Genomic DNA, 72089 nt, shown 5'->3' on the forward strand with positions numbered 1-72089 from the left:
TATTATTATGGATCATCGCACAGTCAGCCAGATGTTCAGACTGGATTTGGCATTTTGTCTACCTATCGAATCCTTACCCAGGACCTGGGATAGGCAGATGTGGATGTTTGATGTATTACAGATATCGTCGCAGGATGGAAGCAGTTCCTAGTAAGGCCGCCTTTTGCAATTGACTAATAGCGAATTTGTCAATGCCAATGGTGTTCAAGTGGTGCTCCAGTTGTTTCGGGATTGCACCCAAGGCACCTTTTACTATTGGTACTACCCTTACTTGCTTTTGCCACAGTCTTTCTATTTCTATTTGTAGGTATTATTATTATTATTATTATTATTATTATTATTGGTGGTGGTTTAAGGGATTCTAAGTAATAATAACTAAATTTTGTAGCTTTTAAAAATATGGGTATATGTTGAAGCTGTATAATTTATAAAAAGTAATAGGAAAAATCACTAAAACTTGGAGCCATTGAATGAAATTAAAGGTGGACAATTAAAAGGATGTATTTTTGGCCCACCATACACTATAACATTTGCTGCCTCAAGAAGTAATGGATGTAAACGAGTGTAAATTGTGATTATAAGTCATTATAAAGCCAGGTTCTGCAATGTTTCAGCTTCATTCACTCTGGAGTTTGGAAAAGGTGCCAATATAACACCGAACTACATTTCTTTTTTTAAACAACAACAACAAAACCAGCTGCTTCTATTTCTGGAGCAGCTGCTTTAAAGAGTTACAGATAGGTGCTACATTTTCATAGTTACACACTCTGAAGCAATGTTTTGGAATCGGATCCAAAGCTCTGCAGAACTCTATAACTCTTAGTAAAAGTTGCTGGAGAACTTTGAGGTCTGCTTGGTTAATTATGACAAATAGCAATAGCACTTAGACCTACTGTGTATATTGCTTTATACTGCTTTACAGACCTCTCTAAATGGTTTACAGAGTCAGCATATGGCCCCCAACTATCTGGGTCTTCATTTTACCGACCTCAAAAAGATGGGAGGCTGAGTCAACTTTGAGCCAGTCTAGATCGAACTGCTGGCAATGGGCGGAGTTAGCCTGCAATACTGCATTCTAACCACTGGTAGCACCATGGCCCTTTAAATAATTTAGGTTCAAAAATTATTTTAGTCTTTCATCTAATAATTGTGAGCAAGAGTAGTGCCTTTTGCTTAGAATGCTTCAGAACATGAGGACCTTGCTTTTATAAACGCATTAATGCTTTGAGTAGTGTCAACTGAAAACACACGATCTTCAATCTGACAAGCTGTGAAGACAACATGTGGTTGATGTCTCTAGGTTGTCCTCATGCCAACAACAAATGGGATCTAATTATTAGTATAAACATGAATCTGCCTTGTTGGCTATTAAAAACTTTTCAGCACGCTTAAGAAATCTATATGAAAAATCCTGGAGTGTCGTTTTGGCATTTCATTAGCCAGAGCATAAAAAAAATCAGTGCCCCTTCGTGGAGCTTTATTGGATGTTTATGAAAAGTTTAAAAGTAACTCCCTGGGAAAATAAGGAGTTTAGGAGACTTTATGCCAGATTCTGTTATTAACATGGTTAACATGTCAGGGGAAAAAATATAATTTAATCGTTCCTCAGATGAAAAAATAATTTCAAAGGAAAGTCTCTGCTTTAAATGGGTTTATAAAATATCTGAATTCTCAAATCAAACTAGTTCTGAAGAATAACAGATTAATGAACAGGAAGAGAGAGAGAGAGAGAGAGAGAGAGAGAGAGAGAGAGAGAGAGAGAGAGAGAGAGAGAGAGAAGAGAAAAAAGAGAAAGAAAGAAAGAAAGAAAGAAAGAAAGAAAGAAAGAAAGAAAGAAAGAAAGAAAGAAAGTCTTCTAGTCCAGCTCCCTGCTCAAGCAGGAGAACCTATACCATTTCAGATAAGTGACTGTCTAGTCTCTTCTTAAAAATCTCCATTGGTTAATTGTCCTTACTGTTAGGAAGTTTCTCCTTAATTCCAGGTTCCTTCTGTCTTTGGTAAGTTTCCAACAATTGTTTCTTGTCCTGCCCTCTGGTGCTCTGGAGAATAATAATAATAATAATAGTAAAGTTGGAAGGGACCTTGGAGGTCATCTAGTCCAACCCCCTGCTCGGGCAGGAAACCCTACACCATTTCGGACAAATGGCTGTCCAGTCTCTTCTTAACAACTTCCAGTGTTGGAGCATTTACTGCTTCTGGAGGCAAGCTGTTCCACTGATTAATTGTTCTCACTGTCCGGAAGTTTCTCCTTAGTTCTAGGTTGCTTCTCTCCTTGATTAGTTTCCACCCGTTGCTTCTTGTCCTGCCTTCAGGTGCTTTGGAAAATAGCTTATTCCCTCTTCTTTATGGCAGCCCCTGAGATATTGGAATACTGCTATCATGTCCCCCCTTGTCCTTCTCTTCGTTAAACTAGACATACCCAATTCTAGCAACCGTTCCTTATATGTTTTAGCCTCCATTCCCCTAATCATCTTTGTTGCTCTTCTCTGTACTCTTTCTAGAATCTCAACATCTTTTTTACATCGTGGTGACCAAAACTGGATGCAGTATTCCAAGGGTGGCCTTACCAAGGCATTGAAGAGTGGTATTAATACTTCGCGTGATCTTGATTCTATCCCTCTGTTAATGCAGCCTAGTACTGTGTTGGCCTTTTTTGCAGCTGCCGCACACTGCTGGCTCATATTTAACTGATTGTCTACTAGGACTCCGAGGTCCCTCTCACAGTTACTACTATTGAGCATGGTGCCACCTATGCTGTACTTGTGCATTTGGTTTTTCTTGCCTAAATGTAGAACCTTGATTTTTTCACCATTGAATTTCATTTTGTTAGTTAGTGCCCAGTGTTCAAGTCTGTCCAGATCCTTCTGTACCTGAAGCCTGTCTTCTGGAGTGTTGGCTATTCCTGCCAGCTTGGTGTCATCTTCAAATTTGATGAGTTCCCCATCTATCCCTTCATCCAAATCGTTGATGAAGATGTTGAAGAGTACTGGGCCCAGAACAGAGCCTGGGGCACCCCACTACACACTTCCCTCCATATAGATGCAGTTCCATTGAGGACCACTCGCTGAGTACGGCCGGTCAGCCAGCTATGGATCCATCTGGTGGTGGTTCTGTCTACCCCACATTTTTCTATCTTGTCAAGTAGTAGGTTGTGATCTACTTTATCAAATGCCTTACTGAAGTCCAAGTACATTATGTCCATAGCATTCCTCTGATCCACTAATTTTGTCACTTGGTCAAAGAATGCAATAAGATTTGTCTGGCATGATCTATTTTTGACAAACCCATGTTGTCTTTTAGTAATGACTTTGTTTGCCTCTAGGTGTTCGTTGATTCGTTGTTTGATTATCTTTTCCAGGATCTTCCCAGGTATTGAGGTCAGGCTGATAGGTCTGTAATTTCCTGGATCCATTTTTTTTCCTTTTTTGAGGATGGGAACTACATCAGCTCTTTTCCAGTCCTCTGGTAGTTCCCCTGTGTTCCAGGCTCTTTGAAAAATATAGTTCAGTGGCTCCGATATCACATCTGCCAGTTCCTTGAGAACTCTGGGGTGTAATCCATCTGGTCCTGGCGATTTGAACTAATCTAGGCTGGACAGGTGCTCCCTAACCATTTTCTTGCCTATCTTAACTTGTGTTTCTGTTTTGTTTTTTATGGCACTATTTTTGATAGGTTGGTCTGTTTTTTCCCTTTGTGTAAAGACAGATGCAAAAAACGAGTTAAATAGTTCTGCTTTCTCCCTGTTGCTTGTCACCTTCTTGCCACTTTCACCCACTAATGGACCAATCATTTCCTTCACTTTTTTCTTGTTTTTTACATGTTGAAAAAAGCTTTTTTTGTTATTTTTGACTTTGGTCGCAAGCCTTAGTTCATTTTGAGCCTTGGCTTTCTTCACTTCATCTTTGCAGGCTCGGGCTATTGGCTGATATTCTGACTTAGTTATGTTCCCCTCTTTCCACTTTCTGTACTTGTCCTTTTTATCTTTCAATTTGTCAGAGAGTTCTTTATGCAGCCATGCTGGTTTCTTTTGAGAGCTGTTATTTTTCCTCTTTGTTGGTATTGTGCTAGACTGTGCTTTTTTTATCTCATTTTTCAAAATTTCCCAAGCTTCTTGAGTTGTTTTCCCCTTGAGGATTCTCATCCATGGAATCCTTCCCAAGCCCTCTCTAAGTTTATTGAAATTAGCTCTCTTGAAGTCCAAGACTCTAGTTTGACTGTGTTCTATTGGTTGTGCTTCTATAATTTTGAATTCTAATATTGCATGATCACTTCCTCCCAGGGTTCCTATGGCTTCAACACCGTCTATCATTTCATCTCTGTTAGTGAGAATTAGATCCAAAATGGCTAATCCCCTAGTTCCCTTCTCTACTTTTTGGGAGACAAAGTTGTCTGCTAGGTTTGCCAGGAACCTGTTTGATCTTCCACTTGGTGCGGAGTTTGATGCCCTCTTCTTTGTGGCAACTCTTCAAATACTGGAACACTGCTATCATGTCCTCCCTATTTCTTCTTTTCTTTAGACTAGTTAAACCCAAGTCCTGCAACTGTCCTTCATATGTTTTAGTCTTCAGGCCTTTGATCACCTTAGTTGCTCTTCTCTGATTTTTTTCCGAAGTCTCAACATCTTTTTTTTTTTTGTATGGTGACCAAAATTGGTTGCAGTATTCCAAGTGTGGTCTTACTAGGGTTTTATAAACCGTACTAATATTATTTGTGATCTTGAGTCTATGCCTCTGTTTATATAACCCAGGATTATATTAGCTTTTTTGGCTGCTGCTGCACACTGCTGGCTTATGGTCAAGTGATTGTCCACTAGGATTCCAAGGTCCCTCTCACAGTTACTGTTTTTAAGCCAGGTCTCGCCTAATCTATACTTATATCTTTGATTTTTCCTGCCTAAATGTAAAACACATTAAACTTCATTTTGTTCGATATGGACTATTGTTCCAGTTTGTCAACATCTTTTTGGATCCTGAGCTTGTCTTCTGGGGTGTTGGCTATTCCTGACAATTTAGTGTCATCTGCAAATTTGATGATTTCCCATTCTATTTCCTCATCTAAGTCATTTACCTAATTTAGTAATGAAACATCTGCAAGAAAACAATCAAGGTCAGAAAGCACTGAAGATCCTGCAGTCCTCCTTGTAATCCCCACTCCCTTCTAGCATGGATGATGTTACCTAGTTTGGTAATGAAACATGTGCAAAAAAAATGACCAAGATCAGCGAACATCAAGGACCCTATAATGCAACCAGTTCAAAGGTCTTCAACCTCTGTTGGCTTATTTGTTTTTATTGCTCTCTCTTCCCTTCTTGTGTTTTTTTTTTAAGGAAAGAGGGGTTTCTTTTGGGTGGTCTTAATTATATCACCACTACTTTATTATTTTCTTCTGATCAAATAAAAGATATAAGAGTTAGGAGCATTTTCCCCTCTGGTTCCTTGTTTTACTGAAACTTTCAAAATTGACTCTAGTAATCCTGCAAGAATTTACAACATCTATCCACAGCTCAGGATAGCTACTGTAAGTAACAGTATAAGCTTGAAAACATATTTAATTGAGCAATAATGAAAATAATCCAATATACTATAGTTTATAAAAAGGAAAACACAAAACCCCGTTTTTTAAAAATAACAAACTTAGTTCCCTTGCCATTGTATTGTTTTGAATTGTTTAATGTGGCTCCCATATTAAAAACTGCTTTTTGGCCTATTAAGCCAATATTTTTAACCATGCAATGAATCACCAATTTTCTCAGGAAACGCACAAAACAAGACTTGCCATATCTACTACTATCTTATTTCTCTCAAAAGGGAAACCAAGAAGCCAGTAAAAAAATATCAAAAAGTCTTCAACCACCCCATTGTTATGTGTACATGCAGACAGACTTGACTCACAACCATTTGTTTAGCAACTGTTATAACTGGTCCTCACACGTATGACTATTGCAACCTCCCTTCAGTCACATGATCGTGATTTGGACACTTGGCAACCAGCATGTATAACAATAACAGAGTTGGAAGGGACCTTGGAGGTCTTCTAGTCCAACCCCCTGCTCAGGCAGGAAACCCTATACCAGGAGGTCTTCAAACTTGGCCCTTTTATGACTGGTGGACTTCAACTTCCAGAATTCCTCAGCCAGGCACGCTGTCTGAGGAATTCTGGGAGTTGAAGTCCATCAGTCATAAAAGGGCCAAGTTTGAAGACCCCTGCCCTATACCATTTCAGACAAATGGTTGTCCAGTCTCTTCTTAAAAACCTCCAGGTTGGAGCATTCACAGCTTCTGGAAGCAAGTTGTTCCGCTGATTAATTGTTCTAACTATGTAACTGTCCTTAGTTCTAGGTTGCTTCTCTCCTTGATTAGCTTCCATATTTATGAATATTTATGAAGGTCGTAATGTCCTGGGGTCAAGTGATCACCATTTGTAACATTCCCAGTAGGCTTCCGACAAGCAAAGACAATGGGGAAGACATATTAGCCTAACAATCACATGAGGTGGCACAGTGGTTACAATGCAATATTGCAGGTTAATTCTGCCAACTACTAGCAGTTCGATTCTCACCAGCTCAAGGTTGACTCAGCCTTCCATCCTTCTGAGGTTGGTAAAATGAGGACCCAGATTGTTGGGGGTAATAGATTGACTCTGTAAACCGCTTAGAACTGTAAAGCACTGTGAAGCGGTATATAAGTCTAAGTGCTACTGCTATTGCTATGATTCACCTTAACGATCAGGGCAAAAAGACTGTAAAATTGGGCATAACTCAGTTAATAATTTCATCACTTAGTGCCAGTCAGAACTGTGATCACATGTCAAGGACTACTTCTAATTCTCCAGTATCAATTATGAATGGGTAAGATGCCTATAGTGACTACAACACAAACACACTTTAAACTAAGAGCAGTATCACATAGTGCTATAGTGAGTCTGAAAATTAATTAGGTGCCTTGTAAAAATAAAAGTATTTTGTTCAATGACCAATTTTACTGTTTGACTTTGACCTATGGTATTACAAAACAGGGAGAACATTTCTTTGAATAGCTCTCTCCATTATTTACAATTTATTTCCCAGGAAGTAAAACCTGCACGTTATAAGGGAAAGTAGGGTGTCCTCTCCCTTATAATATGTTCTGTTCTAATTTTGGACTTTGATCCAGGAAAGCAGGATTTTTCAAACTGCTGTTTTGAAACCTGAAGCACTTTACCACAGAAATGCCAAGGTAAATCACTGAGGGCTTTGATAAGCAATTGACCATAAATTAAACAACCCATTTTTAATCAGCACTGCTATTCTTTTCAATGATTGGGAGAAAATGCTAGTTTCTGAGTTTATTGTCTGGGCTGCACTAACACATCACAGCTGGATCAACTAAACCAATAGTTTTGGACTTCAATCAGCTACTCTGTAATTTATTACAAGTAAATATGTGTTTTGTCTTTATAATCATATTGTTAGCATTCCAATTTTTTGGATGAAGAAGAAAAGTTACTCTGGGCCCATTTAAAAAAAAACCTCTGGAAGTTTGTCTATATTTTTCACAATTGATCTGACATCAAAAAAACTGTGTAAAATGTTAAACGTGCTGTGCCTTTGGAATTCTTGGTGATCTATGTAGTTAGTTGTTTTCTTGAAGATATTACATTACCCCACTAGGTAATGATCAGTTTGAGGCAGTGGGAGTTTTCTCCCTGTTCATATAGTACCTGACAGTGTGGGTGGGATGCGTTTTTTTCCCTTGTTTTTCCTTGATTAGGGCATTGTTTTCTGTTTGATTGTTTGTCTAGTGTTAATCTCTGCTTATCTGAGTGTTGGTTTCTGGAGAGGATCTGTTTTTGGGCTTTTTGTTTCCTTCTTAGATTTTTTAATTGGGTCTATTGAATGATGTGATTTATCTCTAATTGTCTATTAATGGCTGATTTGTCTGAATCCCAAGTTTCCAGGAAATCCCAAGTAGTTTTTTGGATTTAGCTTGATATAGGACAGAGGTTCTCAACCTTGGCAACTTTAAGACTTGTGGACATCAACTCCCAGAATTCCTCAGCCAGCAAAGATGGCTGAGGAATTCTGGGAATTAAAGTCCACAAGTCTTAAATTTGCCAAGGTTGAGAACCCCTGATCTAGGATGTCAGAACTGAGTCTGTCCATGGATTATGAGATTAAGATTTTTTCACCCTGTCTTCCGACTGCTCATTGTTGTTCATGGATGTGCTTTTCTAATGTTCTGCCTGTCTATCTTGCATTGTGGCTGTTACATTCTTTACACTGATTGTTATGGATGACTCCTGTTTTTCTTCTTCTTGGGTTACCAGGTCTTTGAGTTTACTTAAGATGTTTTACAGTTGGTTTAGTTGGTTTGCATGTTGTGGTGATGCCATATGGTTGTAATAGCCTATTGGTTATTTCTGAGATGTTTTTGATTTCATAGCTTTTGTGGGTTATGTTATAGTGGGTTGACAGGTCAGGTGTTTTTGACAAAGTTGCCTGAGTACAGGTAGTCCTTGACTTACAACAGTTTATTTAGTGACCGTTCAAAGTTAAAACAACACTGAAAAAAAGTGCTTTATGACCATTTTTCATACTTATGACCATTACAGCATCTCCATGGCGATGTGATTAAAATTCACCTTGGCGACTGATTCATGTATAAGATGGTTGCAGTGTCCTGGGGTCACATGATCCCCTTTTGCAACCTTTTAACAAATGAAGTCAATGGGGGAAGCTAGAGTCCCTTAACAACCATGTTGCTAATTTACCAACTTCAGAGATTCACTTACCAAGTGTGGAAAGAAAGGTTGTAAAACGGGACAAAATTCACATCACAAATGTTTCACTTGGCAACAGAAAGGTTGGGCTGAACTGTGGTGTAGTTGTAAATTGAGGGCTATCTGCATCTGTTTGGTTGGAAGATGTTGTGGCAGAGGGTCTGTTTCCTTTTTCTGGTGTTCCAGATTGCTTTCAGTGCACATTTGGTTATCTGAATAAGGTCCTTACACAGGTCATCTGGTAGGAGGATGGGTTCTTACTTTGATAATAGGGCACATGGTTAGTGTGGGTTCTCGATACAGCTCCATGTCTACTTTGCTGTTCTTTGTGGTGCCTTCCCTTGATTTCACGTTGATTCCCCCAAGCTCGTTATCCTCCAATAAATTTCCTTTCCCCCCTAGTTAGGAAATGTCCTCCTAACCAAATTTTTTAGTCCTACAAGATATATCCAGTAGCCATATGCCCACTTTCAAAAACAAAGCCCTTCTCCTTTCATACCGTGATCATCACTTCTATAAGTTACTGAACTCCAGGAGGCTTACGAACACCTGCTCCCCAGATTTCGTACTGTGCATTCAAAGGCATACCAGTTATTTGGAGTGCCTTTTAAGTATCTCTCATGATAATATCAAATCTCTCTCTCTCTCTCTCTTTCTCTTTCTCTCTCTCTCTCTCTCTCTCTCTGGTTCATAAATTATTAACGTTAAGCAACACGTTCGAAAATACTTCTCTGTAAGTAGATTTAAAAATAAAAAGTCTACAAACAGACAAGGCAATAGAGTTTGTTTGGGGAAGGGATATTCTTGGCTGTGTCTCAGAGAAGGAAGGACAGAGCAATGGATTTCTGACCTGGCAGACCTTCCTCCTCTTCTTCCTCCTCTATTTCCTTGTTCCTCAGTGTGTGCTTCTTAAACATTGCAGGTAAATTCTTAGTCGTCCAGGTCATAGTTATCCCAAAGGTGCTTTTTTCACGAGGCAACTGGACTTTCTTGTTTTTCTTTGAAGACGTTTTGCTTCTCATGCAAGAAGCTTGCTAAAGCATGGAATGTTATTGGGGGTAACCCCATTGTTGTATCCATTCTCACCCTAAACCTTTCCCTGAACCCTATCCTGAATTCCACTAGCCACAATGATCCTTGTTTTCCCTTACCCTGATAAAACTTAATAAAATATTGGGGGAAAAAAGAAGAAGCTTCATTTGCATTCTTTTAGAGAGTCATTGAGGCTACTTGGAGGTTTATCTGTGTCATCAGAGTCACCTAAGTGCAAATGGGCAACGTGCTACATGCAGTACAATGTAGTGAGCCATATGCAGATCTGTACATTGGGAAAACAAAACAACCATTTCCTAAATGCATGGCACAACATAGGAGAACAAAACCATCAGGACAAGATTCAGCAGTCCATCTGCATTTGAAAGACAAAGGCCACTCTTTGGAAGACAGCAAAGTCCACATTCTGGACAGAGAGGACTGCTGGTTTGAAAGAGGGGTCAAAGAGGCCATTATGTCAAAACTGAACAGCCCCCTCTTGATAGAGGGTGAGGAACATGACATCATCTATCTCCAGTCTATAACACAATCCTTTCAGCAGTTTAAAAAAGGTTCCACACCCATTTGCACTATCCAGGTGATCCTGAGGACATAGATAAATCTCCAAGTGGCCTCAATGACTCTCTAAAAGAATGCAAATGACCAGCTGTCTGCAAGGAATATAAATCCTTCCATTCCCCATCATCCAGTGAGAGCTGAAGAAGCTTCTTGGATGAGAAGCAAAATGTCCTCAAAGAAAAACAAAAAAGTCCAGTTGCCTCATGAAAAAGCACCTTTGGGATCACAGGTAATCCTCAACATACAACCATTCATTTAGCATCCGTTCAAAATTACAACAGCACTGAAAAAGTGACTTACGATCAGTACCCTCACTTGTAGCCATTGTAACATCCCCAGAGTTACATGATCAAAATTGGGGCGCTTGGCAACCATCATGTATTTACCACATTTGCAGCATTCGAGGGTCATGTGATTTGGAGAATAAGGTCCATTTGTGACCTTCCCAGGCAAGACTTCCCAAAAGCAAAGTCAATGAGAGTTACTTACGGCTGCATGATTTTCTTAACAAGGGCAGTTATTTGCTTAACAACCACGGCTAAAAAGGTTGTAAAATTGGGCACAACTCACTTAACAACTGTTTTGCTTAGCAACAGAAATCCTGGTCCCAATTGTGGCCATAACCTGAGGACTACCTGTAAATCTTTTTAATTATTTTTTCTCCTCTTCCCTACCTAAGTTGGACAATTATCTAGTTTTCCTTAAATCCTCCTTGAAGCATCGGCAACTGTTTTGGAAGCCTTCCTTCATCAAAATAACCAAAGCATCACTGCACCACAGTCCCACCCCATTCTCTGTTTCTCTATCTCTCTGACATGCAGGTGCACAATATGTCACAATGATGTGGTGCTTTTTGTCCTTTGCTCTCCTATCAGATGCCTCTGCTGTCAAACTCTTCTCAAAAAAAAAAAAAAAGATCTTGAAACTCTAAAAAGAGTGTGTTAAAGAGCAACAAAGATGATTTAGGGGACTGGAGGTTAAAGTCTATGATGAACAGTCACAGGAACTGGATATGTCTAATCTAACAAAGAAAAGGACTAGGGGGTCACATGAGAGCAGCCTTTCAATATTTAAGGGGTCATCACAGAGAAGTGGGGGTGGTTGACTTATTCTCCAAAGCACTTGAGGGAAGGACAAGAAGTAACAGATGGAAGCTTATCAAAGAGAAATCAAAATTGGAATTAAGGAGAAATTTCCTGTCAATGAGAATAATCAGTGGAATGACTTCCCTTCAGAAATTGTGGGTGCTCCATTGTTGAAGGTTTTTAAGAAGAGATTGGACAGGCAATTTCCCATTATGGTATAGACTAGAGTCTCCTGCTTGAACAGGGGACTGGACTAACAGGGGATTGGACTAGAACAGGGGTAGGCAACCTCGGCTCTTTTATGACTCATGGACTTCAACTCCCAGAATTCCTGAGTCAGCATAGCTGACTCAGGAATTCTGGGAGTTGAAGTCCATGAGTCATAAAAGAGCCGAGGTTGCCTACCCCTGGACTAGAAGATCTCCAAGGTTCTTTCCGACTCTTGTTATTCTATATTCAGTTCTCCCTTTTCACTAACTTACACTAAGTTTAATCTCATTGATTTCAACCAGCCTAATCTAAGCCCAACTGGTAATCAGTCTAGGGCAAGGAAACTTACTTCCAAGCAATCATGAATAGAAGTAGGCTGAGATTATAGAGAATGGGAAATGTAAATGTTAAATGGGTATGTAGCAAAAATCTTTTAGATTATAACTCTAAAAGCATGAAACCAGAGGCCAATTAGAAGCTGGAAGAGAATGAAATATGCAGGTTGGGGATTGTAGCCTAGAGAAAAAGTAATGTTTGAATAATGAAATGGTACCTTTCAAAAGGAAATATGCATATTGGAGTTTACATATCTTTTCACAGAAGTGGTTAAGCAATTTATAATTTGGACATTAAACATATGCTGAAAATTAGCAGAGAAATTAGAAAAACTTGTCTTCTTTACTGACCCAATTTATATCTTTAACAGCAGCCTAAACAACAAAAGCTCAACAAGGAAGCCTCTCAGTGGAACGGAGATAAAAAAAAGGACAGCTTTGTTTCTTAGCTCTTGTTGATGCCACAAAGACTCATAATGCACTTAGTCTGTTTTTAGCATTGGTTTGAGAGTGTTAGGTGAGCCAACTCTGGTTGCAAAAATCTAAATGTTCACTCGATGTTACCAAAGACTGTTTTTTTTTTTAAATTAGGACCTAGCTTTATGCAACCTGGGAGCCAACATGGAACTTTTGGGATATAATCATTTTTACTTTATATTTCTGCATAGTACAGTGACAAAACTAATAGCCGCTTTGTCTTTACCAACCTTGGAAATAATCAACCAACCAACCAATCAACCAGTTTTGGGGACCAGACGTTTTATCTTGCAAGAAATTCCCCAAGGATGGGCTCCTGCATCAGTCCGAAAGCTCAGAAGACTAAACCCGCTGGTCCCAGTGACCGACCCAAATTGAATCCTGCAACATTACCCTGGGACACGCATATTTGCCTTCATTTGCAACCAATTTCCTCCATTATGTAACAGAAAAGCCAGAAGATTCTGTATTTCAAGGAGAACGAGAGTGGCCTTCCTTTAAAATGAGGAGTTGACCAGTGAACACTGCTCATTCCAAATCATTAAAAAGGGAACTGTCTACAAAAATCTGTTGACCAATTTTGTATCCTGCTCAATGCTTTTTTGTAATAGGATATCCTTTATGATATTTTCTTCTTCTAATTGTGCCATATCCGTTATCGGACGTTGGCAATCATGTTGGCGATCCTGTTTTTATCAGCAGCTGCATGAAAAAAGTGCTGCTGAGTTTTGTCCAAACCAGTCCCTTAGAGTTTGAAGCCACGATGTTCTTCTTCTGCCTGGACCTCGTTTGCCTTCAATCTTTCCCTGGCGGATTAAATGGAGTATGCTCTATTTTTCTGGGTGTCGCATCACATGTCCGAAATATTCTAATTTTCGTTTTTAATTGTTTTGATGATTTCCTTTGGCTTTCCTAGGCGGCTTATCACTGTCTCATTTCTGATCTTGTCAATCCAGCTTATATGTAACAGCCGCCTGTAAATCCACATTTCAAATGCTTCTAGTCTCTTCAGGTGGCCTTCTGTCAGAGACCAATTCTCTACTCCATAAAGCAGGATATTATGATATAGCTGGATTTTTTTTTAAAAAAAATTATTTATTTGACAGCTCAAGTGGACCAACCCCCCCACCCCCATTCTTCTGAGTGCATCATCTGAGAAGTGATCTAGAAACTAGCATCATGTTTAGCAAATGGCTGCGCCAACTGACATTCTTTGAGAACTAGCAAAAAAGTTTTTTTTTTAAAAAAACAAAACAAGAGTTGGTGGAGATGGGTTAACCGCATTTATATGTAAGTCCCTAAAGAAGACATCTGTTCAATGAAGAGGAGAAGGGGGGGGGGGGAAACCTTCTCCAAGTAGTGATTGATTTATGAGCTGTTAAATTGCATCTGTACAAAGTGGGGAAAAAAACTAAACAAAACAACAGAAAAGAAATCGCAGGGGAGATGGTTATGGGAAGAATGCTGTGTTATTAGAGAGCAAACAGCTGTTGTACAAGCTTTCTGTGACAGTGTCTGCTGGCAGGGAAGATGCAAAATAGGTGACTTCATATTTTTCTGGTCTCAGTGAAGAACCTGTGCAAACCAATCCCACAAACAGAGAAGACTGAGATGGCATGCAAGTCCTATAAGCATAGGGTCGATCCTATAGGCAAGTATGAACCACCTAGACAAGCTTAAAAGAAATCCAAAAACTACATATGGGTAATAATATTTGTTGAAGGAGTTAGAAAGCTATTAGAATCTGAGGACCTGCTGTGATTCAGGAATGAATCTTATTTTATAGAAACAACATTCAAACTTTGTCATTTGCAAAGGATCAGGACCGTATGTTCAGTTGCATCACAGAAGATTTATTCAAGCCTACACACAAGAATCTAGTCAGCCAAAGTTCAATACTAAATTGGCGCCAGAGAAGGGTCAATGGAATTCAAGAGGGGTAGGACTTGTTTGTGGCAATGTAAGAATTCTAAACTGATGGTGCATTTAACTCCACCCCCAGCTCAGCTTGGTCTTCTCCTACAACCTTTTTTGCATTCAGTTTTTTCTTCCCATCCTTCATAATGGATTCCTGGTCTCCTCTTTTGGAGAGTGGGATGGCCTTCGCAGGGGCAGAGGTACCACTGTAGAATTAATCCCTTTGCATAACCTATCAATGGAGTTTTTGGAAGCCCTAGAGATCTTTTTCTATGGATTATAAATGACCAATGATATGTCTCTGAAATGCGGTTCAAAGTGCGTTTTGTAGTTTCTTCCAAACAACTATACCTAAAATGCATAATTTTTTTCCTAGACATCTTCCTGACATCATGTCATACATTTTTCTCAGAAATAATAAGGAAGTGTTTTGCCCTTGCCTTTATTTCAGGATTCTCTCCCCCCCCCACTACTCAGTTCATTCTGTAATTCTAAGATTTCCTAGGGGTTTCTCCTTCAAGTATTATCTGGTGTGCTTAGCTTCTGAGCCTTGTGTGCTGCCAGAAACCCATCTATCCGGTTTGTGTGAGAGATCCTTCTTCTGTGTGACTATCAGGTTATAGAGTAAGGGTGACATGATAGCAGTGTTCCAATATCTAAGAGGCTACCACAAAGGACAGCAGTTCAACCTATTCTCCAAAGCACCAGAAGGCAGAATAAGAAGCAATTGATGGAGACTAATTAAGGAGAGAAGCAACCTAGAGCTAAGGAGAAATTTCCTGAAAGAACAATTAATCAGTGGAACAACTTGCATCCAGAATTTGTGGATGCTCCATCACAGGAGGTTTTTAAAAAAGATATTGGACAACCACTTGTCTGAAAAGGAATAGGATTTCCTGCTTGAGCAGGAGGTTGGACTAGAAGCCCTCCAAGGTCCCATTCAACTATCCTGAGATGTTTGTGGTCTCCATTTTCCCCATATTCAAGATAATAGCAACAAATAAGTTATAACTGTTCTGCCAACTTTTTTCATTACTAACCATATTTATTTTATAGATACCAATTTTCATGGCATTCTTTTTAATATGCTGTATAATTTTTTAAAGCGTAAGGCACCTTGAGTGCCATTTAGATAGAAGGGTAGGATATACATGTCTAATAATAATAATAATAATAATAATAATAATAATAATAATAATAATAACAGTAATAAGTTGAAAGGGACCTTCGAGGCTTCTAGTCCAACCCCTGCTCGGGCAGGAAACCCTATACCATTTCAGACAAATGGCTATCCAGTCTCTTCTTAAAAACTTCCAATGTTAGAGCATTCACCGCTTCTGGAGGCAGGTTGTTCCATTGATTAACTGTTCTAACTGTCAGGAAGTTTCTCCTTAGTTCTAGGTTGCTTCTCTCCTTGGTTAGTTTCCATCCACTGCTTCTTGTCCTGCCTTCAGGCGCCTTGGAGAATAGCTTGACTCCCTCTTCTTTGTGGCAGCCCCTGAGATATTGGAACATTGCTATCATGTCCCCCCTCGTCCTTCTCTTCATTAAAGTAGACATACCCAATTCCAGCAACCATTCTTTACATGTTCTAGGCCCAGTCCCCTGATCATCTTTGTTGCTCTTCTCTGCACTCTTTCTAGAGTCTCAACATCTTTTTTTATATTGTGGCAACCGAAACTGGATATGATTAACTTAAATATAAAAAGGAAAAAAAAAGTAGAGTCTTACTGAACTGAGATTTATTCCTTGTGACTGACAGGATTAGAGACAGAGGAAAAAAACCCCCACTGGCCTGAATTTTCATAGGCTATGCAATTTGTATTTCATGAATACTATTTGGAACTGCGGCCCTTTTTCATGCTAAAACGTGGCGTTGCTGCCTGTTGCAATCTGGTTTCGAATTCAAAAAGTGCATGCTATATATGTTAAGGAAAAATGAATGAAATGAAAATGCACTTATGAGAGACAAATTCTTCGTGCCACTCTCAGGAAAATACATGAAAATCTGCATATGACAAGAACATTTTGTGCAGGCTTTCCTTTTGCTGAAATTTTAAACAGATGGGCAAGCAGGTCTGAAAGAGACATCCACTTGGGAAAAAGGAAAATGGAAACAGAAGTGGATCCAGCCATCTTTGTAAAAGATTCATGACTCTCTTTTCCACAGGGGGTTTTCTCCTATCCTTTTGGGACGACTAGTGGCATATATATGTACACACACACACACACACACACACACAACAAAATCTCTGATAACTAGGAATACCAACAACCATCAATATTGATATATATGTTGATGAGAATGAATAAATAGCTAAACCTTTATATTTATTTACTAATATTCTGCAGATTGGTATTTTTTTCAACTGGGGGGGGAGTGGAATCCATATTAATCCCTGTTAAAAAAGGAAAAGTTTTCCCCTGCCGGCCATGTCTGACTTTTTGGAGGGGGGGCAGTGCTCATCTTTATTTCCTAAATGAGAGACCCAGCATTGTCCAAAGACAATGGTCAGGTGACCAGCATGACTATAGAGGTGATGCTGTTACTTTCGTACCAAAGTGGTACCTATTTATCTACTTGCATTTGCATGCTTTTGAACTGCTAGGTGGGCAGGAGATGGGGCAGGAATGGGAACTCACCCCGTTACATGGTACTTGAGTCTCAAACCGCCCACCTTTTGGCCAACAAGATCAGCATCTTAATTGCTTGGCCACCACACCGCTCTATTATCTTGTTAGGCAGTTGAAATAACAGAAGAAAAAAGCTGTCTCATAATTTATATTCCCAGTCTATGCCACCTTCTGGTGTACATGTGAAGATGGTCTGGATTTAACCTTATGGCTTTAAGCCATTGATTCATTAACTATTTTCATTTGGAAAAAAAATCTGAAAAGTATGGTTATCCTTATGTAACTTGATTTTTTAAGCAGTATTTTAACAATAGTACAGCATATGCAACACCCCCCCTTTTTAAATGGTACACCAACTTTGTTTTGTGCTTGTTTTATTATGGCTAGTCACTCAGTCAGCCAGATGTTTATTTATTTTTTATCTATCTCATCTTTATTATTTTATGTATTTTATTAGTTTAATTCCAGAGAAGCAACCTGGAATTAAGGAGAAACTTCCTGACAATGAGGACAATCAACCAGTGGAACAGCTTGCCTCCAGAAATTGTGGGTGCTCCATCACAGGAGATTTTTAAGAAGAGACTGGACAATCACCTATCTGAGATGGTATAGGTTCTCCTGTTTGAGTAGGGGGCTGGGCTAGAAGATCTCCAAGGTCCCTTCCAGATTCTATTCTATTCTATTCTATTCTATTCTATTCTATTCTATTCTATTCTATTCTATTCTATTCTATTCTTCTCATTGTCACATCTCGGAGAGCTATGCAAGCTCAATGAAGATATGTGAAAAAGCAGAATTAGTTGGAACAAAATGCTTGCTAAAAATGTGCACGGTCATCTAGAGAAATGACTTATTGTCCTTTCTTTTGTAAGTCTTGCACAATATTGAATATATAAGTAGTTTATTCATTATCAGAGTCAGTTTGATGTAGTGCAGTGTTTCCCAAACTTGACAATTTTAAGGCATGTAGACTTCAACTCCCAGAATTCCACAACCAGCATTGCTGGCTGTGGAATTCTGGGAGTTGAAGTCCACATGCCTTAAAATTGTCAAGTTTGGGAAACACTGTTGTAGTGGGTAAGGCACCAGGCTAAAAACCAGGAGACTCTGAGATCTAGACCTACCTTAAGACACAAAGCTGGCTAAATTGCCTGGAGCCAATCCCTTTCTCTCAGCTCTAGGAAAGAGGTAACAGCAAGCCCCTTCTGAAAAGCCTTGCCATAAAAACTGCAGGGATTTAATCCAGGCAGCCTCTGAGAATCGAACACAATTGAGCAGAATAAAATTTTAAAAAGTCACCTGCACTCTCTGAATGTACTTCAAAACATAGAAATCCTCATTACAGAGAATCTTCTTTTCTTTCATAAACAAGTGCTTATTTTTTTAACGATTCTCTGTCCAAATACTAAAAAACCAATAATATGATCTTCCAAATGTTGAGAAAGTTGCCAGATGGGATAACAAATGCAGAGTGAAATCAGGTTTCTCACTTCTTCTTTTTTTTTCTGCACCAACATGTCTGCTACCTTTGCTCTAATTTTCTGATTCAGATGAGACTTCCTTCTCCATATTCTGACAAATGCTTTCCTTTTAATAAAATACAGGGTTAACCGACCCTCTTTCCAAAACCCATATAAGAACCAACTTTGTTTATACTTTTTTCTGTGTAGGGTGAAATAAAAAAAAATGGAAATTCTTCCTTAAGTCAGTCTCAAAATCAGGGAGTCTGGTACCACCTTTTCTGACTAGCACATTTTATTTAAAGACTTGATAAAATTTGTTAATCGGAAGAGGTGCCACCAAACTCCTGATTTTTTTCCCCCATGTACTGTAGATCAGCATGGCTCTCCCCCTATTAAGTCAGGTTCAACTCCTGGACACTTTATAGATCAGACCATGTTGCCTTCTGTGTAATGTTGAGACTCTAGAAAGATGCTGAGGCTCTAGAAAGAGTGCAGAGAAGAGCAACAAAGATGATTAGGGGACTGGAGGATCAAACATATAAAGAACGGTTACTGGAATTGGGTATGTCTAGTTTAATGAATATTTAGAGATATAGTGTATGATGTTGATATAAAGTAGAAGTGTTGTGGAAAAACCACGATACTTACATCAGAAGACAAGACCACGAAGGGTTGGAGAAAACAGGCTTTATTTGTGCACAATGGTTCAGAGCATTAGCATGACAGATTCTGAACCCTGAGTTACTCCCAGGGTGTCATTTTTATACAGCTTGCCGCCCACGCTTAACCTAATGGATGACTTCTTATCTATCTTTAACACACTAAAAGAGAGAAGTTCATATCTTGAGACCACACACATAGGAAAAAGAGAAGTTTATACAATGTGCAGAGAACCACACTCCCCTACACGTGTAATATCTTACACCATTTGTGACCTTCGGTTGGCACTTCTTGTAAAAATGTTTCTTCATAGAATTGCACACAGGTCATCACACTCAGCCAGTTTATAGTATTAGTTAATGCTTTCAAAACATCACCTCTATTAATTAAAATATAATTCAAAAGTACTTTATCATTTCTCTTAATGGCAATTTCCCATCTACCTCAGAAGGACGAGGACTGACATGATAGCATTGTTCCAATATCTCAGGGGCTGCCACAAAGAAGGGGGGGTCAACCTGTTCTCCAAAGCACCTGAGGACAGGACAAGAAGCAATGGATGGACACTAATCAAGGAGAGAAGCAACCTAGAACTAAGGAGAAACTTCCTGATAGTTAGAACAATTAATCCATGGAACAACCTGCCTCCAGAAGGGGTGAATGCTCCAACGCTGGAAGTTTTTACGAAGAGATTGGACAACCATTTGTCTGAAACGGTACAAGGTTTCCTGCCTGAGCAGGGGGTTGGACTAGAAGAATTCCAAAGTCCCTTTCAACTCTGTTATTCTAAATTCTAATAATATGAAAAGACATAACCCTTCGTTCTCCAGGGATGTTGGTTTGATTTCCTAGATTTCCCTTATTGTTCTGGGGTTCCTCATCCAGATATTGATCAGATCTGTCCCTGTTTAACTTTTTTATTTTTTTTGAGATTACCCAATATCAGTTAAGTACAGCAGTCATAACCCTACAGAAAAAACTGCATTTTACAAATTATATTGGGAAGAATCCTCATAGAGGAGCAATAGCAATGAAACTAGACGACTTTCAAAATCCATCCATTCAGTTTCTCAACCTTGACAATTTTAAGGCATGTGGACTTCAGCTCCCAGAATTCCACAGCCAGCATTGCTGGCTGTGGAATTCTGGGAGTTGAAGTCCACATGCCTTAAAATTGTCAAGGTTGAGAAACACTGATTCCATAGCCTTCAGACCTAGCACATTAGTATCTTGCTGCTGAACCAGTTTATTGAACACAGGAAAAGCTTACGTAGCTTTCTAAAATATGACTTTTCCCATCAGCAAGCTGGAGTGTGGAATTCAGAATTCATTCAATAAAGGAGAATATTTGTAGTTCGCAGTTGAAATAGGTGATCTTTAGTGCTCTCTGAGCCTGGCTGTTTTGTTGCAGGCGTTTCACTAGCACTAATGATGTTACCTAGTTTGGATAATGAAATGTCTGCAAGAAAGCAACCAAGCTTAGAGAGCCCCAAAGAATTCGTTCCGTTCAAGAGCTCCTAGAGTGCATTACAGTAGACCAATTAAAAACAAAAGCAAAGAAGGCATCTCATTGATTTAAGATTTTTTAATGGAACAAATAATATAGGGGGGATTTTTTTTTTATAATAGTCTAGTAATCATTAGACTATTGTACAATGTCTTGACAAATTATGGTTTGCTGACTAACCCTCAACTGGTTAGATTCATACAACCTTCTAAATCAGCGGTTCTCAGCCTGTGGGTCGCGACCCCATTTAGGGTCGAACGACCATTTCACGGGGGTCGCCAAACAATGCAGTCCGCCATTTCCCCCCCTTTTCCTTAGCTGTGCTACTCCCTCTTATTCTATTGGCTTTTGAAAGCCAATAGAATAGACTCTCTTGAATAGAGTCTAATTCTATTGGCTTTCAAAAGCCAATAGGAATTGTCCAGGCTGTCTCTGCCCTGCTGAGCCCGCCAAAAGTCCCATTCTGCAAACGGTGCTGCAAGTTTTCTGCAGCGAAGACGAGCTGTCTGGAAGTTTCCACCCCTCCCTGCTGAGCAACTACTAAAAATGTAAATAAAAGAGGGCCAGGGGTGGGAAGTGGGAGGCCGGTGGGTGCAGGGAGGGTTGCTGGTGCGCGTGGGGCCTGCCGGGTGCCTTACCTCCCTTGGGCTGGGCCAGCTGGTGGCTCAGCCGGTGATCGGCCTGCTCCGTCTCTGCCGCTTGCTAGCTACGTCTCGGCCGGTGCAGGGGGTGGCACCACGCATGCGTGGCGCTCCCGGGCAGGGAAAGTCCTCAACTTGCGACCGGTTGGGTAGTCCTTGACTTACAACCGGTTGGGTAGTCCTCGACTTATGACCAGTTGAGTAGTCCTCGACTTACGACTGGTTGGGGTCGCGGCATTAAAAAGGTTGAGAACCACTGTTCTAAATCCTAGGTACATGAAAAGGTTTTGCTGTGCCTCCACCCATCTCAACTGTTATAGCCAGCGGCAAAACTAGGGGGTTGAAATAGTCCAAACAGGAACTCTAATCACATGATTGAAGACCTTTCTCTTGTCTGTGTAAGACACGTAACAAAAGGGGCAGGATTTCAACTGCACAATTGTGATATCTATCATAGCCCACCTCCACTTCATGACCCTAGTTATAAAAAAACCCCCATCAGGGTAATCTTGGATGAAATAGATACAATTCAAAATTAAAATACATATATAGTCAAGTCCAGCCAAAAGGACATTCTGCTAATACTCAGAAACTACTTTTAGTCTTCTGATCCAAGAAAGCTACTCTGATCCAGCAGTTCAAGAGGATATTTCTGCACCTAGCACTGTCTTATGATGGGGAAAACTATATTAATATAAAGCTATACAAAGCTATACCTGGATCAAGACTATGGAGTCCTTGGTGCTCTCTGAGCTTGGATTTTGCTTGAGAAGCAACATTTACATGCCATTCAAGTGACAATAATAAGGAAGGAAACAAAAAGACCAGAACACATCCTCTTCAACAAACAACATCCAGATAACTAGGGATTAATACTAGACAAACAAGCAAAAAAAAATAATACCCAAATTAAGGAAGTATCAAGGAAGAAACTACATCCTCAACAATCCTGGTAGGGAAAATTAATGTATCTGAAGAGGCAGCAAACCCCACACTCACTTACACTGATGATGTTACCTAGTTGGGTAATGAAACGTCTGCAAGCAAATAAACAAGATCAGAAAGCACCAAGGATTCCATAATTTAATATTATGCTACACATATTCTCTTCTATTGAAAACAATTTGGCTCCCTTTTCTTCTGTCTGCCCTTTTGACTGGTTTCTCTCATGGAGGGTGCGTGTGTGAGTCGCATTTGATATCATGTAGCATTCTCTTTCTGTAACACTAAACAAGATAATATTGCTTTTTTCCTCTTAACACAATTGAACACTACCCCCACCCCCCAAGAAAAGTCCAGGATGTATTACAACTCAGCATGAAAAACATAGTTGTGATGAGTGCAGAAGTCCCTACACAATAAAGTCTTAAACCAAGGCCAAACAATAGAAGTAGAAAAACAAGTACATTAAACCAAGAATGTCACCTTGACCTTATTAAAATATGGGTCGATAGGGAGGGAGGGGGGGAGAAACACACCTCCACACAATACCATTTTTCTTTCAAAAGAAAAAACAAACATGTTTCTACAAATTGCAGGAACAATAACCCTTATTTCACATCTTCTTGACCTGGATTTTGATCCTATAATCGTATGTCAGAACAAAACTCTCAATGGTCTTTCATCAAATATATGAAGAGTCTAGATAATCTTAAGAGTTTTTGTTCTTTGGTAAGAAGAAGTCTAAAGATAATTCTGACATTTTCTTTCTGATGACTTCTCTAATAACATTGGATGACGCACAGAAAGAGAAGCAAGCTGACAAAGAGAGGGACAAAATGGAATTTCAACTTTATTCTGAAAGGGCACCTGATGCGTGAGAGCAAAATTTATTAACCATCCTCTCTTAACCTCAGTCTTATATTTTCTTTTTATTCCTTTAAGAGCCAGCATTTTGCACAAAACAACCCAAAAAACGCCTAAGTTATCTCCCACTGAAATGAGATTAATTGAATATTATCAGCTTTTCTGAAGACCAAAGCAAATCACAAAAGTTATGAGCTGCTTGAATTATTGTCTAAACGATTCACATGTAAAGATGTGGCTGAGCTTTGAAGACCATCTCCTATCTTCATAAAAGAGTTTACTTTTTTGAAGCAACTGAACAGATTAGAAACAAAGTCACTATCTAGGCAATTACTTGATTTGGCAGCCCATTAAGTCCGTTTTAGTTTCATTAATTGGATGTCTTCTCAGTGATGGATGAAATTCGAATAAATGGCATGTTACGAAAACTTCCACAAAGGTGTATTGGGGGAAAGAAATAAATAAATCTAAGAACTCCCAGGTAACCTATAGCTTAAAAAAAGGCACACCTAACTGCATTTTTTGTTATGTAAATCATTCCTGCTAGGGAGAGGTGAAAGAGATCATTTGAAGAGCCTCGGAATAATCAGGTTAGGAACTAGATGTTTTCCAATGAAAGTAAATATATATGTCCCCAGGTTAATGTTGCAGGATCCAATCTGAAATTGGTCACCGGGACCAAAGATTTATTCTTCCAAGCTTTGGGGCTCATACTGGAGCCCATCATCAGGGAACTTCTCTCTCTCTCTCTCAAAAATATGTGCACTGGATTGTTATGAGCTTATGGTTCCTGGTTATATGTAGCTTTTAGTTGTTAATTAGGATGATTAACAACTAAATTGTTAATCATCCTAATTAAATTTTAATAAATAAATTTTAATAAATAAATAAATAAATAAATGATGATGACTGGTTATTAAATCATCACTTGTTGGTTAAGTTGTCATTTGTTGCTTCCTGTTCCCTCGGCTCCTAAGTATCTGATAAGCTGGTGGTAAAACAGCACTCCTATTGAATGACAAGGGGGCCATTTCCCAGACTACAATCATTTGTCTGGCTATTTTTGTCCTTGCTCGGCCAACAATTGCAACGGCTGCAAAATTGAATGCATGTCCTTGTTCATTGCAATGTGAGGTTAACAATGAGTTTGGGTCTTCTTGACTAACCACTCGCTTGTTTTCTCGTAATCTGGTGGTGAGCTTCCTCCCCATCTACCCCACATAGTAACAGGGGCAATCCATGCAGGGAATCCAGTAAATTACACTCAAAGTTTCTCCCACCTCCAAACCTCCAAATCTTTGAAGATGCTTTATTTGTTCTCTTCCTGGTATGGTCCTGATACAGAATTTCCAGGCCTCTTACCTGAATTTCAAAAATAAGTCTCTAGTGGCTCTGATGCTGTTCCAGAATATCTCTTACCATTTCTTTCCAATATTCTTTCCTGCAGAACATTCTCGATTCCTTTCCCGCTTTAGGATGCTTAAGAATTTCTTTCAAATTTGGTGTTTTCGAGAATATTTAATTCATTCAGGTGCTAGAAGGTGTGTGTCAGGTCCCTGATATTTAGGAGGACACAAAGATTAGGTGAATCAGGGGCATCTCTGTGGGATCCTTGATGCTTTCTGAGCTTGGTTGTTTTCTTACAGTTGTTTTCATTTTGATCTAGTGGGCCAGAAAGCCAGAGACATGAGGTCAAGTCCTGTGTTGGCCATGAAAGCCAGTTGGGTGATCTCTAACCCATCTCACAGGATTCGTGCTGTATGAAAAATAGAAGGAAGGTGTGTTGGATATTTATTTATTTATGAGACTTATATACCGCTTTAAGTGCAAGCACTCTCTAAGCGGTGTACACCAGTAAGCAATGTATATATATTTACATTGCCCCCAACAATCTGGGTCCTATGTTTGCTGTGTTGAGTTATGTGCAAAAATAATAAAGGTGGAATAAATAAAAATAAATAAAAATAATAATTACCAAACTATGTAACATCAACAGTGCTAGAAATCAAGGATCCCACAGATGTTCCTGATGCTCCTAAATTTTATGTCCTATTAACTATGAAGGGCATCGTCTGGAACTAAAAACCTATATAAGATTATTGTGAATGGAATGGCATTACTCTCTCCTAGATGAAAGAATGCACAATTTAGTCTAAGCTGGATGTCATACATCACAACGGGCAAGGAAATAGGTGATAAGTTGAACTTTACCAACAACCTACTGAAATCTCATCCCTGAAGCTTGAGAGTTTCAGAAGACCTAAATATCTGTCCAGACTAGTACAAAGAGAGGAGAGACTGTCAACTTTTATGGCCTTGAATATAAATTCCAGTGGGCTGATATGCGATTTTGAAAAATGTCCTGAGGGTTGTCATAAAATGGCTGTCATTGTAGGTATGACCTACACCAACAATGTTTTTTTGGGGGGAGGGGGGTGTTACCTTCAAGGCAGTCTTTTTCTTCTGGTGACTTGCAGGGTTCTTGGCAAGACTTCACAAGTAGTTTGTCATTACCCCCTCCCCAGGGCTGAGAGAGGATGACTGTCCCAAGGGTACCCACAAGTTTTGTGTCTAAGGTGGGACTAGAACTCACAGTCTCCTAGTTTCCAGCCTGATACCTTAAGTACGATACCAAACTAGCTCTACTTAATATCTGTTTACCAGAATTAACAACATTGTTTAACACAATGATCTACAGTCTTCTAAGATGCTTTCCTCTGTTGTTTTTTTCCTAAGCAAGTTAGGACTATTTCCAAACAAAGCAATGGGTTGCAACACCTTACACTTTTTATCTTCTAAGAAGACCATAGGTTATTTGTGGAACCCACATAAATAATTTTTGTCAACTAATTTTTTATCTGTGACTAGCACTTCCCTTTGTGGCATGACAAAGTGCTCTTTTGTTTTTAAATTTAAAGCTTAATAAATTTGGATGGGTCATGGAAATTTCAAACACTCCACTGGTAACACAGAGCTCTATCAGTGGAAGAGCTCTGTCATCAGAAATAGAGACGAGCAAGCCCATGTGATGAAACAATTAGCAGTTTGATTATTCTGCACTGAAAGGGAGGGGAAAACATTCAAACAATTCTTTTTCCAATAATAGTCCAGCAGTAAAGATGTCTTTTGTTTTATCAAAAGGTGAGCACATAATGGGTAAACATCATTTGCTTTAGTGCAGAGCTGCTGTTATAGTTCTGTAAGCTAATTTATATGTAATAGTAATATTCGTTAGTTAGTGTTATTAGCTTTGGGAATGTTTGTGTAGGTCAGATTGCAATGCAAGTATTGCATCTTTCTGGGCACCACAATAAGGAATCTGTGAGAAATGACCAGGTGGAGCCTGAAGGAGGGGTCAAACATGTCATCAGTCTCAACTCCCTTCACATCCACAAGAGATCTATGTCCAGCTCACCTTGAATTCTGTTGACTCTGATTTATTGCTAAGTTGCTTTGAAAGGTACTAGTTCAGATTCTTGCAGAGAATAAAGCTATGTATTCATCTGAGCTGTCTGAACTCCTGATTTCCTGCACTTAGCACTTTCTATATGTGAACAAAAAAATAAAATAAAAAGGATGATACAATCTTATCTGAATTTGGCTAATGAATCTCATAAAAATATAAGGAACATATTTGGAGCACCCAAAATCATGTCTGTAGCATTTGGATATTTAAGTACAAGTGCAACACTTTTTTTTTTTTAGTATTTCAGGTAGTCAAAGTGTGAAGAGTAATTTTAGAAAATGCATTGCTTGCTGAAGTTCAAAACTGGTGCTGCAAACATTTTCATTTCCATGACTTTTGGTGAGAGCTCAAAACATTAAAATGATTATGTAGCCTACCTCACATAGTTATGTCTATCACAGTACACAAACATCTCTACAAAGTAAAAAGTTGCCAGGACCCCCACACATAGAACAGTTAGTAAGAATGCAGGTATCTATAGTAACAGCATGCACTATTCTAATGTCAGTGTGGTTTCTGATAATGGGCTTAATAATGAAATAGTGTTTGAAGCTCAGTCACACATCATAATAGCTTTTTCCACAATAAATGACCAAGCCTTACAGATGGGTGCAGACAACCCATTCCTCCCAAAATATGAGAAACCACAGATGTTATCAGATTATAATAGATCAGAAATTATTCTCCCTTGCTTTATTTGGTGTATAATTAAAATATTTTGAGGATATGTAAAGTAATGGAATGAAAATGGATGGCAGCTGATCAAGGAGAGATTCAACCTGGAAATAAAGGAGAAATTTCCTGACAGTGAAAACAGTCAACCAATGGAACAGACCGCCTTCAGATGTTGTGCTTCATCATTGGAAGCTTTGAAGAAGAGACTGGACTGCCATCTGTCAGAAATGGTGTAGGGCAGTGGGCTAGATGACCTACAAGATCCCTTCCAATTCTGTTATTCTATTCTATTCTATTCTATTCTATTCTATTCTGTTCTGTTCTGTTCTGTTCTGTTCTGTTCTGTTCTGTTCTGTTCCTTTCCGTTCCGTTCCGTTCCGTTCCGTTCCATTCCATTCCATTCTATTCTAACCAGAAGGCAAGATAAAAAAGCAATGAACGGAAACTAATTAAGGAGAGAAGCAACCTAGAACTAAGAAGAAATTTCCTGACAGATAGAACAACTAATCAGTGGAACGACTTGCCTCCAGAAGTTGTGGGTGCTCCAACACTGGTGGTTTTCAAGAAGTGTAGACCCTTGAGAAAATATGGCTGAGAAAAGAGATGATAACATTGTTTTTTTCCCCAGTTACCTGAAAGGATGGTCACACAGAGCACTCAAGAGCTGCCCAGTTTTATTCCAGAGTGCAGCACACATAGAATAATGGTCTCAAGGTACTGAGTGTCCCCAAAATAAAACTTGTTTGGCAATAGAACCATACAAATGTAGGAAATCGTTTGCTAGCTGTTGTGAAATTTCACCTAGACCTAGACCAACACTAGCACTCCACTCCTCTGGACAGAGAGTTCTCGTGTCGTTCCTAGGATTGTTTGAGTCAATCTCCCAGCTTAGGTGTTTCAGCTCCAAGTGCTCCTACCATCACTGCGCCTACTTTACTTTCCACATCCTTGCTAGTTCTTCTTTCAGGCCCTAGCACTTTCCCAGTTTTCATACTCCTGTGAGTGTAAGTGTGTGTGTGTGTGTGTGTGTGTGTGTGTGCCTGTGTGTTTCTGTGTATTTATTTTATATTCCTGTGATCTCAGCAAACTGTAAGACCACATCTGTCATTCATCCATCCATTATCTATCTATCTATCTATCTATCTATCTATCTATCTATCTATCTATCTATCTATCTATCTATCTATCTATCTATCTTAGGAGTGGACAATTAATTTTCCCAAGGGATCACATAAGAAACTGGACTTTTGTCCAGGGCTGTTAAGGTGCACAGGCATGTACGCACACAACTACATAAATTACAAAAAAATAGCAGCCACCTCCAAAATAAAGCAACCCATATAGACCAGATAGGGATAGCCAAAGGGCCAGATGTGGCCTGAGGCCAAAAAATGCCCATGTCTGATCTTTCATTATCTCTCTGTCTTTCAATCCGTTGTCCCTCTTTGTCTCTCTCTGATTTAAGGTTCATATTGTTGCTCATTCTCCTACCACAGCATAACACATCATTTTTGCTGTGAGTAGCGATTGACACCCTTGACTTATTACTGTAATGAAACTGGTGTGATTTTAGGCCCTTTGCTTCTGACCTTTCTAGACATCACAGATGTGTTCAAGCAGACAGCCATCTGTTGGGGATATTCTAATTTTGATTCCTGCACTGAGCAGAGGGTTGGACTCAATGATCTAAATATTCCCTGCCAGCTTTTTATTCTGTGATTCAATCACTATATCTAATAGAAGAGAATATATACATTTCAAGGTTGAACTGTGGAGTCCTTGGTGCTCTCTGCATTTGATTGTTTACTTGCAGATGTTTCATTACCCAACTAGGTAACATCATCAGGGCTAGTGATGTTTATATAGAGAGTATATTGCCCTGCCAGTGTTCCTGGAAGTATGATCTTTTCCTTGGTAGTTTCTTTATTAGAGTATTGCTTTCTTCTTGATTGTTTGTCTGGTGTTAACTCATGCCTATCTGGGTGTTGGTTGCTGGAGAGGATGTTTTTGTTTCCTTCTTAGCTTTTTACTCCCTCTTTAGAATCATTTTGTAAATGTGATTTATCTTTATCTGGCTATTGATGGCTGATTTGTCTGAATGCCAAGTTTCCAGGAATTCCTAAGTATGTCTGGATTTAACTTGGTCTAGGATGCTCACAGTTTCCCAGTTGGAAACTATAAATGAGTCTTTCCATATGTTGTGAGATTAAGGAATTTTCACTGTATCTTCTGATTGCTAGTTGGTGTTCATGGCTATGCTCTATTGTTCTCAAGCAATATATATGGATACTCAGCAAAACGCAAAGAGTATTCATGCTATTTAGAAAACAAGAAAGGTGTACACAAATTCAAAACAACAGCTCTATCAAAGTATTAAATAAATACAAGCCATGCAAAGATAAGTAAAATAAAATATTTATTGCAGCCATAGATCAGCTTAGATGAAATCAAATTTACTCATACATACCACACCTTGTCTCCGCCCCACAAATACCATATATTCCTTCAAACAATCCCTAATAATCTTACTAAACAGCAAATAAAAAAACTGATTTTTTAACATATACGTAAAAAATCATTCAACAGACAAAATGTTAGTCCTTGAGTTGTCTGCTTCCTATTTTTGCAATATAGCCTATATGCTTTTCCCTATTGTACAGTGGATGCCATTAAAAAAAATAGCATTACATCTTTTTCCAGTGTTTGAGCCACAAAGCTCCAAATGCTGGAAAGAAGACTTCCTATAATACTTTACCTTCCAACAGCATCAATGGCATTAGTTTTGAGAATGAAACAACACATGACAAGGGTAATTGCATGAAGAAACCTGCAGGATCTTTTATTAGGAATCCTGCTCTCTCTGGAGTATGATTTGGATCAAGGTGGTGATGTTGGTGGAGGGGCTGTCTTGCCCCTCTCCAATTTTATCAGCTTACATTGCTTTCTTAAAGCTATGAGTCACACAGAGGGAAAAACTAATGCAATAATACTTAACTATGTAAGGCATGGTGGATAAATATTTTTTTTTACAGCTGAGATACAGTTCAATTATTTTTAGATAGCCAAGAGACAGGGAAGATTGAAGGGAAATGATAAGAACAGAAGGTTGACCTGTCTAGCCCTTTCTCTTTCTTTCTTTCTTTCTTTCTTTCTTTCTTTCTTTCTTTCTTTCTTTCTTTCTTTCTTTCTTCCTTCCTTCCTTCCTTCCTTCCTTCCTTCCTTCCTTCCTTCCTTCCTTCCTTCTCTTTTTCTTTTCTTTCTCTTTCCAGTTGAGAATGTGTGTGTGTGTGTGTGTGGATGCACAGAGAACATTAAAAATGATATGTTGGAAAAAAGGGTTAATTACATTCCTCTTCTCTCACATGTTAGATTTTCCTTGTTGATGGAATATAATATGAGATGCTTATCTTATGAGATGGTACAACTTGAACACAGGTAGCAAAGGGTTTCTCTATTTATCACCAAAGAGAACAAAGCTTTACTAAAGAGTGGAAGAACAGAAAAAAATGGATACCCACCTGAAATTTGTCTATGTTAATTTCTTGGTAGATACACATTTAGAAATAATTGTTCTCACGAGGAATACAGCACCTACCTCACCATATGGGAGACATTGATGATTAAGTGATGTATGGATCTGCTGAACCTGTTAACCACAGATGTTCATCTCAGAATGACTTCGCTTCCTCTTCTCAAGTCTCTGTTTTTCTTTTTTCTTTTTAAATGGGCTGGAATGAAGAGCATTCTAAATCAGATCTTAAATTAGGACACAGGTTCATTCTATTTTGGTATTATGGTTGTATTGAATAATATTTTCTGCTGTTTCATCATTTTTTCCAAGTGTTAATTAACTGTATATTAATTTGATATTTTTAAGTGCAGTTTTCTATGTTTATCTCCTAAGGTACAAATGTAAAGCATGTTTCTTTTTTTATTTTCAGGGGTGGGAAAAAGTGTACATGTCCTGATGATACAGAAATTTCCATGTATAGGTCCTCCTAAATTGTAATCTTGAGGGTATACTTCGTTGATGTGTGTGTGTGTGTGTGTGTGATTGAGATCTTCATCACACAGTTCTGAGAAATAGGACAGTCATATCTTGATTCATGCTGATTTTGAAAAGCTATAGTCAAAATATGAGTGGAACAAAAGAGTCTTTCTCTGCGCTATGAATGCAGATACTTATATTGTCAGTCTCATGAATCAACAAACACACCAGCATTTTTAAGAAATGGCTTTATTTCTGTTTCTCTCTGTTCCAAGGAGCTGTTTAATTCTTCAAAAATTGTACAACCTCTCTAGGATGGTCAGTGATGGGAATCAAATATGTGAACAACTGGTTCTCTGTGTGGATGCTGCTTCCAGAAGTCCATTCTGGGCCTGGGTAACAAAAAATTAGCTACCGGTTCTGCCGAACTGGTGAGAACTAGCTAAATCCCACCACTGAGGATGGTCCCTAAGCCTTGGAGGTGAGTCCTGGATTTTTCCAAAAGTTGTTACCAAATTATAATAGCATATTATATTATGAGCATATTCCTGTGCATAGGTGTGAGTTGCAATAAATCAATTTAACTGGACCTGATCTTTTGTGCCTGATACCATCTATTCAAATGCAGAACATTTGTATATCGCTACAGTTATTCAAGTTTTGTTCTTTGGAAAAGTTTGTTAGATATGAAAGCACTATTCTGCCATTCAGTTTGTTACCTTTTATTCTACTGGGCATCAACATGTAATGGCCAAAACTTAGCACCAGAGCTTCTCTGTTTGTTGTAAAAAGGATAGGAGAGAATTTTGTTACTTTTGTTAATTAATATTAATACACCCAATGTTTCTTTTGGTTATTTCAGTGGTTTAATATAATTAATATATTGTAATGGAACAAATGGACATAATTTACTTGGACTTCAGTAAGGCATTTGATAAAGTAGATCACAACCTACTACTTGACAAGATAGAAAAATGTGGGGTAGACAGAACCACCACCAGATGGATCCGTAGCTGGCTGACCGGCCGTACTCAGCGAGTGGTCCTCAATGGAACTGCATATATATGGAGGGAAGTGTGTAGTGGGGTGCCCCAGGGCTCTGTTCTGGGCCCAGTACTCTTCAACATCTTCATCAACGATTTGGATGAAGGGATAGATGGGAACTCATCAAATTTGCAGATGACACCAAGCTGGCAGGAATAGCCAACACTCCAGAAGACAGGCTTCAGGTACAGAAGGATCTGGACAGACTTGAACACTGGGCACTAACTAACAAAATGAAATTCAATGGTGAAAAAAGCAAGTTCTACATTTAGGCAAGAAAAACCAAATGCACAAGTACAGCATAGGTGGCACCATGCTCAATAGTAGTAACTGTGAGAGGGACCTCGGAGTCCTAGTAGACAATCAGTTAAATATGAGCCAGCAGTGTGCGGCAGCTGCCAAAAAGGCCAACACAGTACTAGGCTGCATTAACAGAGGGATAGAATCAAGATCACGCAAAGTGTTAATACCACTCTTCAATGCCTTGGTAAGTTCACACTTGGAATACTGCATCCAGTTTTGGTCACCACGATGTAAAAAAGATGTTGAGACTCTAGAAAGAGTACAGAGAAGAGCAACAAAGATGATTAGGGGACTGGAGGCTAAAACATATAAGGAACGGTTGCGAGAATTGGGTATGTCTAGTTTAACGAAGAGAAGGACAAGGGGGGACATGATAGCAGTATTCCAATATCTCAGGGCTGCCATAAAGAAGAGGGAATTAAGCTATTTTCCAAAGCACCTGAAGGCAGGACAAGAAGCAACGGGTGGAAACTAATCAAGGAGAGAAGCAACCTAGAACTAAGGAGAAACTTCCTGACAGTTAGAACAATTAATCAGTGGAAAAACCTGCCTCCAGAAGTTGTGAATGCTCCAACACTGGAAGTTTTTAAGAATAGACTGGACAGCCATTTGTCCGAAATGGTGTAGGGTTTCCTGCCCGAGCAGGGGGTTGGACTAGATGACCTCCAAGGTCCCTTCCAACTTTACTATTATTATTATTATTATTATTATTATTATTATTATTATTAAATGTTGTATACTGTCGTTTTCTGTGATTCTTTGATGAGATTATTGGGGTATTTAGATAATAATTTCCTAGGAAATACGAGAGAATTGGTAAAGAATCTAATTCCTGCTTTCAAGGTGGTTATGTCTCACTATTGGCCAGGGTTTTTGACCACTACAGATGATGAGTGGATCATAAAGATAGGGAGGGTTATGAAATAGATGGAGTTAATGGACTACATCAAATGGAGAAAAGCACCACAGATTACAGATGGATTGCAGTGGCTAGGATTTAAAGAATTGCTCAATTAGTTCTGCCAACCCAGGGAAAACTTCATTTTTGCATTTCTCAAGAAATAGCTTCTGGGACCATCTCCAAACCCAAGAGATAACAGAAAGCAGATCTTAGATTGTCAGCATCCATACATAATTTTTCCTGTAATCTGCCATGCCATCAGTTTTGCTTCCCACTACTTTGCTTTTCCTCTCTCTGCAGTAATGTAACTATTATCAATATTGATGATTTTGTGAAAGGTCCTCTATTCTCCAAAGCACTCAAAGAAGAAGCAGTGGGTGGACATTGCTTGGTATAATGCCTTGGTAGAATAGAATACACACTAATTGGCATACATTAAAATGAAATTTCATTCCATATAGTTCTCAAAGGGTCACCACCTCCGATATACACTACATAAATATGACATAAATACATAAATAAATAAATATAGAATTACGCATATACCCACATATATTATATGACACAGAGAAACAACAGTCTAGTTCGGGTTATGTATACGTGCATGGTGAGAAAAACGAATCTTGCGAGTTTACTAGATAGATGGCATAGGGAACAAAGCTATTACAGAATCGGGTAGTCCTGCTAGAAATACTTTGAAACCTCCTCCCAGAGGTGATCTACAGAAACAGACCATAAAGTGGGTGTGTGGAGTCTCTAACAATGCTTTGAGCTCTAAGCACATAGTGCTTATAAGCAACATCCTGAATACCAGGAAGTGAGCTTCCTATGATCTTCTCGGCTGTCCTTACCACTCTCAATATGGACTTTCTATCTGAGGCACTGCTGCCATCAAACCAGACAGTGATGCCATTTGTTAAAGTGCTTTCAATTATGCCTCTGTAAAAAGTGGCCAGGACAGAAGGAGAAAGATGTGCTCTCCTCATCCGGCACAGGAAATGCAGATGCGGGTTTGCACGCTTCACTAAGGATGATGTGTGGAGAGACCAATTCAGATTGTTAGTTATCTGCACCCCCAGATACTTAATACTGTTGGCCACCTGTACAGCTGGATCCTTGATACTGAGTGGAGTATGACTATGTCGGCTCTTTCTGAAATCTACAATGATCTCCTTTGTTTTATCAACATTAAGAACCAGATTACTTTTATTGCACTAGTCCACCAGAGCCTTCACCTCTATAAGCATCTTCACTGTCATCCCGGATAAGACCAACCACTGCCGTGTCATCTGCATACTTCACAATATGATTTGTAGCAGATTTGGCACAGCAGTTGTGTGGCAAGGCCACACTTGGAATACTGCATCCAGTTTGGGTCACCACAATGTAAAAAAGATGTTGAGACTTTAGAAAGAGTGCAGAGAAGAGCAACAAAGATGATTAGGGGATTGGAGGCTAAAACATATAAAGAATGATTGTTGGAATTGGGTATGTCTGTGTTATTAATAACTACAGTGATTCATTTAACAACTGTGACAACAAAGGTCGTAAAATGGGACAAAACTCACTTAACCACTATCTTGCTTATCAAGGGTAATTTTGGAATCAGTTGTAGTCATACATCAAGGACAAACTGTAATTGGTGGAGTCAGCTGGCCTGTTGCTTAGTTTCTAAATTAGAGACTCTAATTTACATGGAATACAGAAAGTCCTTGAGTTACAACTATAATGGAGACTGTTTAACACCGTCATAATTTATGATGGTTGTACAGTGAGTCAGTCATGTGACAGTATAATGTGAGAGCCTTGATGGATTAAAGATATAATGGATAGTGGAGATGGTAATGATCAGAGTGGATCATAGCATATGGAGGTTTGTGATTTGGAACATAAGAATATATTGTAAACACAATGAATCAACAAATGAATGAAGAGGAAGGAAATCTCTCTCTTTCTCTCTCTCTCTCTCTCTTTCTCCATCTATCTATCATCTATTTATCATCTCTCTTTCTCTCTCTCTCTCTCTCTTTCTCCATCTATCTATCATCTATTTATCATCCCTCTCTCTCTCTCTCTCTCATCTATCTATGTTTTATATCTCTGAAACTATGAAAAAGGGGATATAGACAGTGGTGGGATTCAGCCGGTTCACACCAGTTTGGCAGAACTGGTAGCTAATTTTTTGTTGCCCAGGCCCAGAATGGACTTCCGGTAGTGGCATTTACACAGAGAACTGGTTGTTCACATATTTGAATCCCACCACTGGATATAGAGTTAGGTTGACCTAGTGCAGTGTTTCTCAACCTTGACAATTTTAAGGCATGTGGACTTCAACTCCCAGAATTTCACAGCCATCAATGCTGAGCTTGCTAGTGCTGAGCAACGCTGGCTGTGGAATTCTGGAGTTGAAGTCCACATGCCTTAAAATTGTCAAGGTTGAGAAACACTGACCTAGTGGTTAAGACACCAGGCTAGAAACTGAATATTGTGAGTTCTAGTCTCATTTTAGGCATAAAAGACTGCTAGGTGATTTTAAGCCAATCACCGGGACCCTGTGAGTTCTAGTCCCACTTTAGGCATGAAACCCTGCTGGGTAACTTTGGGCCAGTCATTCTCTCTCAGTTCAATCCACCTCACAGGGTTGTTGTAAGGGAAATAGGAGGAGGAGTAAGGAGCATTAGGTATGTTTACTACCTTGAATTACTTATAAAGTAACTAAATGCCGGCTAAAAATGTGATAAATAAATAATGAAATGTTTGTGGATGTTTCTGAATAATGTTGGACTAATAATAATAATAATAATAATAATAATAATAATAATAATAATAATAATAATAAAAATAGAAAGACTATGGCAAAAGCAAGCAAGGGTAGTACCAATAGTCATAGGCTCCTTGGGTGCAATCCCAAAACAACTGGAGCACCACTTGAACACCATTGGCATTGACAAATTCGCTATTAGTCAATTGCAAAAGGCAGCCTTATTAGGAACTGCTTCCATCCTGCGACGATATCTGTAATACCATCAAACATCCACATCTGCCTATCCCAGGTCCTGGGTAAGGACTCGATAGGTAGACAAAATGCCAAATCCAGTCTGAACATCTGGCTGACTGTGCGATGATCGATAATAATAATAATAGTAAAGTTGGAAGGGACCTTGGAAGTCATCTAGTCCAACCCCCTGCTCAGGCAGGACTTAATCTTGAACTTCCAGGGAATTACAGGTGTGGATTGAATTATGGACACAGAGCAGCAACTGCTACTTCCCACTGGAAGACCTGAAAGACCAGGTTATGGACAGATTATCATGCAGAAAAATCTATCTATGTTGTCATTAAGAGTTGGCTGAGACTTCATTGCATATAATGAAAGATTTGTCAGGAAGGAGGCACATCAGTGAAAACCTTTTAAGAGTCCACTGCTTGAAATGGTTTAATGGTTTAAACTGCTGAAGAGTCTCTATAGCTGTCGGTTTACTCCAGTCAGTCCTACTCCTAACTCGGGAATGTAAAGGAGGAGAGAGAAGGAAGGAAGCCTGCTGCAGGCAGAAAAAACAGATGGGATTATTTTCTTGAATGGCTACCGATTCTATCTTCTCAGCATTGTTTTCCCCTCTCAGGCTGTGTTGTAGCAAGATGTCAGGGAATAAAAGTGGTCTATTTATTCATAATTACTCCTATTGCTATAGAAACTGAACCAAAACAAATATAAATTATCTATAATTTCCCCATTGCCGAATTTCACAAACATGATTACACTGTCGAAGTAAATTCCCAGGACTACTTGAGAAATTATATAATTACCTCCAAAATGTGCTAATGCACTGATGCAAATCCCTTCTTAGCCCTGTGGCTTCCACCGTGACCTCCTCAGCTCGATAGCTCTGGGGGAGGTGATTGGACCCACTGTAGGGCTAATGGATTAGAGTAAACTGCTCTTTGATTTGTGGTCAGGGACCGCCTACATAGGCTGTTCATAGCGCAGATGAAATGATGCTAGAGAAACCAAGAACAAGCCTAGGGGATTGTTGACCTCTCAGAATTCATTGGGGAAGCAAGTAAAACATGTCCCAGGAGGTTCACAGCTGGTTTTCATATAGGGGTGTCCATGGAGAGGAAGGAGGAAGGGTTCTTTTTTAGTCAGGATGTTGGCCAAGACTAGGCAATTAATGTCTTGCCCACTTATTAAGTGCAACACGGTGCAGGTAAAACATTGTTCTCTCTACAGATACCCGTTTGAAGAGATGGGTAGAAAATTAATGTCAGCTGAAATGAGCCCTGAGAGATGGCATGGTATAGTGGCTGAGGCATCAGGCTAGAACCTGGGATACTGTGAGTTCTAGCCCTGCCTTAGAGAAAAGCCAGTTGGGTGACCTTGGGCCAGTCACCCTCTCAGCTTTAAGAAGGATGCAATGGCAAACCACTTATGAAATTTTGTCAAGAATACTGCAGGGACATATCCATGCGGTCAACAGGAGTGAGTACTGACTAAAAGGGAAAGAGAGAAGAAAGAAAGAAAGAAAGAAAGAAAGAAAGAAAGAAAGAAAGAAAGAAAGAAAGAAAGAAAGAAAGAAAGAAAGAAGGGAGGGAGGGAGGGAGGGAAGGAAGGAAGGAAGGAAATTGTAATACAAGACAATTTGAATGTCTTTTTTTTCCCATTAAAAGTTGCATCCCATTAAAAGTTGCAAAAATGGCTTAGCTTTTCTTCCTAAGGCTTCCTTCTTCTCCATTGAATAAGAGTAGGGTCATGTCCATTAACACATGTGACGAACTATGGCAACACACCCATGGACTGAAGGATCATTATTTTCAATTTATTGACCTATGAGCAAATAAAAGTCTGAACACCGGGTATCTTATTTTCTAAAGGTGGAAGAGGGTCAAAGACTATAACTAAGAAACCAATTCAGAAATCCAGTGCTTATTTTGCACAAGCTGACAGTGAATGTGAACCTGAGGCTTAAGAAATGGTAAGAGAAGGGAACAGAAGGAGGAGAGAACTGAAGGCAAAGTGGAACCTATTTTCATTTCCCATTTTACTACCACATTCACTTACAAACATCTCGACCAATGCTAGATTTCTGAGGTTTCTATCTTTAATAAAAGAGAAACAAACAAACAGGAAAAAAGGGATATTATACTTGATTCTTCCTGTAGGTCATTGCCTGTCAACACTGGCAACTTTAAGATATTTGGATTTCAACTCCCAGAATTCCCTTATACTTGCCAAGGTTGAGGGACAATATTATAAGGTGTAGAAGACTATAGGAACATCAGTCTAAACTCAGAAAAAAAAATGAAGAGATTTAGGGATTTTCAGCCCTGGAGTCTTAAGCAGCTGAAAATGAAACCAGTTTAAATAATCCCTTTTTAAATTTCAAATATTTTCTGTGTTCTAGCTATGCAGATGGCCTTGTGTTCTGTCAGGACTATGTTTACCAGACCTCAGATGATGGTTTTTTTTTATTCCTCCCTGACATCTCCAGTAAGAAAGAAAAGGGAATCAAAGGTAAAAAAAATCTTTTATCCTTTTTTTATTATTGTCACTTGGCTAGAAGGAGAAAGTGGCAGAATGCTTTTATCTAATTTAAAAAAGAAGCAAAGAGGGGCCATAGATCCATCATTTTTATTTTTTATTTTTCATCAACTCCTTCCACCATGTAGCTGGTTGTCCTCTTTCCATCCACTTTGTTCAGCATTAGTAGACTTCTCTAAAGAGCTAATATCACCAAAATATTGAAGTAATTGAAGTAATGTAAAATAATGTTTTTATTTGGTTTGTGTTACTAGCTTAACAAGCTCAGTGATTCCCTTAACAATTGTGGCAAGAAAGGTTGTAAAATAGTGCAAAATTCTCTTAACAAATGTCTTATTTAGCAACAGAAATTTTGGGCTCAATTGTGGTTATAAGTTGAGGACTACCTTAATAAGTTCTCTAAGTCTTCTGTGATGTCTCTTTTGAACCATTTCTAGTCTTAATCTTTCCCCCCAACATTCTTACCTCTTCAGAGTAAACCTCAGAAGATATGAGAACCAAACAAACTGAAATTATCTTTACAGTATTTTTTTCACCTCTTTCTCCTTGTTTTTCTTCCGAACAAGCTGTGAAATAAAAAAGAGGTATTTGCTGTTGATGTAAACTGAAACAAAAAAGAACTACTCCTCCATTTTGAAAATCTGCTCCTTCAAATCTAGAAGGAAGAATGCGGGGAACAAAGGATGAGAGAAGGAAACAATTTAAATTGTAATGAAATGGTAACCAGCCAGAAAGATTCGTTTGTATATTGGTTTCTCTGATTGAAGCATTTACAGTACATTGCCTTGACTGTAATTGGTGTCAGCTTTGAAGGTTGCCACCAATAAGATTTGAAGTGCTCGGAACTGTATTTAACCTAATTATATTATATCGGATTCTTTAGGGACATCCCTGAATTAATGGGATTATGTTTTGAAGAAAAAAAATAGAATAGAAGGAAGAGGAAGGGGAAAGGGGGAAGGAAGGAAGGAAGGAAAGAAGGAAGGAAGGAAGGGACGAGAAGGGAAGGGAAAGAAATAGAGAAGAAGGGAAGGGAGAAGAACAGAGAAAAGGGGAAGGGAGGGAAGGGAAGGGAGTTCTCACACAACAGTGTTCAGTTCAAAGGAAACTAGTTGTTGGTTCCAGTGTTGTTACAGCAACTAGGATTTTGGTGCATATTCCCTATAATACCTGAAAACATATTGCTATTCTAACACTTCGGAGATGTTCCTGCCTGACATAACCACCAAAATCCAGAAAAGACTGGAGCAATTCAAAGCCATTTTTAATCCATGTGAAGTGGGATGGATGGCTCTAATGGGCCTTGTTCCTGGTTCTATAAAGTTCTACTTTTGACGTGAAATCCAGAAATTTTGCTGAATTCAAAAAAAAAAAAAAAAAGCAACAATAACAACACCCAAAATGCAAAACCAAGCAAAGACCTCTTGGCTTTTTTTGTTGCTTGCTCTCATAAAATGCAGAACATTCCTCCATTGTATTTTTAATCCATCTATTAAAATAAACAAATTGTGGGCACTTTTGAAAAGTACAATGAGGACTTAAAGGGGCATACTTTGAAGCTCCTTGAGTTGATTTCTAGGAAAATTAGCACATTGTCTTTTTTTTTTTTACAGCGGTCTTCCCTTTTAAAAGCAAACATGGGTTTGTCAAAAACAGATCATGCCAGACAAATCTTATTGCATTCTTTGACCAAGTGACAAAATTAGTGGATCAGAGGAATGCAGTGGATATAATTTACTTGGACTTCAGTAAGGCATTTGATAAATATTTGGGGAAATCATCATATTTGCAGACGACACCAAGCTGGCAGGAAAAGCCAACACTCCAGAAGACAGGCTTAGGATACAGGAGGATCTGGACAGACTTGAACATTAGGTGCTATCTAACAAAATGAAATTCAATAGTGAAAAAAGTAAGGTTCTACATTTAGGCAAGAAAAACCAAATGTACAGGTATAGTATAGGGGGTACCTTGCTCAATAGTAGTAACTGTGAGAGGGACCTCGGAGTCCTAGTGGACAATCACTTAAATATGAGCCAGCAGTATGTTGCAGCTGCCAAAAGGGCCAACACAATGCTGGGCTGCATTAACAGAGGGATAGAATCAAGATTATGTGAAGTATTAATGCCATTTTACAATACCTTGGTAAGGCCACACTTGGAATACTGCATCCAGTTTTGGTCACCACAATTTAAAAAAGATGTTGAGACTCTAGAAAGAATACAGAGAAGAGCAACAAAGATGATTAGGAGACTGGAGGCTAAAGCATATAAGGAAAGGTTGCTGGAATTGGGTACATCTAGTTTAATGAAGAGAAGGATGAGGGGGGACATGATAGCAGTGTTCCAATATCTCAGGGGCTGCCACAAAGGAGAGAGAGTCAAGCTATTTTCCAAAGCGCCTGAAGGCAGGACAAGAAGCAATGGGTGGAAACTAATCAAGGAGAGAAGCAACTAGAACTAAGGAGAAACTTCCTGACAGTTAGAAGAATTAACCAGTGGAACAACCTGCTTCCAGAAGTGGTGAATGCTCCAACACTGGAAGTTTTTAAGAAGAGACTGGACAGCCATTTGTCTGAAATGGTATAGGGTTTCCTACCTGAGCAGGGGGATGGACTAGATGACCTCCAAGGTCCCTTCCAACTTCTTCTTCTTCTTCTTCTTCTTCTTCTTCTTCTTCTTCTTCTTCTTCTTCTTCTTCTTCTTCTTCTTCTTCTTCTTCTTCTTCTTCTTCTTCTTCTTCTTCTTCTTCTTCTTCTTCTTCTTCTTCTTCTTGTAGATTTTGTCAAGTTCTGGTGAAAAGGGAGAAAAAGATATAGCACTTTAAAGTGTAAATTCTAAAGGCATATAATTCAAAGATCTTTGTGATAATTGGAAGTTATAAGTGTTGGGTGGCTATGTATTTTCTGTGGCAGATGTCACAAATCTTTTTTTTTTTTTGTCAAATAATATTCCAGATTCAGGAGTGGCTACTTCTCAGATTCACACAAAGAGGGTTAAGTTGCTTCTAGCATTAAAGAGCTAGCTGCAAAGTGGATTTTACAGTTCCTGCACAGTCGAAATAGATATTAGTAGAACTGTCCTCTATTAATTTATCTAATCCTCTTTTTAAAATAATTCAAGCTATTAGCCCTCCACATATCATTGTTCACACACTGTTTGAGAAAAGACTTTTCTGACTTTTGAATATCCCAGTATTCAGATTAATTCGAAAATTTTTGCATCAGCCGACTGTCACTTCAATCTGTTTCATTGATGCAATTTCTCCTTTCCTTAGCTTATCTATCTGTGTTTTTTTTTTAAAAAAAACAACCCTCAGAATTTTATAGTTCTTAGCTTCCTTTGGTGCCCTTGAGCGAAATGATGAATTACAAAATGTTACAAGTTGCAAGCAATCAAATGCCAAGGAAATAATTTCTCCTCTGATACCCTCTTCAGATGCCTGAAGTCCATGCTCTTGAGAACATGTGATGTCTGAAAAGAAAATATTTCATTTCTGCCTGAGTGAGGAAGCAAGTTGAACTCAAGCAGAAACTTTCATCTTATTGTAAGAACAGCGGAGGACACATTGTATGCATGAATGGGTTTGGGAACAACAACAATTAGAACATGAACATGTTAAAGTGAAGAATTCATATTTCTGTGCAGTCAAACTTGAGAGATATTTGCAGATGTCCAGTGGGATCTAAAATGCCAACATTGCATTCCTAAGTCAATCTCCACTTGAAGAGATTGGGCTTTAAAACCATGGAGTGAACATGAAATTCTTGTTAAACAGGAATAAAATGATGTTCTTGGAGTAATGTTGTAAAATGAACATCCTGTGCATCTAGCATACAAACTCAGAACAAATAGAAAATCTAGCCAGACTCAGATTGTTAATCTTCGGCCAACAGGAAATATTGTGGACCGACTGTGGTGCTTGGAATTAATAATAGCTGAAAAAACATTTGTTGCTTGCATTCAGTCTGGAATAGTCCTTCAAATTATTTCCAATACAATGGTACCTTGGTACTCATCATGAATTGGTTCCGGGAGGCATGATGAGTACCAAACAAAATTTTCCCATAAGGCAACCAACACCAAGTTCTAACTTGTGTGTTGAGTACCAAGCAAACAATGACACAAAAGTTTCATGTCAAAATGCATTGAGTACCAAATTTGATGAGTTTCAAAGAAGTTAAGTACCAAGGTAGCACTGTAGTCAAACCAGTTTCTGATTGGGATACAAGCTTCATTTGCTAAAAAAAAGTTCACACATTTCAGTAGAGAGAAAGAATAGAATAGAATAGAATAGAATAGAATAGAATAGAATAGAATAGAATAGAATAGAATAGAGCTGGAAGGGACCTTGGAGACTGTCTAGTCCAGCCCCCTGTTCAAGCAGGAGAGCCTATACTGTCTCAGACAGACAAATGTCCAATCTCCTCTTAAAAATCTCCAGTGATGGAGTGCCCAACATTTCTGGAGACAAGCTGTTCCACTGGTTGATTGTCCTCACTGTCAGGAAGTTTCTCCTTAATTCCCCTATTTCCAGTGAATCATTTTGGAAACTGTTTTATTTTTGTATAATCAATTTGTACAATCCTCTGCCTCTTTGCACAACCTGCAGTTTGAATCATTTGATGATTTTTTTAAAAAAACTTCTGGCCTTAGAATAGAATAGAGCTGGAAGGGACCTTGGAGGTCTTCTAGTCCAACCTCCTGCTCATGCAGAAGAACCTGTACTATCTCAGACAAGAGACTGTCTAGCCTCTTCTTAAAAATCTCCAATGATGGAGTGCCCACAATTTCTGGGCGCAAGCTATTCCACTGGTTAATTGTCCACACTGTCAGAAAGTTTCTCCTTAATTCCAGGTTGCTTCTCTCTCTGATCAGCTTCCAACCATTGTTTCTTGTCCTGCCCTCTGGTGCTTTGGTGAATAATGTGACCCCCTCTTCTTTGTGGCAGCCCCTCAAATACTGGAATATTGCTATCATGTCTCCCCTATTTCTTCTTTTCTTTAGACTAGCCAAACCCAAGCCATGTAGTTGTTCTTCGTATTTTTAGTCTCCAGGCCCCTGATCATCTTAGTTGCTCTTCTCTGAATTTTTTTCCAAACTCTCAACCTCTTTTTTGTGATATGGTGACCAAAATTGACTGCAGTTCCCAGAGGATAGGCTCCAGCATGAATCTGAAAGCTAGGAAAAATGAACTTTTGGCCCTGGTGACCGATCCAGATTGAATTCTGCAATATTTTCCAAGGACACATATATTTGCCTTCATTCATGAGAGTTCCTGTACTACTGAATGACACTTTATATTTTTGGCATACCACTAGCACTTAGCTATTTTAAACCATCACATTATGCCATGTAATGTCAGAAAGAGCCAAGGTGATACACACACACACACACTCACAGATAAACACACCCACTTCCACTTCAAATTCAAAAGACCTCATTTTCTCCACAGATTCCCCCCTCCCCAATTCTTCTATTTTTACAAATTCCAGTCAGGATCAACTCAAGTCATCCTCATTATTGAGAGAAATTTCATGACAAGACCAACAATTCAGAGAAAGCACTTTATACAAACTTGTCAAGTATTTAAATTATGCCTGAACTGAGCAGTTGCTAAGAATTTTGGAAGGGAGGGGATGGGAAGGGAAGTCTCATATTTATCATGTGCTGAAGAAATCTTTCACTATTTTCTACCCTTATTCATTAGGATAAAAAATAAATAAATTGTGGCGTTTTCTTTGTAAAATAAATAATTGTAATGGCCTGCAAAGTACAAGATTGTTACCAGTTCCTTAGTTATGGCGTAGCTGAGAACAGTGTGTAATTAAAGATAAAGATAAAGGTTTCCTCTTGTCCATTTGTATCTGACTCTAGGGCAGTGATGGCAAACCTTATAGAGATTGAGTGCCCCAAAACTGGCCCCACCCCCATTCTACCTCTTGCCCCGTCCCTGCTTTGCCCACACCCCATCCCCTGCCCTGCCTGCCTGCAGGGCCACTCACCACCTTTAGGGCCTGCCGCAGATCGCCCAGGCAGCCCAGCAGCACCGTGGTGGCCATGCCCTCTACCCACACCCCGCAGCATCAACTGTACGTGATGGGGTGTGAGAGCAGAGTCTTGTCTACGATGCCTGGCTGCCATGTCCTTGGCTGCGCTGCTTCGCATGGGCCACACTCGGGTGAGGAGGGGGTCACGGGGGAGGCAAGGCTGGGGCAACGGCATGTGTGTCCACAGAGAGGGCTCCAAGTGCCACCTCTGGCACGCATGCCGTAGGTTCACCACCACTGCTCTATGGTTGCTGGAATTGGTATGTCTAGTTTAATGGAGAGAAGGACTTGGGACAATGGTAGGATTCAGCCAGTTTGCACCAGTTCAGCAGAACTGGTAGCTAAGTTTTTGTTGCCCAGGCCCAGTGGCATCCACACAGAGAACCTGTTGTTCACGTATTTGAATCCCACCACTGACTAAAATCCTATAAAACCTCTCAGCTAAAATCCCATATCCCACCCTAGCCAAGAGTCTGGGAAATCTCTCTCTTTCTCTCTCTCATTTGCCAGCCTGCTATGTATAACAAAATAAAGTACAGACATAGAAATATTAATAATAAAATGTGTGAGTTTTCATTCTATTACTGGGTCTTATATAACACCTGTCTGGGATTGTATAACAACATTAAATAAATACTATACTTGTCAAGTGAAATGACTAGCTTAAAAGAAAAAAAGGAAGAAAACTACAAGGAAGTTGGCTGTTTAACATTGGTGCTCTCTGAGTTTGGTTGTTTGCTTGCAGTCATTTCATTATCCATGATCATCAAAGGAGACAATAAAAAGCTAAGAAGGAAACAAAAAGGCCACAACACATCCTCTCCAGCAACCAACACCCAGATAAGCAGCGATGAACACCAGACAAAAAATTAAATAGAAAAGAATCCCTTGATCAAGGAACTACCATATTCTCTCCCTTTCCCATATCGGCAAGGCAAGGTACTGTATAAATAGGGAGTAAATCCACATTCACTAGCATTGATGATGTTACCTAGTTGAGTAACGAAATGTCTGCAAGCAAACAACCTCATTCAAATGTCTATGGAGATTCTCAGTCATCCAGGTCATGGTTGTCCCAAAGGTGCTTTTTCATGAGGCAACTGGCCTTTCTTTTTTCTCTTTGAAGATGTTTCTTTTCCCGGAAGTGAAACATCTTCAAAGAGAAAAAAGAAAGTCCAGTTGCCTCGTGAAAAAGCACCTTTGGGGCAACTACACTCAAAGAGCTTCAAGGATTCCACAGTTCAACCCTGAGGTACCTATACTCTCTTTTACTGCAGGTCTTTGACATACCACAAACAGTAGCATTATCCAACCTGAGCAAGGTCAACCATCATATTATCGTCAGCTCTCATATAGTCTCCTCTCTAAGTAACAACTGGTCAAACATTTGAGAACCAACAAGCAAGCAAGATACTGCCACTTTGGAAAAACTTACCAATAGCCCATGTGAGTAGACATAATAATGATGATGATGATGATGATGATGATGATGATGATGATGATGATGGAAGAGACCTTGAAGGTCTAGTCCAACTCCCTGCTCAGGCAGGAAACCCTATAACATTTCAGAGAAATGGCTGTCCAGTCTCTTCTTAAAAACTTCCAGTGTTGGAGCATTCACAGCTTCTGGAGACAGGTTGTTCCACTGGTTAATTGTTCTAACTGTCAGGAAATTTCTCCTTAGTTCTAAGTTGCTTCTCTCTTTGGTTAGTTTCTATCCGTTTCTTCACGTCCTGCCTTCAGGTGCTTTGGAGAATAGCTTGACTCCCTCTTCTTTGTGGCAGCCCCTGAGATACTGGAACACTGCAATCATGTCCCCCCTCATCCTTCTCGTCATTAAACTTCTCAGTAAAATGTATTTCTCCCAGACAACTTTCCAGTCAGACAACTTTACACTCCTCAGCTAAGAATTGCTCGAATCTGGTCTGGCCTTGTGAAATATGAATAGTCACGACAGATTCATCCAAGCTTGACACTTTGCACTTACCCGGATCTGCTGTGTCAAGAACTTTCTAGCCCCAGCACAACTGGCTGAAAATGGATTTAAAAAATCAAAGTGCTATTCTTAAGAAAAGAGGTAGGGATGGGGATCAACTGTTATATAGGCAGAAATAAGAAGCAAGGCTTTAATTTAATGATCAGGCATACTTCAAGTGCTTGCTTTTATTCACACTGACATATGGCTTTCCTGTATGTATGTAAATATTTCAATACATTAGCTTGCTTGTATAAGAGGAGAACAGGTTTCAATAAAACTCACTGAGCTCTAGATAATGCAGTTTTCCAGAATTCTGGAGCTTTCATAGGCATCCACACAATTCATGCATGGGAACAATTGTGCAAATGCTGTGGCTTACGTACTTCCTACAGAAGTTGCAATGAAATTAAGTAATAGTAGCATCTCTATGATCACCACAGGAAAGTTATTATTTGGGGCATCATCTCAGTTGACACAAGTGCCATTGCTTCTCATATAAAGTTTTTCTGCAACTTATGGTCAAGCCGAGATATGGTCAAATGGAGAAAAACTTTGTACATATAATCAGTGGTGGGATTCAGCCAGTTCACACCACTTCGGCAGAACTGGTAGCCAATTTTTTGTTGCCCAGGCCCAGAATGGACTTTCGGAAGCAGTATCCACACAGAGAACCAGTTGTTCACATATTTGAATCCCACCACTGCATATAGTCCTCAACTTATGACCACAATTGGGCCCAAAACTTCCATTACTAAGCAAGGTAGTTCTTAAGTGAGCCATGCTCAATTTTTGCCACGGATATTAAGCAAGACACTGCAGTTATTAAATGAATCACTTCTATTATGCCTAAGGTGAGACTAGAACTCACAGTTTCCTGGTGATTGGTCCAAAGTCACCCAGTTGGTTTTCATGTCTAAGATGGGATTAGAACTCACAGTCAATTAATCAATCAACCAACCAACCAACCAACCAACCAATCAATCAATTAGAATAGAGCTGGAAGACACCTTGGAGGTCTTCTAGTCCATTCACTTGCTCAATCAGGAGACCCTATACCATTTCAGACAAGTGACTGTCTAGCCTCTTCTTAAAAATCTCCAGTGATGGAATGCCCATGATTTCTAGATGCAAGGAGTTCCACTGGTTAATTTCTCCTTAATTATAGGTTGCTTCTCTCCTTGGTTAGTTTCCATCCATTGGAAATTAATGGCCTGGTGCCTTAATCACTAGATCATGAAGCCTACATGGACTAAAAAGTAGCATTAGGGGTGCGTGAAAGTCTACAATATGTGAAGGACATAATGTGGGGGAGGCTGGCAGAGGACATTTGCAGAATGTGGTGTCAGTGATGCTCAGTGAGCACCAGGCACCAGGGATGTTAGATGTGCAGCACTGTGAATAATGCATTTGATATAAGTGGATGGGGAAAATCAAATCACTTCTGCAGAAAGACAAAAAGCTGGGAAGAGGGGAGGAAAAAAACCTCAGCAGAATGCAGTAAAAAAAAGATGACATAAGCGGGCAAAATAAAATGCAATGAAGTAAGATAAAATCCATAGAAATTATAGCTAGGAAATATTATAAATGGATTTTAATAAAGAGCTTTACTTGACCTGTAAAGCAGGAAATGGGAAAAGTGTTGTTCATTTATGAAAAGGAAAAAAAAAAGATTAACCTTTTCCCTCCACTTCTGTTAATAAGACTAAAATTGAGCATTGTTATTTATCCAAAAAAAAAAGTCTGCAGAAAAGGCTCTACAAAATTTCTCTCTTGAAGAATGATACTAATAAACCTGAGAAACAGAAAAGATCTCTGCCTGTATTATTAGAACTGTATTATTGAAAGGCTATATGAGATAATCCTTCTAGACCAGAAACCTTAATAAAGATAAATTAAGTCTCCTTCTATGTGAGCTCATTTGTGGGTGATTTCATGTACATAGTTTTCTTGGTGATGATATGGAATTAATTTCCCTTTGTCTTTTTCTAGAATTTTTCAGAAAACCTTTCTAATTCTACCTATGCCCCTGAGATCACTTGGTGGTCTCCCTTCCAATCTAATCACAAGTGGTTTCCAAATCCATGGACCGCCAACTAAAAATTGTTACCTTCTGAGATTTGATTGCTTGCTAATGAGCACTGTTTACCTGCCAATCCATAACGGGCAATAAATGCTGGTCGTGCCTCATTTTGTGCAGCTTCCAGTTTCTGAGTTTGAAGACTGGCCTTAATAAGTCCACCTGGGAATAAAATATTGTGGTATAGATAGAAAAGTGTTTTTATCGTGCGATCCTGCCATTTTCTCTTCTAGATGTTTCCTTTCATTAATCTGTTTGGAGATAATGCCCTACATTCATACGTGCCTGTCTGCTGCTGACTGTTCATCTATGCAGAAACCCAAAGATAAGCTTTGTGCTACTTTTGCTAATAAGGAGAAGCTGGAATTAGAACTTAATTTATTATTTCTCGTAGGATGGGTTTCTATAAAAGAGAGAAGAAGGGGCAATGTATGCTGGATTGGAGTTAGAGTCGCACTCTTAAAACAGGGAAACTGAAGAAGTAAAACAGAAGTAGTGGCGGCCAACTAAGATAGACTTCAGGACTAGCTGCTGAAGCTTTTTAACTGTACAGGCTGGGAAACCTGCATAGGCTTGGGCGGGTTCAGGCTGCTGAAGCCTGCTAGTTGGAGAATGGGCTGAAGTCCACAGAATCAGTGTTTTTTTTCTTAAAAAAAAAAAGGTGCTGGAACTCACACAGGTCATACAACCCGCCTTGCCCACCCTATAAGGTTCCATCCAAAAAAGGTGCCAGAACTCCATTCTGGGAGTTCTATGAGAAAAAAAGCCCTGCACAGAATGGACATGGGCACAGTCCTGAGAAAGGAGGAGGAGGAGGAGGAGGAGGAGGAGGAGGAGGAGGAGGAGGACTGTAAGCCCTTCTTTAAGTCTAAATTAGGAGGTGCATCTGATTTAGAAACAGACCTATGCATGTATTTATTAAACCACCATGAAAGCTATTTAATAAAGAGGAAAATTATGAAATTATGAATTGGTGCTTTACGCTGAGTTTCTATTAAATCCTGAAAATTCACAGAAAACTTCTAATTGCAGGTTGAGTTGCCCTTTCTTCCTGTTTCACAAAACCTGTTACTATGCCAACCTCTGTCAGTCTATTACATAGATGCCTCCCTTCTATTTCTTCTGTTTCAGGTACAATATTAGTGATCGTCAGCTGAATTCAGTATCAGAAACCACAACTTATTTATCTTCCATGAATTTGTTTTTAATTTACCCCACTTAGAGGCTGTCATTGTTACTCAATACATAAATGAAACTTATACATAATGGGCTTCTTTTAGCAAATAATTATCAGCCTGAAACTCATATTTAACTAATACATTTTACTTAGTGATCCTGAATTTTACTATTCTAAGAGAAGGAAAGCAATATTTCTATATGAACAGGGGCAAATGAGGAAAGCAATGTTGTACTATCACAACAGAAGCTCTGCTCTTTTTGCGTGTACATCATCCACTGATGTCCCGAAAGGACAGAGGTCCAGTTGCATCGCTGCATTGTTGTGCTGCTGTTTTCGACATTTTGATGAAAGTATCAACTTCTGCAAATGCCTTTGGGAAGATTTGATCTTACGTGATTTTAGGACAGTGCCACAGCAGTTGGCAATTGCTAGTTGGAGAGGTTAAGGTTGGGACTTGGGTGGCTTATTACTAACTACCAGATTCCAACAGGATTTCTTTTGTTCTGTTCTATAGATGGACACAGGTAAGCTCAGCAATAGTGGCTAATATCTGTAGCTCGGGTGTAGGATGAGGGTGAAGTTTCATTTTCCGAACTTGTCAGAAGAACAGAACAGAAGAACATCGATACTGACATACCCTACCGAAGATGTTACTTAGTCTGGTAACAAAATGTTTGGAAACCAACTCACAAGCTCGGAGAATTTCACCCTCAAGTTCAGTTATTCTGTGTTACAACCAACACGTTTGTTCGTAAGTTTTTTCCCCCTTCTATCTTATCTGTTAATTATTCAGTATTAACTGATACATTTTTAGGTGTTCTTCCACTTTGGAAAAAGAAGAAAAAGTGTAGGCAGGTGTGTATTTAAGCCAAAATAAGATTCTTTTCTATTGTTGGCCCATATCATGCACGCTCATGATTTTCTTCTTTGAGCGAGATCTGAAGTCTTTCTGCTGGTGAGTCAGATGACCCACATCCGTGGAGTTTTCTTGGCTATAATGTCAAAGTGGTTTGCTCAACTGTTGATTTTGTGATGGGTCCTCCCAATAACAAAACAACTTGTCAGTCTTCCTTACTGTCTTGAGATTTTTGGTAGATTTCCATCCAAGGAGAGAACAGGCCTGCTTAGCTTCTGAACCCAAGTAGATCAGTCACCACCTGAGGAGACATTAACTCATATAGCATTGATTATTGGAAGTCAATGTTTTTACGAATCTGGATATTTCTTTGGAGTTGTAAAATGGTTTTGTCTTTGTACAATCAGAGTGATTTATTTGGCTCTGCTGTTTAGAGAACATGACATGCTGATTAATTGGGCATTCACCCTGGCAAACTATATTCTATTTTACTTATCAATCAAATTTATAAAGCCACCCATCTCATTGAAAGCAACTCTGGGCAGGGCACAACAATTAGATTACTCAACAAGTGGGAAAAAGCTGCAGATATAAAATATAATAATAATAAAGTTGGAAGGGACCTTGGAGGCCATCTAGTCCAACCCCCTGCTCAGGTAGGAAACCCTATATCATTTCAGACAAATGGCTGTCCAGTCTCTTCTTAAAAACTTCCAGTGTTGGAGCATTCATCACTTCTGGAGGCAGGTTGTTCCACTGGTTAATTGTTCTAACTGCCAGGAAGTTTATATTGAAAATACCACTAAAAAACCCAAGATACAAACCATAGATTGAGAGAGGATACAAATGGCTACCTCAACAATGGAGCTATCAAACAAGTGTCAAGGTTCTGATAGACAAGACCAAACAAATCAGAACTCTGAGGCTTGAAATTTCCTCAAAAAACATGTTCATTGGTTACATAGTATCGGCATGGTCAAAAATGAAACCAAGTTTGAAATCCCTTTCAAAGAGAGACAATATTACAAAGTTGAACTTCCCACCCCAATGCTATGCAATCAACTATGTCCTCCAATAGAAGAGTTTGGCGGGCTTTCTAACCAAATGCTCACACACCCATCTAACAGACAGAAATGGCCTTAGTTCCCACGGGACAGTAAAATGTTTAGACTAGTAGAAATCCTCCACACCCCCTTCCATTCTTGTGGCAACCTAGAACGAGCATAATGGCTGTAGCCAGGTTCATTGTAGAGTTGACAGTAAGTCTCTGGTTCCTTGGGAGCACCAGGCCTGATAAGATAGCCAAGTCTTGAGAGCTTTTTGGAGTCTAATTTCAAGGGGAAAGATGTTTCATAAGGTAAGCACTATGTCAGAGAAGACTTATCTCCTGGGACCCACAGAATAATGTCTCTAGCAATGACACTCACATCTTGCCTTCTCTGCCAGCTCTAATGGCATGGGCTCATCTAACTAGGGGGAGTCTATCTTTCAGGTATGACACAAAGATCTTTAAAGGTTAAAATCAGCATCTTGAATTTGATCTATCAATCATATTTGAAATACAGTTTGGGTTCTCCAAATGTGTTTTCAGCACAGGTATGATGCAAAAGGAGAAGAATCTAATTAGACATAGGAAAAATACAGTGCTGTATTGTCTAAGAATTATTCTTCTCCAAGCACAGCCCTTCTGGCTCAGAGTGCACCCATGAGAAAAGCTGCACTCTTCATCAAAAAAGAAAATAGTTAATTGAAGATGTTGAGAATATTTAGGGAAGTGACATATATTCCTGAGTATTACAGAATGCAGAATAGAGTTGGAAGGGACCTTGGAGGTCTTCTAGTCCAACCCTTGCTCAAGCAGGAGAACCATTACCATCCCAGATAAATGGCTGTCCAATCTCTTCTTGAAGTGATAGAACACACCCACAATTTATGGAGGCAAGCCATTCCATTGATTAATCTCACTGTCAGGAAATTTCTCCTTAGTTCTAGGTTGGATCTCTCCTTGATAAGTTTCATCTGTTACTTCTTATCCTGCCTTTAAAGAATACATTGACCCCTCTTCTCTGCAACAGCCCCTCAGATATTGGAAGTCTGCTCTTGGGTCATCCCCAGTCCTTCTCTTCATTAGACTAGACATAGACTGGGAGGTGGGAAGGTCTGCTGTAGGAGAAAGATGTGAAAATATTGCATTTCCTCATATTAATGGCTATTTAATACACATTGATTGGTCATGACTGCCCCCATATACATGACTTCTCAGTTTATCAACAATCTGAGCAATCCTACATACTGTCCAGACAGACTGGATAATATGGATAATATAAGGTGAGAACAAAAAAAGAAAAACACCAGCTCCATCTTTCAATGCTGACTGCCATCTTAGGAAATCAATACCTGTCATAATACCCTTATCATTCTGGGAACTGAAATCCTACTTGGGCAATAAAGCTTTCCTATTTACTTGTTGATTTAGATCAGCTTTGACAGGCCACTGAAAGGCAGGGAGGGTGTGCAATGTGTATTGAATGCCCATTACATACGAAACTGCAGTTATATTTTTGTTATGCTAACAAAATGAATTGCAGATTGGGCAGGCATCAATTTTGAGTGTTTTGACAGGGGTCAATCAATTTGGAGGGAAAGCAAAACTTGCCAGGCTGATGAACACTAAGGGGATTATGTTTTTCATAGTAATGTGTTGACAGAACTAAGGTTTACCTGGAGGCCTTGTGTTTTTGGATGAAGGTACAGAACCTTCAATAGTACCAAAGCACACAGAGGTGTGTGTGGGTGTGGGTGTGTGGGTAACAGCACCAATCCTCTTCAGATTGTGGGTAGCATTTAGATTGTCAGATGGATTCCGGTTGAGTCATTGATTTTAATTTGGAAAATGGAGTCTATTAAATGTGATGTTTGAATGCCAAAAAAAATCCAACACAATCCTAGGTTGCATTAACATAGGGATAGAATCAAGGTTTTATAAAGCCTTAGTTAATATCACACTTAGAATATTGCATCCAGTTTTGATCACCATATTATAAAAAAAGATGTAGAGACTCTGGAAAGAGTGCAGAAAAGAGCAGCAAAGATTATTAGGAGTCTGGAGACTAAAACATACAAAGAATAGTTGCAGGAATTGGGTTTGCCTAGTGTAGTGAAAAGAGGGACTAGCAGTGTGACATGATAGCAGTGTTCCAATATTTAAGGTGCTGCCACAAAGAAAAGGGAGCCCACCTATTCTCCAAAGCACTTGAAGGCAGGACAAGAAGCAATGGATGGAAATTAATCAAGGAAAGAACCAACCTATTAATAAAGAGAAATTTCCTGACAGTGAGAACAATTAATCAGTGGAATAGTTGCCTTCGGAAATTGTGGGTGCTCCATCACTGGAAGTTTTTAAGAAGAGACTAGACAGTCATTTGTCTGAAATGATATAGGGTTTCCTGTTCGAGCAGAGAGTTGAACTAAAAGACCTTCTGTTAAATGATCAGATTGGGCTGATCCACTTTGGATAGACATTTTGTACCCAAAAGAAAAGGTAGTCATCTGAATAGGTACTTGATATGGAAAGTTAATATGATTCTGAAATTCAGCTGAAGCAAATAAAACTTCTGAATCTGACCTAGCATACCCATAATCTGTGCTGATGTGCTAGCTAAGACTTTTGCAAATGAGACTTTGAGATGTGACACCGAAAAAATGTGACTTTTATAGATGCTGCAGTTTGTGGAGAATTTAACTCCATTTGCAGAGGCCAAACAGCAATCTACTTTTGATGAGAAACTTCATCTTACTCCATTGTTTGCTTTAAAAGGATTTTGTTTCAACTGCAAAATTTAATTAAGGCCACAATTTGGCATTTTACACAAACAACCTGTTTAACTATCACTAGTCCTTGACTTATGATCATTCATTTAATGACAGTTCAAACTTACAACAGTGTTGAAAAAGTGACTTATGACCTGTCCTTAAAGTTACCACGATTCCACAACCCCTGTAGTCATATGATCGCAATTTGTGAGTTTGGCAACTGGCTCCCATTTAAGATGTATGCTGCCTCTTGTGATCATGTGATTGCAATTTGCCAGCTTCTCAGCCTGCTTCCAACAAGCAAAATCAATTGGGGGGATTTGGATTCACTTAATGACCATGTGATTTACTTAATGACCGTGTGATTCTCTTAACAACAATGTGAGTCACTTAAAGGAACAAATGGTTGTAAAACAGATCTGGTTGTGTGATGACTAGCTTGTTGACAGCATTGCTTGGCAACCAAAATTCTGGTCCCAATTAATTAAGGTCATAAATTAAGGACTACCTAGAGAGCCTAACCTATATCTCCTTTAATGCTCTGACCTTCCTCTGAAGTAAAGACAATATTATAAAAGTTAAAAAGTTACCGTGGTTCTCAAAAATCAACTGATCACAACTATAGATCAACTGATTTATTGGAGGGAGGAGTTAAACATTCAAGATGGCAGTCACAAATCTGCCATCCTGATGTTTTGGATCTTCTACTGCAGACAGCCTGAATTACAGTTTCTTTCACTTGGTTGAGATGTGGCCTATTCCTTTCTAAAATGCAGGAGGGGTAGAGATGAACTGGGGGCAAGCTAAAATGTGTGGATGCTCCAATACAATCTTCTCACCAAGATTGCAAAACATGTTTTGAGTCACAAAGCACATTTCTTGTACTTGGACAATGAAGAACTATTAATATTTCCCCTCAAAAACACTCTTGTCCTGCACGTATGCTGTGATCCACACACCGAGAGGTGCGGTGCCTCAGTGGCTTAATGATGCTGAAGACAGTCTTAGCTCCGGCGGTTCGAGTCCATGCACTGTGTGGCAGGGTGGGCTCCTGTCCCTTGCCTCAGCTTCTTGTCCACCTAACGCAGGGGTAGGCAACCTTGGCTCTTTTAAGACTCATGGACTTCAACTCCCAGAATTCCAGAGCTGGCTGGCTCAGGAATTCTGGGAGTTGAAGTCCATGAGTCATAAAAGAGCCAAGGTTGCCTACCCCTGACCTAACAGTTTGAAAGCAAGTTTTGTACAAGTAGATAGATAGGCACCACTTCAGTGGGGAGATGAGCCAGTGCTCTGTGCAAGCAGTCATATTTCTGATGGCTCTGAACCTTTTCCGGTTGCACTGCCCATTTGTGAGGTGGCTCTGGGAAGGGAGAGGTCTTGGGTGATACTGCAGGAAGAGCTACTCATGTTTCTCTCTTGTGCAAAGCCAGCTCACACTCTTGTGGTGCACTTTGAAAAGTGCACAAATGTGTCCCAGAACAGGGCTGGTACCTTGGCAAGCCAAACTACTACTCTGCAATAGTATTGTGGTCTCCTGGCTACTGTAAGAATGTCATACACTAATCATCATAATAATAACCCACTCACTTTGTGGTCTTCCAGCTCTCCCCAGAAGGTTAAATGCAACATTGGTCATGCAAATTGCCCTCTTGTGGTCTAAAGCAGGCGTCACCAACCTTGGCAACTTTAGGACTTGTGGACATGGCTGGCTGAGGAATTCTGGGAGTTGAAGTCCACACGTCATAAAGTTGCCAAGGTTGGAGACCCCTGGTCTAAAGGATTTTTTTTTTAATTTTTGAAATGCACAACTTTCTGTTAAGAACCTTATGTACATTTCCCCTCCCCCTTTGGAGTGATTTACTTCTTCTTTGAAGGTAATACACAAAGCACATTTTGGGCTGTATTTTCATCGTTTCCACTTATTGGCTTTTGTTCTCCGTTCCATTGAACTACTCAGAGGAAAATAGTGGATGTTCAGTAATGCTGCAGAGGTCTATAACTGCAGGGAGAAGGACATAGTTTATTATTTTTCCTGACACTTTTTCTAATTGACAAAAGGGAGACGGTGTATCTGCTTTCGTTCTCATTATGGTTATAACTCTTCTCCATTTGCTACAGATAATGAGAAACCTTAATAAACTACTGAAATGAAAACGATAACAAGAAATAACAACAAGCAATTTTAACTTACATTGATAGAAGTCTAATTTCCAAATGACAGAAATTAATAGTTCTACTTTTTTTTTTTTTTTGCATTGATCATACCCAACCTCAGGTAAAAGGCCCAGTTTGGGACATCCCATTGCAAGAAGAATTCAAATTAATGGGGCCACAGATGGGCAGTGAAGGCGATCAAGGACAGGAAACCAAATATTTTGAAGGTGAATTGAGGGAATTTGGGTTGACTATTCTTGAAAATAAGAGAAGGGATGCAATAGCATACAGGTAGTCCTCGACTTACGACCTCAACTGAGCCCAAAATTTCTGTTGCTAAGTGAGACATTTAAGTGAGTTTTGCCCCATTTTACGATCTTTCTTGCCACAATTGTTATGTGAATCACTGCAATTATTAGTAACACAGTTGTTAAGTGAATCTGGTTTCCCTATTGACTTTGCTTGCCAGAAAAATCACAAAAGGTGATCATATGTCCCCAGAATATTGCAGCTGTCATTAATATGAGTCAGTTGCCAAGCGTCTGAATTTTGATCATTTGATCATGGCATTTGACATTTTAACTTCAGTCACTAAATGAACTGTTGTAAGTCAAGACTACCTGTGTTTATTCTCTGTCAAGCCAGATTTAGATTTCCATCTCTATTTCCTGGACTATTTCATTTCTTCTAAATAATTAAAAAAAATCTCCCTAGACTACTTAAGTTATGTATATTACTGATTTTTCTATGATTTAGTCTTATGCTCAACAGGTATTGGAGGAATCACCTGGAAGATAACTGACCAGATAATCCAAAACACTAATTTTCCCTTCTTGGAAGTTATTTCTCTCTAGAGGTAAAAAAAAAAAAAAAAAAATAAATGGATGGAAGTACTTTAAATACAGGCTAAATTCTACTATGGAATTCCTGAGAATTGTACAGGAATAAACCCAGATTAAGATTTGTAATACATTTAGATAACTAAGCCTGTTAAGTTTTACTTAGTAAAGTCTGTGCCTTGTAATATTACAAACTGAAACTGTGATTTCTTCCAGCTTGGATTCACTTATAGATGCCCTGAATTAAGCACAGGAATTAATTTAGGTCTATTTGCCTCTCTAAGGGGAGTGGTTTTACTTTTGTGCCAGATTGTGTATAGACTTTTAGCTGATACTTAAGGAAAGAAAATGAGCAGCCATATAAATTCGATAGATAGATAGATAGATAGATAGATAGATAGATAGATAGATAGATAGATAGATAGATAGATAGATAGATAGATGGACAAATATAGATGATAGAAAAACTTTGGAAAAGGAGGCACTTTTTCTCTAAGGATGAGAGGACTCCTAAATGTTCAGGTTGTGGTTTGTTAATAGTAGTAGTAGTAGTAGTAGTAGTAGTAGTAGTAGTAATGTTGGAAGGGACCTTGGAGGTCCGGTAACCTTACACAATTTCAGACTAATGGCTGTCCAGTCTCTTCTTAAAAATTTCCAGTGTTGGCGCATTCACCGCTTCTGGAGGCAGGTTTTCCACTGGTTAATTGTTCTCACTGTCAGGAAGTTTCTCCTTAGTTCTAGGTTGCTTCTCTCCTTGATTAGTTTCTATCCGTTGCTTCTTGTCCTGCCCTCAGGCGCTTTGGAGAATAGCTTGACTCCCTCTTCTTTGTGGCAGCCCCTGAGATATTGGAACACTGTTATCATGTCCCCCCTTGTCCTTCTCTTCATTAAACTAGACATACCCAATTCCAGCAACCGTTCCTTACATGTTTTAGCCTCCTGTCCCCTAATCATCTTTGTTGAGGGCAAAAGTGGTGACCTCAGGAAGATGATCTGGCATGCTATCATCCACCTTCCTTATCCATTTTCTTCCTTTCCTTCTACCTCTTTCAAGAGTAACCATTTTTTAAAGTCCATCTCCTGCTTGCATCATTTCTGTTCTGTCCTCAACTTAACCTTTATTTAATTCAGGACTTGTTGGGTCTTCTTGCTGTTCATGGTAGTCTTAATAACTATAGTTTGAAGGCCACTCTCTTCATTCTGTTCCTCTTACACAGTATCCAGCTTTTAAAGCCATTTCACTGGATAGATCACTGCTTTAATTATTCTAGTCTTTGCTGGCACTGAAATATCTTTACCCTTCATGAACTTCCCCAACTGATCATTGCCTTCCTATTTAGGATTAATTGCCTTTTTGTTTTTCCAGCGTACAGTTCATCTTTATCTCTTATCTAGGCCAAGGGAAGAACAAAATTGCCAACAGCGAGTTCATCAAACATGTAGATGGGTAATACTTTTGTCTTCTTACTGGTAATATTTATCTTTCACCTGGATTTTCATTTCACATGTTTGCTTTTATAATGAGATCTTTTTAGAGTCATTTATTCCCAGTCATACAAAATCAGCTGGTTAATGTTTTCAATCTCCAGTTTTGAAGACAGGCAGTCCTCAATTTACACCAGTTCATTTAGTGGCCATCCAAAGTTACAACAGCACTGAAAAAAGAGATTTATCATCATTTTTTCACACTTATGACCATTGCAGCATCCCCGTGGCCATGTGATCAAAATCCAGACTCTTAGCAACTGTTTCATTTTATGACCGTTGCAGTGTCACAGGGTCATGGGATCCCCTTTTGCGACCTTCTGACAAGCAAAGTCAATGGGGAAGCCAGATTCACTTAACAACCTTCATATTAACTTAACAGCTGCAGTGATTCACTTAACAACTGTGGCAAGATAGGTCGAAAAACAGGGCAAAACTGAACAAATGTCTCACTTAGCAACAGAAATTTTGAGCTCAATTGTGTCCATAAGTCGAGGACTTCCTGTAGAACTATCTTCCAATCCTACCATCCATACAATATATTTATTGTAAAAGTTAAACAAACACAGGAACATTGCACATTTAGTTGAACATTAGGAAAAATAAATCCTTTCAATAACCTACCAGTTACCTAGATGGGCAGTGGGCTCTTTTTCAGCAGATGTATAAAGTTAATTCTGGACTTTAGCATCAACTGAAATTATCAGGCAAGGAATTCTGGATGTGCATATGATTTGCCCAACTGCAGCTATACTAATCTATAACAGGACAAAAATTAGAGAAGTGTATGAGTTGGTCTAAAGTTGTGTTTAATAAGTTATGTTTGCTTTCCCCGAGCTAGTATTTTCAAGGTCTGGGGATGTGATTTATGTCAAAGAATCAGAAGGGATTCTGTTGTTGTTGTTAATTACGAAGTCATGTCCAACCCATTGCGACCCTATGGACAATGTTTCTCCAGGCCTTCCTGTCCTCTACCATCTTCTGAGTCCATTTAAGCTCACGCCTACTGCTTCAGTGACTCCATCCAGCCACCTCATTCTCTGTCTTCCCCTTCTTATATTGCCCTCAATCTTTCCCAGCATCAGGCTCTTCTCCAGTGAGTCCTTCCTTCTCCTTAGGTGGCCAAAGTACTTGAGTTTCAACTTCAGGATCTGGCCTTCTAAAGAGCAGTCGGGGTTGATCTCCTCTAGGACTGACTGGTTTGATCCCCTTGCAGTCCAGGGGACTCACAGGAGTCTTCTCCAGCACCAGAGTTCAAAGACCTCTTTGGAGCTCAGCCTTTCTTATGGTCCAACTTTCACAGCCATACATTGCAACTGGGAAAACCATGGCCTTGACTATATGTACTTTTGTTGGCAGTGTGATGTCTCTGATTCTGGTCTCCATCTAAAAAGTTCCTGTTCACATTTGAAAGTGACAAGAGATGATAAATCAAAGACATATTCCCATTCTTTTGATTTCCCATCCTTGTGAAACAGGAACAGCATATATTTTGCATCTTGGGTGAGAAACGAAATATCTTGAAAGAAAAACAAGAAAGTTCAGTTGCCTCCTGAAAAAGCACCTTTGGGACAAACATGACCGGGATGACTAAAAATCTCCATAGACAATATTTTGTTTACGTATTTTTTTTTCTACTAATGTTGGCTGAAAAAAAAAAGAAGGAATAAAAAGATAACTGATATTATTTCAGCCAGGGAAAAGAATGACTTCCTTTCCTGTTCATTTCTCCTTCGCTTTTTTTAGAATTTTTGATGATCTGGAAACGGAGACCTTAGATTGCATGAATATCCAACATGAAAGAAAGCGAATGGATTTGTCTTTAAAATACACTCTTATTTTAGTATAATAGTTTGCTTTATTTCTGAGTTTAAACCCACTGCTGTTTGCTTTCAAAGACAGTACAGTCTGCTTGATAAGCTCCTCAAATTCAGCCGGCAAAGAAATCAGTGAACGGGAAATAAGGAGTTGTTTCAATTGACAAGTTATCTGACATAAAATAGCAGATTACGAAAGAGAGGGCAATGCCTACAAATGTCTAAAAAAGGTATCTTCTAATGGAGTGAGGGAAACATTCTTTTACAGTATCCCTGGAGAATCAGACAAAGAAATGGATGTACATATGGATCAGCACTTACTGCTTTTGAGAGCGCATGGTCTGCATTGTTGATTCAGGTATGTATTCCTTTTGAGAACTGAACGCGGGGAAAATATTCTCCCTGGATGTTTTATTCGATGACTGAGTTTCTAATGTTATGGGAAAGAGCCAGAAAGAAACAGCTCTTTTTCTGATTTTTCTCCTAGCTGGGGCATAACAACTTTAGACTCATTTTTAACACACTCCTGCTTATATTTGCCTTCTGCTGAAGCTACACTCCCAGGCAATAAAGCATTTCTTCATCAGAAGCCAGATGTTCTTCTTGATAATTTTCATTCCCTATCCTGCTTTAGCTTCAGCACTGTACAGGTAGTTCTTGACTTATGACCACAACTGAGGCCAAAATGTCTGTTGCCAAGCGAGATAGTCATTAAGTGAGTTTTGCCTCATTTTATGACCTTTCTTGCCACAGTTGTTAACTGAATCTGTAGGAGATGATCAGGATGAGCCCGAGGGAGGGGTCAAATGCATCATACATCATGAGTCCCAGCGTGCCCGCAAGAGATCTAAGTCCAGCCCATCTTGAATGCCTTTCTTATCTCCCACTAATTTCCCTTGACCGTTAGTAGCTCAGATTCTTGTAGAGAGTTTAAGCTTGCAATCAATCTTTATATTCATTTGAATTGCCTGATTCTCCTGATTTCCCTACGCTTGAGAGAATCATTGCAATGGTTAAGTTAGTGACATGGCTGTAAAACAAATCTGGCTTCCCCATTGACTTTGCTTGCCAGAAGGTTGCAAAAGGTGACCACATGATCTCAGGACACTGCAACCATCATAAATATAAGTCAGTTGCCAAGCGTCCAAATTTTGATCGCATGATTGTGAGGATGGGGCAAAGGTCATATGTGTGAAAAACCATCATAGGTCACTTTCCCCCCCCCATACCATTGTAATCCTGAATGGTCACTAAATGAAGGGTTGTAAGTCAAGAACTATCTGTGCTATTTATTTCAAAGAGTAGAGCTGAGAATTGCAGCACTCGGCCCAAGTCCTTCACTTTTAAGGACTGTTGTGGTCAGTGGCTGGAGGAGTCAACAATAGAAGGAACTGAGCAAGAAGTGAAGGAAGCAAAGGCTTTTGGGCAATTGAACAGACCACAAAGGAAGCCAAGGTGAGTGCAGAAACTAATGCTTACTATCCTCCAGGACATTCCTTGGACCAACAGCTCTTTTTGATGGATGAGCTCAGCTACCTTCTCTTGCCCCTTTGGTCCAGTTTTATTTAATGATGTATAATAGGGATTTTAAAACTGAGATAGCTACAAGATCTCTTCAGTACTTTAAAAACCCAACAGACCATGGCTTTTTAAAACTTAATAGCAGTGCTAGATAACAACGGGCAGATGTTTCTTCTTTGTTGTTTCTGGCCTTGACAATAGCTAATATGGAAATTGTAGTGCATAATAAGTTCATTCAGTCTGAAGGAGAACAGGGTTGTTGAAAAGCCAAAGACAATTTGAGCTACTTCAATAAAAAACATGCTTTCCAAAGGCATAGAAAGTGATATTTGTTTGAGCATCACATTAATTACAATCTCCAGGTTTAAGAAGAATTCAGACAAACTGAATTAGGTAACAACAATGAGGAGGACACTTAAAAAATAATCCTGCATCTTGTGTAAATCAGTGTGTCTTTGTGGGGAGAGGGAAGCGAGTATATATCAGAGTTATTGACAGCAACTTCCCAAGCACTCACTTTAGTTACGCTCCTTGATTCAAACTTGATTGAAGTCAAGTTACAACAGCTAGATAAGAACCGTTATTGCTTACTAGGATTAAGCCATTACAACAATTGATTGTCCTCTATCAAAACACAGCTCATCTTATACCCTCTGTAGTTTAATTCCGTGACTTTACTTTTTTCCCTCGAGTTTGTGGACTTTATTTTTTCCTACCTTTGCCTTGAGTTTTGTATTTTCAGACTTGAATCTGAGCAACTTGTTGGTCATTAGTCTGATAGCTCAGTCCTTAAGCTTGTAATTAAACTTTCTTTCATTAGGATTGAAGGCAAACTTGCCTGATGCTTCCAAACTTGCCAATCCAAAGGTTTCTAATGGCTGAAAAGTCATTAACAAGCAGTTTCCAAACGATTAGAAAAGGAGGTAGATGAACTTGATGTCCTTTCAAAGGTGCTGAACATGCTTTGAGAGAGATGGTTATTCCTTCATCCCCCCAATGCTCAAAATCCACCAGAAACTGTTGTCTTGTAATCTCCTCCTGTGGAACAACTACCTGGAGAACCTGTAACTATCTCTAATCCTCTCCTTTGTCTGGAGAGGTTCAAGGAGTTGGTCTACTTGCTGGCTTTTTGTTGTTCATCACAGTCATCTCCAATCCACCGTTCTTCCTCCAGAAGTGAAAATAATCTTAATAAAGATAAAGATGTACGAATGGTTTGGGAAGCAAAACTTTCATGAGAATTTACTTTATACAACATAATATTGAACTCAAAAAAAAAAAAGAAGCAAGAGAAAACTCAAGCTATTTTGAATTAAGATAAAACAAAAGTGGGATTAAATAAGTTTTTAGAGAAGGTAAATATTTCTCAACAAATTAAGTTTCCAGAGCAGCAATTATCTATGTTAATAGTAAGGGAAATGGAAATAAAAATGAATTAAGTAAAACAACTATTCTTTTTGGTTTGCAAATAAACTAGGGAACTGGTTGGCATACAAATTACAAAAAGAAAAAAAAAAGGAAATCATATTGAAATTACAAGCGGGAGATAGCGTAATAACTTTTACAAGCTGTACAAAATATGATGAACTGTATTTTGAAGAGGGGAAAGATACAGAGGGCTGAAAAGAGGCTGCAGCATTAATGCCTAAGAAGGGACAAGATTTGACTTTAACAAGAAACTATCAGCCAATACTATTACTGAATAACTATTAAGGGTTTTTTTTTACAGAGACTGAAAATAAATTTGCAAGATTCATGAGGATCAATGTGGGTTTTTACCTAAAAGACAGTCAGAGGAAAAGATAAGAAATGTGTTGGATATTTTGGAATATTTGAAGCTCTGAAAAATTCTTGCTCCCAGCTTCTCTCTAATGGTATGTTAAGCTTTTAGCAGAGAAGACTAAGGTGGGAAATAAAGGCACTTCTTCCCCAGACTCCATCCTCTTTTATCTGACTGTTATCTTGATAGTAGCTCTTCCTCCTGGTTATTCCCTCTAGATTCCGTTAGTTTTTAGTTTTATTTTAGAACTTTTCAAGATTGTTTTAATGATAAATGGCCCAAACTCATTAATCTTTACAGTAAATATTAAAAGCTGTCAAACATTCCTTTGAGGATGAATAGGCAACAATGGAAATAGGATGCAGGGGAAAATACAAAATGGCACAAGACCAAGTTAAGTCTGTGTTTATTTATGTCTTTCAAGTGTTTAATTAGGGGTTCTTGTGCTCTTTGACTTTGGTGGTTTTCTTGAAGATATTTCATTACCCAAACTAGTAACATTATCAGTGCTAGTAGTACAGATCACTAGCACTGATGATGTTACCTACTTTGAATAATGAAACATCTGCAAGAAAACAAGCAAGCTCAGAGAGCACCAAGACCCCTCACACATAAGCTGTAGTTCTGCTTTTGCTCAAGTCTGATCAGTAAGCTGCCAATGTTTGCTGGGAGCCCCCATACCCTCTCCATGTTTGCAACACAATTTATGTTGCATTTTGAAAGTGATTTGGTTGCTTTAGATGAGTCAGGTTTTGGGCACAATACCTGGCAGTATTAGAATATAATAGCATAAGCAGCTCCCTTCTGGATGGGAACTCTGGACCATCTAGTCCAATAGTCTGGTTCTCGTTGTGGCCAACCAATATCTTCTTTCAGAAGAAGGCCTTCAAACAAGGTCCTACTGCCTCAAGGCTAATGGTCCTTGATCCCCGTTGACCCCCAGTAATCAATCTTGCCTTTCTCAACCACCTTGGTTGCAGAAAAACAGCAGGAAGGAAAAACCAAGATGCATTTGGTTTTCCAGATCACCAGGGAAAGATTTATCATAAAGCATAGTACAACAGAGTTGGAAAGGACCTTGGAGGTCTTCTAGCCCAACCCCCTGCTGAAGCAGGAGACCCTATACCATTTCAGATAAATGGTCATCCCACAACTTCTGAAGGCAAGTTGTTCCATTGGTTCATTAATTGCACCATTAGGAAATTTCTCCTTAGTTCTAGATTGCTTCTCTCCTTGGTTATTTTCCACCCATTGTTTCTTTTCTTGCCTTTTGGTAATTTAGAAAATAGTTTGACCCCCTCGCCTTTGTAGGAGCCCCTCAAATATGGGAACACTGCTGTCATGTCTCCCCTATTCTTTCTTTTTATTAGACTAGACATACCCAATTCTAGTAACCGTTCTTCTTATGTTTGGGCCTCCAGCCCCTAATCATTCTAGTTGCTCTTCTCTGCACTCTTTCCAGAGTGTCTCAACATCTTTTTTATATTGCGCTGACCAGAACTGGATGTGGTATTCCAAGTGTGGCCTTACTAAGGCTTTGTAAAGTGGTACTAGTACTTCACGTGATCTTGATTCTATCCCTCTATTAATGCAGCCTAGGATTACATTGGTTTTTTTTTTTTTGGCTGCTGCTGCACACTATTGACTCATATTTAAATGATTATCCACTAGGACTCCAAGATCCCCACCACCACCACAGTTACTGGGTTTAAGCCAAGTTTCACCTAGCCTGTTACCTATACAGTTGGTTTTTCTCTGCCATTATCTATCTCTTTTCATCTTCTACCGATGTCCGGATTAAAAGATGATTATAAAAAGATTGACAGGGAAGTACTCCCCCTTTTAGTCACATTTATATGAACTTCAGGAGTTGCATGAAATGCTCATATATTCAGCAGCTGCCTTACCTTCTTAGATGCATTAGAGCAAAGAATGGAAGGTCTTGATTTTATTTTTAATTGCTGCTATTTCTAGTTAGGGGTAAAAGGCTAAGAATAAACAGCAATCTGTCTAATTAAGCTACATCATGATATAACATCATCTGTATTTCTTCAGTTGAATTATTGCCTTTTCTTCTCTTTCAGATAAATTCTCTTTGTTAACTGAATCCATCTTTTTCCCAGCTCTGTTGCTAAAAATGTGGCAAAGAAAAAAAGTGCAAGGAATTTGTTCAGCATGTTGTGTTTGCACCTTTATTGAGTGTGCACACATATTTTCTATGCATTTTTTCTCAGACAGTGTCCACTGGCAGGTAATTTCAGCAGGTTTTTCTTTCTTTTGTTTGCACATATTTTGCTATAATTGAAAGCTTATTTTCCCTATTTAAGTTGCAAACCGCCCCCGACATTCTGAAAATTGGGCTTATCAACGGGCATATGTGTTTTCTTTTGTTCGTGCATATTTGAGGAACTCAAAATCAACATATTCACACCAAATGAAATGTATTTCTCATTTTATTGCCTACAGCTTATTTTTCTTTTCAGTTTCACCTTTCACAGTAAACTGTTGGGACTTGTGTGTGAATTTTTATTTCAATCCATCTTTCAAGAAATATTTTCCCAACTTTCCCAGAATCGTGTAAACTGTCTTGGAGAAAAATGAGCATATATAGTTCTCAGTTCAGCATGACTTCAGATATTGGGAGAAGGAATGGTGGAACCTGGGGGTGGGCTGAAAAGAGGGTTTAGGCAAGAATCCCTATGTAGACACCAGCGAACTAAGTACAATCCTCTTTGAGTGCCATTGACCTTTATCTAACTCTTAGCAGGTCCTGACTTAGTTGAGAAGATCCACGCGTATAGATTTTTAGCAAAAAAAAAAAAAAAAAAATCTGTTTAATTTAACCTTCCTGTGTTGACCCTTTGCCTCTGACAGATAGATAAGAAATTTGTTTTCTCAAATTATCTACAAATTTCCAAGACCACCAAATCTCACAAGAATTTAGTATTCTTGGGCAAAATGCCACAAATTTTTCACTGCTTTACTATATTGTCTCAAAATAGTGGGGGAGGTTATCTAAATTTTCAAGAACAGATGATCTCCGAAGACTTTAATGATTTTACTAGCAATACATTATCATTTAAAATGTAACTTAATCTAGGAAAAGATCAGATATTGTTATAGGGTACTGGAGACATCCCGGCGTCAGTTCTGTAGTCCTTGTGCTGGGCTTGTGTCTTTAGATGTTGCTGGTTGGGGAACTATTTGTGTGTCTCCTTTTCCCCAATGCACAATTAATAGTTGTCTGGATCAGGAGACATTTTACAATAATTCTGCTTTATGCTGCTGGCTGTGATACCTTTACATGATTTGAAAAGGAAGTGAAAGCTTTTAGATCTGCTTGAAAGAAGAGAGATGAGAGGATTAACCACTACATTCCAATGCTAATATATCAAGATTCTTTAAGAGCACCATCATAATGAATACCTCTGTGTATTTTTATGGAGCTGTTAAAGTTCAGCCGTCTCCCACATCTTGAGAGCTTTCTGAAATTGCTGCTGGGGAAACCCCCACATATTTTTATTATTATTAAACCTGTTTATTTGGTTTCATATTGTATAGAAAAAGAGAACTGCAACAGGCTCATTTTTCCAATTTCCTGCTATCCTTTTTGTTGATACTTCAATGTATGAAGTTGAATTTATTGCTTACTTATAGCAACAGTTAACTCTTACAGCCAAAATAAGTTTAGGAGAACTGTTTATTTAGTAATAGTAGTATGTCTCCAATCAATGCATTTTTATTTTATTTGCACTCTCTTTGGATAAAATGCATGCCTAATATCTTAAGTGTCTTATATTCTCCAAAAGGCTACATCTCAGTTTTGTCTGTTGTTATACTCCCTCTTGAGAACACAGATCTGTCGCTTGGGTGCTCCATCGTCTGAGCTTTGTAATTATGGGCTTGGTTGCCCAATGATACAAAAAAGCTCTTTGGGGCAATATTGGAAGAAAAACCTATTGCCTACTCTGGAAGAATGGATACTTCAAGTGTCTAATTTAGCAGAAATGGCGAAAATCTCCACCTATTTGAAGGATCACTCACAAGAAAAATATATTATGGTTTAGAGAAGATGGATTGATTATATTCAGAAGAAATACGAGATTCAAAAGTATTATTTTGCTTTTGAGTAGATTTCAGATAACTATTATTAGTTTTAATTATCTTATTATTTTTGATTTAATTTGTTAATATTTGTTTTGAGAAGGAGTTAAAGTGTGTTATGGTTTTGATTGATAGCATAGTTGGTTTATGTTAATTAGATTGTGTTTGTTTATTTTATTTTTTATCCTGTAACCAGCTCTGGGAAGTGGGGGATGGGGGAAGGGGTGGGGGGGTTTATATTGTAATAAATTTATAAAACTTTTAAATAAATAAAAAAGCTCTTTATTAGTTTTGTCGGTTCATCATTACAATAGGTTCTGGACCATAATAGTCTAGGTTCAGTTTTTGATGGAAATGTAATTTCCAAGAAGGAATGGGCACATCACTTCAGCATCCTTCTGAATTCATAGCTCTTTGTTGATGCATAGATTGATATTGTGTGCCGAGCATGTCCTTGACGGGAAAAGCCATTCTATATAAATGGGGGAGCATACCAATACCCAGTAGTACTGAAGATGTTGGGTAATGAAACATCTGCCAGAAAATAATCTAACTCAGAGAGCACCAAGGACTCTACAGTTCAACTCTGAGTCTCATATATTCTCTTCTGTTGATTCCTGGTTTGCTTTAGATTACTGGAGGTGTTTCCACCCCCACCCTCCTTTTTTGTTCTCTATACCTTTTAATACATGCAGCCCTGGATAGCTAATAATGTGGTCCCACAAGATTATATGTATATATAAAATTTGTTATTTTTATACATTAACAATATTATATCTAAGATGATCAGTGGCCTGGAGACTGAAACATATGAAGAACGGCTGCAGGAGTTGGGTTTGGCTAGTCTAAAGAAAAGAAGAAATAGGGGAGACATGATAGCAGTATTCCAGTATTTGAGGGGCTGCCACAAAGAAGAGGGGGTCATGTTATTCACCAAAACACCAGAGGGAAGGATGAGAAACAATGGTTGGAAACTGATCAAAGAGAGAAGCAACTTAGAATTAAGGAGAAACTTCCTGACAGTGAGGACAATTAACCAGTGTAACAGCTTGCCTCCAGAAATTGTGGGTGCTCCATCACTGGAGATTTTTAAGAAGAGGCTAGACAGTCACTTGTCTGAGATGGTATAAGTTCTCCTGCTTAAGCTGAGGGCTGGACTAGAAGACCTCCAAGGTCCCCTCCAGCTCTATTCTATTCTATTTCACATGCAGCCAAAGTCAATTCCTGTTCACCCAATGTGACCTAGGCAAACCAAAAGGTTGGACAACTGTCATCTAAAACCTATATTGAGGGGTGCTTGGTGCTTTTTGAGCTTGGTTGTTTTCTTGCAGGAATTTCATTACCAAAACTAGGTAACATCATCAGTGTACTGATGATATTACCTAGTCTGGTTAATGAAACCTCTGCAAGAAAATAACCAAGCTCAGAGAATACCAAGGACCCCTCATTGCAACCCTGAGCTACAAATATTCTCTTTTGTTAAAACCTACATTAGGCTCATTGTTAAGGTATGAAGATTGCTTGCACTGGGATAGCCATGCCACTTCTAGCTTGCCAAAAGTTCTGGGGGGGGGGCTAGGAGTATGAAATGTACAGGTGGCTTTTATCAATATGGGAAGCAAGGTTGCAAGATATGTTATGGCGAACAAAGAGATTCTTCTCATAACAACTGCCTATCAGAGAGGGGAGGGAAGGTTTTATTCTTTTCATTATCTTTCTGGTGCCATATTACCAGAGCTGTTTTTTCCATTCATTAATGCGGTGTGCTGTGCTCAATAAAGTTTTGCACAGGTGTCAAACTCGCCACGTCACATGATGTGTCGCAACTTATTGTGACTTTTTTTGCATTGCCGGAGCTGGGGTGGGCACAGCCACCGTATGATGCAACCGGCCCCCGGGCCAGATGTTTCACACCCCTGCATTAGAGATTGGAATGGCTCAGATGTACTTACTTCATTGGGATCATCAGCTGACACTCATATTATGATTTTATATAATTCCTTATTCAAGATATGTGAAACAAAATTTATGGATGCATGTAGAAGGCACCCAGCGTCCTAGATTTGTAGGGCTTATTTATAGTTTGCCCCCAAAATTATTGCTTAGGGACGACGATCTACTTCAGGTCTATGTAACTGTTTTACAGTCCACTGTATTTAACGAGATGCTCACATTTAAAAAATCATATTTAAATATGCCTTTGAAATGCATTTTTATTTTGAACCAAATGAAAAGTAAGTTGGTAAGATTTTCTTGAGCCAGAGACTGTCAGAATCCTGAAGAAGGATGAACGGTGGCAGATCAGTAAATTTAGATCAGGTCTTCTTAGAATATGAATAATTAATTTCTTGAGAAAGTCTATTTTCAGGGAGGGGAAAATCTGCTGCCGTTGCTTCCTTTTCACATGACATGTCCTCCTCTTCTTCGCTGTCACCATCACTCTTCTTCTCCATTGACACAACAAAAGGAACAACTCTTCCTCCTTCTCCTATTTATATGAACGGTATATGAGTGATTAATGCAGGAGTTTTACATGAATAAAAAGATTTCCATGACAAATCTGTCCAAGCAAGAGGCCTCTCTAGAAAACAGATACAGGAGAGAGAACAAAGTGTTGTGGTGAGTAAAATGAGAACCGGTTTTGTCTAATGGTTAAAGTGGTGCCCTAGAAACCAGGAGACAATGAGTTCTAGGCATGAAAGACAGCTGGGTGGCTTTGGGCCAATCACCAGGAGACTGTGAGTTCTAATCCCACCTTAAGCATGAAAGGCAGCTTGATGATTTGGGGCCAGTCCCTCTCTCTCGGCTCAACCCACCTCACAGGCTTGTTGCTGTTGTGGGGAAAATAAGAGGAGGGAGGTGCATTAGGTAGGTTCACCACCTTGAATTATTTAAAAAATAATAAAGATGGGATAAAAAATGCAATAAATAAATAAACAAAAAATTCGGAGGGATTTTCTCCTTCAGAGCCAAGATTTACTTGATGGAAAGACCAAACAAAAGGGTAGATGACCAAGCACAATAGTCCCCAGGAATTCTGAACAAATACTTTAAAAAAATGCTGTGAGGTAAGATAATACCTGTGACTTTTCTTAGCAAGAGCACAGAAAGATTTTGCTCTGCATTCTTCAGGGATCTTTTTTAATCCTTCCCAGTCTAGATTACAGATTGCATAACTGAGATTTCTATTGGTTTTCTCCCTATATGTTGGTCTGAACCTGTTTAAATTTTTAAAGTTCAGCTAAGATCAACCAAGAAGAGGGAATCAAGCTATTTTCCAAAGTACCTGAAGGCAGGACAAGAAGCAACGGGTGGAAAATAATCAAGGAGAGAAACAACCTAGAACTAAGGAGAAACTTCCTGACAGTGAGAACAATTAATCAGTGGAATAACCTGCCTCCAGAAGCAGTAAATGCT

Source organism: Crotalus tigris, unplaced genomic scaffold (assembly GCF_016545835.1).
Source record: "Crotalus tigris isolate CLP2741 ecotype Arizona unplaced genomic scaffold, ASM1654583v1 scf7180000017999.2816498, whole genome shotgun sequence".
NCBI lineage: Eukaryota > Metazoa > Chordata > Lepidosauria > Squamata > Viperidae > Crotalus > Crotalus tigris.